The sequence below is a fragment of the Microcebus murinus genome, chromosome 1 (assembly GCF_040939455.1).
Source record: "Microcebus murinus isolate Inina chromosome 1, M.murinus_Inina_mat1.0, whole genome shotgun sequence".
In the NCBI taxonomy this organism is placed as follows: domain Eukaryota; kingdom Metazoa; phylum Chordata; class Mammalia; order Primates; family Cheirogaleidae; genus Microcebus; species Microcebus murinus.
In genome coordinates this window covers 148,981,780-149,043,150 of record NC_134104.1, presented here as the reverse complement: position 1 = coordinate 149,043,150, position 61,371 = coordinate 148,981,780, and the positions used below count along the sequence as shown (strand labels likewise).

The 61,371-nt window shown below is 49.5% G+C and overlaps 1 protein-coding gene across 1 annotated transcript; it reads left to right on the top strand.

The window, feature by feature from the left end:
- The first annotated feature begins 4,614 nt into the window (after positions 1-4,614).
- CCDC13 (coiled-coil domain containing 13) lies at positions 4,615-60,424 on the top strand. Its single transcript, XM_076006760.1, has 16 exons — positions 4,615-4,792; positions 19,211-19,437; positions 21,720-21,868; positions 26,056-26,198; positions 26,744-26,833; positions 30,721-30,837; positions 31,969-32,073; positions 34,252-34,410; positions 37,068-37,244; positions 38,637-38,843; positions 40,875-41,014; positions 41,535-41,618; positions 43,252-43,374; positions 56,315-56,469; positions 58,766-58,880; positions 59,416-60,424. Exons 2-16 carry the CDS (start codon positions 19,217-19,219, stop codon positions 59,573-59,575), a joined length of 2,145 nt encoding a protein of 714 aa, XP_075862875.1. The 5' UTR covers positions 4,615-4,792; positions 19,211-19,216; the 3' UTR covers positions 59,576-60,424.
- Positions 60,425-61,371: the final 947 nt, after the last annotated feature.

Genomic DNA, 61,371 nt, shown 5'->3' with positions numbered 1-61,371 from the left:
GTTTGCTGTAACAATTTGACTACCATGATAATAAGGATACTATAGCTACTTTATTTTATTTTATTTATATTTGCTGTCACCTCAATCTTGGACATATCTATTCTAAAAAGAAATTTGAGGTTTGTGACTTGACTGATGTCAGAAAGTTAAAACTCAGACATTGCCACTTCTGACTTTTTAAAATTTAATTTTGCTTCTCACAGTAAGAGTAGAGTCACTGCGCATGTTACACTTACTTATTTGTGGGAGAGAGAATTTCACTGTGGGAAAATCTACTTGGTGACGCTATTATTATTATTATTATTATTATTATTATTAAGACAGAGTCTCACTGTGTTGCCCAGCCTGTTTGAGTCCCTGCATTTAATTCTTTTGGGTGGATACCTAGAAGTGGAATTGCGGGTCATATGGTAATTCTATGTTAGCTTTTTGAAAAACCACCAAACTGTTTTCTACAGAGACTACACCACATTACATTCCCACCAGGAATGCATAATGCTTCCAAAGTCTCCTAATCCTGGCCAACACTTGTTATTTTCCCTTTTTTGGATAATAGCCATCCTAATGGGTGTGAAATGGTATCTCATTGTGGTTTTTCTTTGTTTTTGTTTTGTTTTTGAGACAGAGTCTCGCCCTGTTGCCCAGGCTAGAGTGAGTGCCATGGCATCAGCCTAGCTCACAGCAACCTCAAACTCCTGGGCTCAAGCAATCCTCCTGCCTCAGCCTCCTGAGTAGCTGGGACTACAGGCATGCGCCACCATGCCTGGCTAATTTTTTCTATATATATTAGTTGGCCAATTAGCCTCTTTCTATTTATAGTAGAGATGGGGTCTCGCTCTTGCTCAGGCTGGTTTTGAACTCCTGACCTTGAGCAATCTGCCTGCCTCAGCTTCCCAGAGTGCTAGGATTACAGGTGTGAGCCACTGTGCCTGGCCTCATTCAATGAATTCTTTGGTTCCGGGATTTGTTTGGTTCTTTTTTATGAAATCCATCTCTTTGGTCAATTTCTCATTCATATCTCAAAGTGCCTTTCTGATTTCGTTGTATTATTTTTCAGTATTCTCTTATATCTCACTGAGCTTTTTCAAAATCAATATTTTGAATTCTTTTTCTGAGATTTCATAAATTTCTTTTTGATTGGAATCTGTTGCTAGAGAATTATTGTGATCCTTTGGGGGTGTCATTTTCTTGCTTTTTCATGTTTCTGGTGTCTTTACAGTGATATCTTTGCATATTGTATAACAGTCACTTCTTGCAAGTTTTGGATTGACTTTTGTAGAGGAAGACATTTTCCTGAAGATGTGTATATGGTTGATGGTTGGCAAGGGTACTTTAGCTTTGATTCTGGGTACATGCAGTAGTGTAGTCTCTGTATGATTTCTTTGGCTGTGAACAGCATCAGTGGTGTCTGTAATTTCCCCAGTGGCTTGGCAGCAGTTATTCGTGGAAGCCATGGTGAGACTTTGCTGAGGATGGGAATGCCAGGTGGGCCAGTCTTCAGGTGCTAGTGGTGGCAGCAGTGAGTGTCCCTGACCTTGGCCCACTGGGTGATGTATGTGGCCACCAGTGTTAGCAGGTCTGGGGGGTAGCAATTCTTGGGCCTTCAGGCAGCTTCCTTGGGTACCTGCAGCGGTAGTGGGGAGCCAGATGGGTGGGTGGGTCCTCAGGCCCCTGGGCAGCATGCATGGTGTGGGCAATGGTAATAGGAGTGGCAGGATAACCCTCAGGCTCCCAGGTAGTACTCACTAATGTTAATGATAGCTGTGATGGGCTAGACAAGTCGGTCCCCTTGTTCCTAGGTGGCGTGTGTGGGTGAGTGTAGTTGGCAGTATTGGTGGCAGGATAGGTGAGCCTGTCTTCAGGTCCCCAGAAGGAGTACACAGATGCTAGAGGTGATAGAATGGGTGATCCTCTTATCCATGGGAGGGGTACCTGGGCTCTAGGGTGGTGGTATCAGACCAGGTGGGCCTGACCTCAGGCCCTCAGTGGTGGTCAGGGGTATAGGTTGTAGTAGGCAGCACAGGGTAATCTGCAGTGGTGGGTGGGATGAGCTGACCCCAGGGCTCATGCTAGAGCACAGTGGTCCTACTGTAGGTGTGGGGTTGCTATCAGCAGTCCCTTGCAGGGAGCTCTCAGGCTCTGGGGAATGCACACTTCATCTCCAGCAGTAGCAGTGGCCGCAGCAATGTACATAGAGAACCTGCATTCGGGACATGCACTGGAGCACAGATGCTGTCCCACTGGTGTGGCGGGGGGGGGGGGGGGGGGGGGGTTGCGTCTCACAACCGAGCAGAGAGATTTCAGGCAGGAAGCTCTCAGGTTCTGGAAGGTGTGTGCTTTAGTTCTCTTTGTCCCAGGGGCAACCTTTCTGGTCCACTGCACCATCCTTCCCCTGGGGAGTAATATTCTGTGTGGGCTAGAGCGCTGGGGACCCTGCAGCACCATTGGGTCCAGCCAATACTGTGCTACTGCAGCCCTCCTGTTGGACTCTAGGGGATGCAAGTAAGGGGTCCCAGGTTGTGGATATGTGGGGACTATTAGTTTCTAGGACAGTCCAGTAGAGTCTGGGCTCTTGCAATGGCACTATACTGCAGCTGCTTAGGTCTGGGGGTGGGGCGTGACCCAGCACGAGTTCCCTGTCTGGAGCTATACACTAGCAAGCTCTCCAGATCACTGCCCATGCTAATCCCAGGGCCCACATGGGTAAGGAGTTCTCTTGTGGATAGAATTGCAGTGGTCCCCAGTGGGGACCCCTGACAGTTTCTCATTTACCATTTCCCTGCAATAGGGAGCCTCTCTGGGCTCTTGGGCCATCTGAGCCAAGCTGGCTGCTCCCTTCCTTCTCATTCTGTGCCTCAGGTGTTCGCCGTGACTTCTGTTGAACTCCAGTGTTTTCTCCGAGATGTTCTATTTCAGGTGTGATTACCTGTTTGCAATTTTGGTTCTTCTTTCTGGAGAGGGCGAGTGTCCAATGTCTCTAGTCAGCCATCTTGAAAACCTGTGTTCAGTGTCTTGACTGGTGGTATATACATGAACCTACACATAATAACACTGTACAGAACTACATAGACACACAAAGATGAATATGTTAAAATTGGGGAAATCTAAATATGATCAGTGGATCATATCAGTGTCAATATCCTGGTTGTGATATTTGTAGATAGTTCTACAAAATGTTACCATTGGGGGAAACTGATAAAGTGTAGAGGAAGCTCTCTGTATGTTTCTTACAACTGTATGTGAATCTATAATAATCTCAATAAAATCTTCAACTTTAAAAGCAAACAAATAAAAAACAAAGAACAGTGTCTTACAGGTACATTTGGTCAGAGAAACAAAGTGGGCTAGAATTAACAAACATCTGTATAATCTACAAGTCCTCTTGTAGATTACATGGTGACCCAAATTCTCCATCTTCCTGGATGGTAAAACATCAATTTTATAAACTACAGAAAATTCTTGAGAGACTGTATACATGGGCACAAAAAAATGGCTGGAGAACATCAGTGGTGGCAGTGGAAAGGTAACAAATCTAGAGGAAAATCATCTCTGGTTTTCTAAGAATGGGTTATTGTAAGACTAATATCCTTGTCAAAAACAACCCTTGAATTGCTGAGGCAAAATGTTACCCCCCTCTTCCCAAACTTCCTAATATGCACTCTAGAATGTCTGTTTTTGAAATTCTCCTGAATCCTTAACTTTGTCACACTCACGGCATGTTCTTCTCATCTGAATGGAAACCTGGCTTTCCGCTGAGAACAATGCTTTCCCAGAAGCCCTGTAAGTAGGCCTGGCTGTTCGTTGCCCCATACCACTAGGACGAAAACAAACCTCTATGAAAATAAACCATGTTCGTTACTTTTAAAATATTCTAAAGTACACAAGATTTAAAGTCTCAAGCACATGATGCTGTCTTCCATCCAGCCAGTGTATCTGTTTCCCTAAGACCTCATGGTGGTGTCGTGCTACATTTTCTCATGCATGTCTCTGGGTATTCACCTTATAGAAAAAAAAAAATATGGAAAAAACCACAACTGTTAGATAACAAGATTTCCAAATTGTAAAAGCCTAGATAAATTTATCTTGGAAAACTCCCTTGGATCATCTTTCCTAGAAACTTGCCTCCCATCCCATGTAGCCCTGAAATATATTACTGTCTTAAATTGGAAAGAGTCTTTAAAAAAAAAAAATGTGTTTTCCTCTATGAAAACAAACCACGTTCATTATTTTTAAAATCTTCTAAAGCGCAAAAATAAAAAAAACACAGCACTGCAATTCCACCACCCGAACATAACCACTTTAAATATTGCTATTTCACTCTCGTTTTTGTGCCTGTTTTGAAAACCTACGGCTTGTCTTTATTTAGCACTGCTATCTCGCGTCCTGCTGTTTTCACTCACCACCGCAATATAACCATCCCTCACACTGTTTCACATTTTTCAACGTTATCTTCTTAACGGCCACGTTACACATTTCACGGTGCGATCGTTCACTTTCCAGCTCCCCTGCAGGGCGGCGCAAGGTGCATTTCTGCGCAGAGCGTCTGGTCCGCTCAAGTTTTTAAAAATACACTGCACGAGATGTAAAACCCCACGCACCCGACGCCCGCCCTCACCCAGCCACTTTCGCAAGTCCCGGCGCGCTTTCGGCCGCGGGAGAGACGCGCAGACGTCGCGAGAGTGGCGTCGCTGGTTTCCCTGGTGACGGTTGCCGGGGCAGCGCTTGCAGCCGGCCGGAAGGGGTGGCGGAGCCGCGGCGGTCCTGGAGGAGGAGGGCTGAGAGGCCGCTCGCCGTAAGTGCGGGGGACCGGGCGGAGGGGCCCGGCCGGAGCCGGGGGAGCCCGCGGGACCCGGGCCCGGAGCGCAGCCTGCGCGCACACGCCGGCCCGCGCGCCGCCGCCGCCCCGACGCCACCTCGTGCCGGGCGCCGGGCCGGGCTCGCTTGCCTGGGTCCGGTGCATCCTCACTCCTGCGCCCTGCAGGCACACGCTCACCTTGCGTCGGGTGCACGGTGAGAGAGGTGCAGAGGGCGGGTCGCCTGCCCGGAGAGCGGTGCCGTAGACAGCGCGGTGAGAGCGCCGGCTCCGGTCGCCTGGCCCGCGCCCCGCCGCGTCGCCGCGCACTGGGAGGCGGGACCGGAGCTACTCCACCGCCCGCCGGTAGTCCCAGTTCCCCGTCTCCCGGGCCCGCCTCCAGGACTGGCCTCCCCCAACCCCCGTAGGACTTGGGGACTCGGAAGAGGGAGTCTCACCCGAAGCGGACTCCAGCCGGGCGACCCGCACGTCACCCCACTCCCATCCCAGACCCTTCCCTGCGCAGATGCCGGCCGGCCTGCCAGGCGGCAGCGTTTAGGGCGCCTGACTAGGTACGGGGGCGTCTCCCCCGACCTCCGGGACCCCAGGCTGTTGCTGGGAATACTCGAAGAGAGCACAGTGAAAAATAAATAAATAAAACAGGGAAAGAGAATGAAGAGGAAGGGAAGAAAGTGGCAGGCTGATGGGGGCAGGGGGCCTCGGTGCTTCTCCACTGGTCCCTGGCTTGTGTCACTCAACAGCCTCCGAGTGGTGCCCACAGCGCTCCTGAGTGGGCACCACCCTGCCCACCCCCGTGGCTCCACGTTCTGCCTGAGCAGAGGGTTCTTTCCATGCAGCGTTAGCCTTAAACTAAAATAATAATAATTAATTAATTGACTTAAAGCAGTTTTAAATTTACAGAAGCATTGGACAGAAAATACAGAATTCTTTTACATGTCCCCTATTCCCGTTTCCTCTTTTATTAACATCTTGCATTTGTGTGGTACATTTGTTAAAAACCTATATTGATATGTTATTACTAACTAAAATCCATAGTTCACATTAGAGTTCATTGTTTTAGGTTTTACAGGTCTGTGGGTGTTGCTAAATGCACAATGCCATGGACCCGCCATTAAAGTATCTTACAGAACAGTTTCACTGCCCTAAAAACCTCCTGTGCTCTCCTATTCATTCCTACCTCCCACCACCACCACTGATCTTTTTTACTTTTCTATTATTAATATTTTGCCTTTTCCAGAATGTCATACAGTTGCAATCACACGTACAGTATGTAGCCTTTTCAAACTGGCTTCTTCACTTGGCAATATGCATTTAAGTTTATTTCATGGCTTTTCACAGCTTGATCACTCATTTCTTTTCATCACTGAATAATATTCGCTTATGTGAGTGTACCAGTTTATCTGTTCACCTATTGAAGTACATCTGAGTAGTCTCTGAATTCTCTCAATTTTGAATAAAGCTGCTATGAACAGTTCATGTGCAGGTTTTTTTGTTGTTTTGTATCTTTGAGACAGTCTCACCCTGTCATCCTGGGTATAGTGCAGTGGCATCATCGTCGTAGCTCACTGCAACCCAACCACCTTGTATACCTAGAATAGTTCCTACATACATGGTCATGATGTATAATTCTTTCTATATATTGTTGGGTTCAATTTGCTCATATTTTGTCTAGGATTTTTACATCTATGTTCATGAGAGATATTGGTCTGTAGTTCTTTTCTTACAATGTCTTTGTCTGTTTTTGGTATTAGGGTAATGTGACCTCCTCAAATGAGTTAGAAAGTGTTACCTCTGTTTCTATTTTCTGAAACAGATTCTAGAGAATTGATATCCTTTGTTCCTTAAGTGTTGGGTGGAATTTACCAATGAAACCATCTAGGCCTGATGCGTTTTGTTTTCGAAAGTTATTAATTATTGATTCTATTTCTTTCACAGAGATAGGCCAATTCAGATGTATCTTATGTTTCTTTGTGTAAGTTTTGGCAGACTGTGTCTTTTAAGGAATTGGTTTATTTCATCTAGGTTAGCAAATTTGTGGCATGTAGTTGTTCTTTTGTTATTATTTAAATGTCCATGGAATCAGTAGCGGTGGACCCTCTTTCATTTCTGATATTAGTGATTTGTGCTTTCTCACTATATATTTTTTTCTTTTTCTTTTTGGTTAGCCTGGCTATGAGTTTTATCTGTTTTATTGATCTTTTCAAACAACCAGCTTTTGGCTTTGTTGGCTTTCTTTACTGTTTTCCTGTTTTCAATGTCATTGATTTCTGTTCTGATTTTTTTTTTTTCTTCTACCTACTTTGGATTTAATTTCCCCTTCTTTTTCTAGTTTCCTAAAGTGGAAGCTTAGGTTGTTGATTTAGATCTTGCTTCTTTTCTATTGTATGCATTCAATGCTATAAATTTCCTTCTAATCACTGCTTTCATGGCAAATTTTGATAGATTGTTATTTTCATTTGGTTCAAAATATTTTAAAATTTCTCTTGAGACTTCTTTGATATGTTATTTAGAAGTGAGTTGTTTAATCTCCAAATATTTTGGGATTTCCATCTATTTTTCTGTTATTAATTTCAAGTTAAATTCCATTTTTGTCTCTGAACATACTTCATATGATATCTTTAGTTAAAATGTTGCTGAGGTGTGTGTTATGTGTGTGTCACAGAATGTGGTCTATTTTGGTGAATGTTCCGTGTGAGCTTGAGAAAATGTAGTATTCTGCTGTTGTTGAAGTGTTCTATACATGTCGATTAGTTCCAGTTGGTTGATGGTGCTGTTCAATTCAACTACATATTTACAGGGTTTTTTTGCCTGCTGCATATGTTACGCATTTTAATATTATTCCACAGTTTTTGGATGTTCTCTGCTGGGTTTTTTTGTTTGGTTTTGTTTTTCAGTCTTTTTGCCATTGCATTTCAGTTTGGGAGGTTCCTTTTGACCCATCTTCAAGCGCACTGATTCTTTCCTGTGTCCAGTCTACAGATGAGCCCATCAAAGGCATTCTTCATTTCTGTTACAATGTTTCTGATTTCTAGCATTTCCCTTTGATTATTTCTTTTAGTTTCCATCTCTCTGTATATATTACCCATCTGTTTTTACATGTTGTCCACTTTTTACATTAGAGCCTTTATTTAGCATGTTAATCATAGTTTATTTTAAATTCTCAGTCTAATAAGTCCAAAATCTTTTTCATACCTGATTCTGGTACTTGCTTTGCCTCTTAAGACTGTGTTTTTTGCCTTTTATAATAGCATGCATTGTAATTTTTTTCTTTGTTGCTGAAATCCAGATATGATTTATTAGCTAATAGGACCTGAGGTATAGAGGCCTTTATTGTGAGATTTTATGTATATCCGGCTAAGAGATAGGCTATGTTTACTATTTACTATAGCTCTGGTGTCAGAGGCTAAAATTTCCTATAGTGTCCTTGTTTTTTGTTTCCTCTCCTGTTTTTGGATTTTCCTAGAGACTCCTTAAAAAGGTTCTGAGGCTTACAGTTCTTTTATCTGCAATCTTGCTATTAAACAGGAACCCTATTGATGTAGTAAAGAATGCTATGATTAGGTCTCTGTATTTTAGTGATGCTGAGCTAGGTATTTCCTCGTCTGTTAAGGTCTGTTAACTTTGGTAAACCCCAGTCAGCTAGCCTCTGATAAAATAGCTTCCCTTGAGGACAAGCCTTGTTAAAGAGAACAGAGAACTTTGGGCATATTTCAAAAGGGTTACTTTTCTCCTTCCTCTGCCAGAAGCATGAGGAGATTTGTCCTCTGATCTGCACAGTGAGAACCTGGTAGGGCTCCTGGAAGTAAAACTTATGAAAGTGTGATGGCCTCCTAAGACTAGACCCCTGGAGTTTTAAACTCCCAAGCTAGTCTACACTGAGCCTCCAGCAATTCATCAGTCACAGTTTAGTGTTCCTGCTGATACTGGCTCTAGCCATAAACTGCATCCCATAACCTGCGACTCCTCAGATTCACCTGTGTCTCTAGTTTTCGGGGCAGCAGTCTGCCCTGTGTCTCAGTTCTCTGATGGATCTAAGTTCTGTTGGTTTTCAGTTGTCGATGTTATGTTCAGTCTGTTCAGCTTTTTTCTTGTTGTGAGGATGAAGTAAACTGAAGAAAACTGAGTGTGAAGAAAACTGAAGTAAAACAATTTTTGAAGTAAAAACTTCCAAATTCTTTGCATGTCATATCAGAAACCAAAAGTTCTGTTCAGGTTTTAACTTTTGAACCTCTCTATGCCTCAGATTCTACTACTTAAGTCCAGAGGAAATAACAAGACCTGGCTAGCCATCCCCCCAGAGCACCACAGGTAGAAGACACAAAATGTTATTAAGAATGATTTTAAGGGATTATGCTTTTGAAAGCATTTGTCACAATTACTTGTGGACAGCCTCTTCACAGATATAATAGCTGGTTACCAAGGATGGTTGATTAAAGAAAACCAGATGTATTCATTTATGCCAGAAATATTTATTGAGTATCTAGTATTTGCCAAGCACTTGATAACAATGTGGGAGAAAACAGATAATAAATAGGTAAGATATGCTGTATGTCAGATGGCAAAAAGTGTGATGAAAAGTAAACCTGGGTGGGAGAGTTCCGGGAGTAGAAGCAAGGAAGAGGATGCAGTGTTAAATAGGGTGGTCAGGGCAGGTCTCCCAGAGAAGATACCCCCCTCCTTTTTTGAGACAGAGTCTGACTCTGTTGCCCAGGCTAGAGTGCCATGGCATCAGCCTAGCTCACAGCAACCTCAAACTCCTGGGCTCAGGTGATCCTCCTGTCTCAGCCTCCCAAGTAGCTGGGACTACAGGCATGTGCCACCATGCCTGGCAAATTTTTTCTATATATTTTTAGTTGTCCAGCTAATTGCTTTCTATTTTTAGTAGAGCCGGGGTCTCACTCTTGCTCAGGCTGGTTTCAAATTCCTGACCTTGAGAGATCCTCCCACCTCGGCCTCCTAGAGTGCTAGAATTACAGGCATGAGCCACCACACCCGGCCGAAGATGCCCCTTTCAATTTTTTTGGTGGTAAAATTATATTTTTCTTTCAAGTTTTATTACTAGCCATTTAAAATTGACCTCAATGCTTTATAATAAAGAGCATTTTTTCTATTAAAATTTTTTTTAATTTCAGCATATTATGGGGTTACAAATGTTTAGGTTACATGTATTGCCCTTGCCCTACCCAAGTCAGAGCTTCAAGCGTGTCCATCCCCCAGATGTTGCACACCACACCCATTAGATGTGTATATGAGAAGATGCCCTTTGAGTAGAGACCTGCCCAAGATCAGGGAAGAAGCCCTGTGAATACCTGGGGAAGAATGTTCCAGCAGAGGGAAAATTCAGTGCAAAAGGCTGTCAGTTTGATGTATTCTCGATAACAGGTGGGTTGGAAAGAGAACCAGGTTACACTGGGCCCTCGTTTTGTGCCAAAGTAGGCATGGTCCAAGTTATATGTTAGCAGATTAATGTGTAGAGAACAGACTGTGGGATGGGGGGCAAGGGCAGATGCAGGGACATGAGTCAGGTTGCTATGGTAATGATCCAAGTAGAGGATGGTTCTTGGTCCAGGCTGGTTTAGGTGGAGAAGATGAGAAGTGTTCAGATTCCAGATATATTTTAAAGATAGAATCAAGAGAATTTGCTGATGGATTGGATGTGCAAGAGGTGTAGGGGGAACAGATCTTTAGTCACTGCCACAGGACTTTTGCACATGCTGCCCCTGCACCTCAAATGCTTTCCTTATAGTTAACTCCTGATTGTACTTCATGGACACTGCCCTACCCACACTATATCAGACCCCTGAGAGAGGCTCTCAGCACCAGGTACCTCTCCTTCAGAGCATGAGAGTTATCATCGTATGCTTACTTGCCTGGCCATTTGATCAATGTCTGTCTCCCCAAGCAGACTATATGCTCTATAAGGACAGAGCTTTGTCTGTAACTGTGTTGTACCAGTAAATATTTGCCAAGTGATTCTTTGACCCACATCCTATGTGAGCAAATGAATCCAAGTTAAGTGCCTTTCATTCTTCTAGGGCCAAAGTTGCTGCTGTGATTCTTTTATTTATTTGTGGCACAAATGTTAATTTACCACTCAATGGCACACCTAATGCTGGCTTGTACAGCAGAGACAAGATTCAGAGATGAACATGACAGTTTCTAGCTTCAAGGTGGTAGAAGGTGACAAAAAGTCTTCTAGTCACTCTTCTAGACTCCCCAAAATACAAACAAGCACATCTTTGTGCCTGTTTTCAATGTATACCACACTCTCATGGAATAGTCAAGAATCAGGCAGGGCTAAGGGACATTTTGAGAAGTTTAGCTTTAGCCTTAGTGTTAAGTGCTTTTAAAAAGCAAAAGTTTTCCTTTATGGTTCCTGGGAATCAGCAACCTCCACTAAGATCCTGTTGTCCTTGGTCAAGAGTCAACCTTGAATTGCAGTTAAGCTATTTGGGAAGAGAGGAAAGAATGTGTTCTGGGGTCCGTCTCAGAGGGGCTCCTGGCATCTGCCCTCCCACTGTCCCTAACCACAATTTCCTGTCCCCGTGGCCTCTGCCCTAGCCAGACCTGTCCTGCCTCTCCTTTGCCCTGATTCACAATCTGCCCTGTCTCTACCTGGGGACACCTACTCGCCTCTATCTGTTCCTGTCTGTCTCTTCTTCCTCCCTCTTCCCCTTCCTTTGCCCCCACCTCCTCCTCACTCTACACCTTCAGCCCAGGCTGTCATCCTGAGCCCCAGACCCACCTAACCAGCTGCCCACCCAGCATCTCCATGTGGAAGGCCCAGGATGTCTCAAACCCAATGGCCCATCACCCTGTCCAAAGCCTAGAAAATTGCTTCTATGCCAGCACTTGCTTTCTCCCCAGTCATTCAAGCCCGAACCTCAGGATTCCTCCTCTGCCTCTGTGCACACCTGCCCTCAGTCCCTTCCATTTGGCAGCGATTCCTGTTCCCCTTCTCCATCTCCACTGCCACAGTTTTGATTTATAGCCGCATTCCTTCCCAGAGACCCTTCCCAGCTAGGCCCTTTGCCTCCAGCTCACTAAAAGCAAGGGTAATCCTGTGTGAACTCTCTGGACTTCCCCACACCTCAGGATAAAGTCTAGGGCTCCTTAGCTAGGCAGATCTGACCCCCTTCCAGTGCCTGCCCAAATCTCTGCCTTGCCTTCTGGCTATCCTTAACCCTTCTCACCTACACTCATCACATTGGCTCTGCAATGCTCTTCTTCTGGAAGGAGATCCCTCTGCCCTGACCCAGGCACCCTCCCTCCTCAATCCCAGGCTAATTTCTCCAGCACTCAGCTTCAAGTTGACTGAGGTACCTGCCTCTCCTGCAGCATCTGTCTCCCAGCCAGCCTCTCAGAGCATTTACCGCCCCTCATTCTCAAGCCCAGCTGAACATTAGACTCACCTGGGAAGCTTTAAAAATAGACACCCGGGCCACAGCCCAGACAGATCAAATCCAAATCTCCACTGGCCTCAGGCATAGCACAGAGCAGAGGTTAATACCCTGGGGCAGCTGGACTGCAGGTGTCCTCTCAGTGCAGGCAGGATTGTCCGTCTCCATGAGGCTTGACTGGGCCAAGGACACCCCTTTTCATGCATGATAATAATTTCCATGTTTCCCCTCACTTAATGCTCACAACCTCCCAGTGAAGTCCATAACTGTCATCATCCCATTTTACAGATGAGGATACTGAAGCAAAGAGGTTAAGTAATTTTCCCAGGGTACAGTGTACATCCAAGAAGTACCAGTTCCCCAGGGACTTCAAGGGCAAGTTGAGAGTAGAAAAGGAAAAAAGCTTTGTGAGTTACTGTGTTCATTCATTCAATGACATTCCTAAAAACATTAATTTAAGGCCTATTCTGGACAAGATGCTGAGAATTAATAAATGAATAAGACATAAGACCCCTGCCCTTAAGAGGTCCCTTTGTAAAAGGAAGGAATGTAATAAAATCATAGATCATTATAATACATTGAGGTCAAGGGATGCCCTAGTGATTCTGGGAGCCCACAGAGTGCCCTGTGGGGAGCCCTAAAGGCTCAGCGGGAGTTAGTGGGAAGGCAAAGGGCTGGGGAGGGGAGGCCTGGGGGTGAAGGCATCCCAGGCAGGGGAGTGGCTGAAGGCCAGCCTCAGAGATGCCACCAGGTTTAATCCTTAGCCAAACATCTGCAGGGGCTTATGGGAAATGAAAGTGGGTGAATTCAGCAGGTATAAGAAAAGGAATAACATTGACATGCAATGGTAATGGGCCACTGATGTGCCAACTGCAGCATCTGGAAGTGGCAGGGACAGTGGTTGAGTGGAAAGAACACACCCTGCCCAGAGGGGACTTCCTCTGCCCCGCAGCTGCTGTCCATGTGGGACAGTGGGCCCAGCGTTGCCAGGGCTGTAAACGTTTAAGCTGGAAATCTGTATTTAATTGAAATCTAAAAGTATTTCAATGTTGGCAACACGTTCAAATCCTAACATAGCATTCTGTGAGTCAAACAAAAATGTGGGATGTGTTAAATTTAGCCTAAAGTTGCCTCCTTGTATATTTGGAGTTTGGCCTTACGGTTTCTCTGTACATAGTGAACTGTAACCTAATTGGGTGTGTAAACAGACTGTAACCTACTCTCGTACCAATCACAGGTGGCCAACTGTTCAAACCGTGTTCAAAGAAGGCAGGTGCTGAGCTCTAACCATCCCAGCTGTTTCTGTGCCTCACTTCAGTTTTCTGAACATCACTTTCCTTTTCCAGTTCATAAATGTTATCCGCCCATATGGCAGCCCTGGGGTCACTCTGAACCCATTCTGGTTCTGGGGGCTGCCGGATTTGTGAACCACTCTTTGCTCAATTAAACTCTGTTAAATTTAATTGGTCTAAAGTTTTTCTTTTAACAGATGGATACAGCCTTGGGCCAGCCAGAGGGCCCCCCGTGAATCCTGGCAGGGTCTTGCAGAAGCAGGAGCCACTTAGATCTGGTTTTAGAAAGGTGTCAAATGGTCATTGGGATTAAAGGGACAAAGGCAGGACCCAAGATTCTAGGGTGGCTAGAGAGAAGGAGAGGCACTGGGAGCCACGTCTGGAGCAGACAGGAAATGGGTTGCAGAGGAGGTGAGCTTGTGACGTAAAGGCAGTAGGTGCAGAGGCTAGAGGCAGCTGTGTTGTGGGGCTTGGTCACTGTGGGCCCAGCAACCAGGAAGGCTTTCTGCTGGCGGGTCACAAACATCACTGGGAGGGACAGCAAAGAAGAGGGGGAACGGAGTCCTCAAGAGAAACCAACAGGAAGGAAGAAAATAATTTTTTGTTTCTATCAATCCATAGATGACAAAGTATTTTCATACTGCCCTTTGCATTTGGCATTCACAGCACATCTGTGGCATCACCTCCTGCTTATTGAAGAAAGGACTAAGGCCCAGAGAGGTCTAGAAACTTTTTAGACTCACACAGCTGGCAGAGAGCCCAAGCCCACCCAGGTGCTATGTCAGCTCAGGCCAGGCTGCCTGTACAGTAGCCCAGACCAGCAGCATCCAATGCCAGGCCGTGCCCTGACCAATGACATCAGGATCCCTGGGCATGCTGCTTGGGTGGCAGTATCTTTAGAGCTGCTCAGGTGATCCCAGTGTGATCCACTGGGAGATCCAGTGAGAAGTGCTGCTTTACATGCTGGTCACAGCCTCCAGTTTGTTTTCCTGACTCACTGTCGACTGAATGGTTATTAATGGTTATTAAGAGCTCTTCCTTTCATTTCCCAAGGTAACTCAGTTTAGAACATGAAAAATATGTTTGTCCTTTTTATAATCTACAAAAAGTAGGGAATCACAGGATAAATTTAGTTTTAAACTGTATTAGTTACGCTTTCAAATAATAGCCTCAATAGGATTTTCTTCAATGTCTAGACACCCCTTCAGGGGAAATTCCTCTAAATTGGGTTGGTGCACTAATAGCCTACAGTCCAAACCCAGCTCACTGCCTGTTTTGGTAATAACGTTTATATAAGTTGTAAGTGTTAGAAAGTAACACAGCCACACTCATTCATTTAGGTATGTCTCTGGCTACTTTCTGCTACAGTGGTAGAGTAGTAGTTATGACAGAATTCGTATGGCCCAAAAGCCTAAAGTATTTACTGTCTGGCCCTGTACATATTTGCTGTACCCTGCCTAAATTTAAAACACGGAGTCCAATTAAGTCACATTATATCCTTGCGTATCCCATCTTTTTGGACACCGTGTGGTGGTTGTGGCCGTTACACATTCAGCAGAAGAGTCCAGGAGTTCCCGTAGTTTGAGGGTCCCCACGACCACTGTCAGTTTCAATGACTTGCTAGAACTCAGAGAACTCAGAAAAGCCATTGGACTCACAGTTACTGTTTGTTACAATGACATAATACAGATCAAAATTAGCAAAGAAGGGGCTTCTAAGGCAGAGTCCAGGGGACAGTGCTCACTTCCCCCAGAAACAATGTGGGGCAGCATGCACTGAGTATCACCAATGAGGGGAGTTCTCCTGAGCCTTGGGGTCCAGAGTTTTTGTTGGGAGATGGTCACACCGGCAAGGTTGACCTTAGTCACTCAGTCTCCAGCCCCTCTAGAGGTCAAGTTGATAGCACATATGGGGGTCCAAGGCCCCCAGGTGAAGAAAGACAAACCTATCAGGAGAATAGTCCAAGGGCTTAGAGGTCTTCACTCAGGAGCAGGTCAATTGCCAAACCTTTTTTTTGAAATGTTCACAGTATGGACAACCCAGACTTCCTGAGTTAATTCTTTACAGTTTCTCGTATTGGGCAGAGCTACCTGGTAAGGAGTTCCAACACAACACCAGCTCCTGCTTTTGCCTGACTCCTGACTCGTGGCTCAGCCCACATCATATTAGAACCACCTGGGCAGCACTTAAATAGCTGCATGCCTGGTGTCCCCTCCAGACTGATGAAATTGGGTTCTCTAGGGCAGGGGTCCTCAAACTTTTTAAACAGGGGGCCAGTTCACTGTCCCTCAGACCGTTGGAGAGTGTGCACTGTGAGCCCAGGAAGAGTCGGCTGCTAAGCAGGACAGGCAGCAGGGGCAAAAATACCCAGTGGGCCGGATAAATGTGCTAGGTGGCCCTCGGGCCGTTGTTTGAGGACGCCTGCTCTAGGGCATCAGTATTTTTATTGAGACAGTTTTAGAGCCACTGGGTACAGGCTCTGGGACTACCCCTGTGGGCAAGGTAGAGATAAGTACAGTGGGAAGGTATAGATAGAGCAGTTGAGGGTGTTTGGGCAGGGAGAGCATTCCTCCTGGGGGGTCAGGAAAGGACCATGGTATTCGTACTGGTGTGGGAGGACCCGCAAGATTTAAGTCTTGAGGGAGAGGGAGGTTTAGGGAAAGAGGAGCAAGTTGACAAAATTAGCTAGAACTCAGCATTGTGAAAGAGAAAACAGACTAGAAGGAGAGTCTGAGGCCAACTCCCTCAAATCCTTTAATGCTGTTGGACTTGGTTTTGTGAGTAACGGGCATCTGCTGAAGCTTTTGACACAGGGTCTAGAGACTGTGCTTGAGAGAAACTGGTCCCTCAGTGAATGCCGGCTGGACGGCACATGGGGTACGGAGCAGGAGTGTGGGCAGCGAGGGCAGTAGGAGCCTATTTGATGAGTCCTGGGGACAGAACCATCGTCATTTGTTCAGCAAGTATTCATTCCATGCGGGCGACATACCAGGCCCTGTGTTACAGGCACTGAGGGTACAGCGGTGAACAAAGCCCAGTGGCTGCCGCTGTGGAGCTCGCGGGGAGGGAGAGAGGCAGTCAGCAAGTCAACAGATACATACGTAACATGTCAGGTGACGCCGCACTCTACAGAGGAGGATAAAAAGGAAAAGGGTGTGGCGAGTGAGGGTAGCGATGCCTTTCTCCAGTAGGGTGTGAGGAAGGCCCGTGATAAAGTGACATTTGGGAGGAAATGAGTGAGGCGGGTGTCAGGGAGAAGACATTCCAGGGAGAGGCAACAGCAAGTGCGAACGCCCTGAGGTGGTTGTCAGCATGGTAACGAGAGCACTGCGGTGGGAATGGAGGCATGGGGACAGATTTGGGGACAAGATTTATGATTAATAATTGGATGTTAGGTGGATGATGTGGCTTGAGGTTGGTTTGAGGCAGGGAGGCTTAACACTGGCTGCACTTTGAAATCGTGTGGGAGGCATTTAAAAATTCCAGTGTCTGTGCTCTGTTATTCCATTTATGTGACATTCAAACAGACAAAACATCAAGAATGTATAAGGAACTCTGACCACTCAGTAATAAGACGATACAATTAAAAATGGGCAAAAATGTGAATAGATGTATCACAAAAGAAGATGTACAAATGGCCGGTAAGCACATGAAAAGATGCTCAACATAACTAGCCTGCAGAGAAATGCAAATTAAAACCACATTGAGGCCAGGCGCGGTGGCTCACGCCTGTAATCCTAGCTCTCTGGGAGGCCGAGGCGGGCGGATTGCTCGAGGTCAGGAGTTCGAAACCAGCCTGAGCAAGAGTGAGACCCCGTCTCTACTATAAATAGAAAGAAATTAATTGGCCAACTAATATATATACAAAAAATTAGCCGGGCATGGTGGTGCATGCCTGTAGTCCCAGCTACTTGGGAGGCTGAGGCAGGAGGATTGCTTGAGCCAGGAGTTTGAGGTTGCTGTGAGCCAGGCTGACACCATGGCACTCACTCTAGCCTGGGCAACAAAGCGAGACTCTGTCTCAAAAAAAAAAAAAAAACAAACAAACAAACAAAAAAAACCACATTGAGGTGGGCTATGGTGGTGAATGCCTGTAATCCTAGTACTTTGGGAGGCGAGGTGGGAGGATTGCTTGAGGCCAGGAGTTTGAGACCAGCGTGGGCAACATAGTGAGACCCCATCTCTACAAAAACTTAATAATTACCCTGGCATGGTGATGTGTGCCTATAGTCCCAGCTACTCAGGAGGCTGAGGCAGGAGGATTGCTTGAGCCCAGGAATTTGAGGTTGCAGTGAGTTGTGTTTGCACCATTTGTATTCTAATACACCATTTGTATTCTAGCCTAGACAACAGACCAAGACCCTGTCTCAAAAAAAAAAAATTGAGATACTATTATATACCAATAAGAAAGACTATGATTTAGACTGACCATATTAAGTGTTGACAAAGATGAAGCAACTGAGACTGTCATACATTGGTGGGAATGTAAAATGGAACAGCCACTCTGGAAAACAGTTTAGCAATTGCTTACAAAGTTAAACATAAATTTACCATACAACCCAGCATTTTCACTTCTAGGAATTTACCCAAGAGAAATAAAAACATACATTCACACAGATACTTTCTTATACATGCATGTTCAATAATGACTTTATTCATAATAGCCCAAACTGGAAACATCTCAGGTGTCCAACAGCAGGGTGAATGTATAAGCAAACAGTGGTTTATCTATACAGTGTAATATTCCCCAGCAATAAAAGGGAATGAACTAATGATACATGCAACAATATGGGTGAATCTCAAAAAGGAAGTGCTGAGCAAAAAAGCCAGACACAAAAGACTAACTACTATATGATTCCAGTTATATGAAATTCTAGAAAAGGCAAAACTGTAGTGAACAAAAACAGAGTTTGCCTAGCATTGGGACTGACTACAAAAGGGGCAAAAAGGAGATTTCTGGGGTGATGAAGATGTTATTTCATGAGGTTGTGGTGGTTTACGCAGGTGAAAATATTTGTCAACACTCATTTGTACACACAGAGCGTATTTTATTGTACATAAATTATACTTCAATAGAGCTGATTAAAAAGAAACCAGACAAAACTCATCTTCAATGGCAGAGGTCAGAATATTGGTCACCTTGGGAGGTATGAAGTAGCCTGCTCAGGGCCTGGAAGTGCCCTAGACCTTGAACTGGGTGGTCACCACAGGAGTGTATCTGTGGGAATATTCACTGAGCTGTATGCTCAGGATTTATGCACTTTACTGTATGTCAGTTGTACCTCAATTTAAAAAGAAAAAGAAGTAACGATGTCCAAGCTTCATTCCTATAAAGTGGGATTTAGTTGGTCTGCAGGCGGGTCCAGGTGTTATTATATTATAGGAGTTCCTAGGGGGTTCTATGTCCAGCCATAGTTGAGAGTCACTGACTTAAGGGACAGGCAAGGATCAAGTGTTGAGTCTGAGTGATGGAGAGTATTCTGATGCCATATGCAGTTTAGTGGCATGTTCAGGGCTGGGCGAGGTTGCTCAGCTCAGCTTTGGCTTTCAGATGATTTGAAGTAAGGGTGGGGCTTCCGAGCTTCTGCATGGACACGATGCAAAGCTGGGCAGTAAACTCCGGGGCTGGGGGCTGCAGGCAGGACTGGCTGCCGAGCCCTCTGTGTGGAGTTGACTCTAGCTCAGGCTGCTTTTCTGACTCCTAGGGCAAGATGGCAGCGGATGAAGGTTCACAGGACACTCTGCGGCTCCAGTTCAAGGCAATGCAGGAGATGCAGCACAAGAGGTTGCAGAAGCAGATGGAGAGAAAGAAGGAAAAGGAACTGAGCCTCAACAGCAAAGCTGATGACCAGAAAGAGCCTTTGGAGGTCTCAGATGGCCTCAGCCTTCTCCAGGCAGAGGAGCAAAACTCAAAAATCAGATTTGAGCAGAGGTAAATTCAAGTTTGAAGTAGAGAAGCAGGGGGAAGAAATGATTGCAGACATAGATTGACTAGATGTGGGTTTATACATTGAAAGGAGTTTTGACACAAAAGTAATTGAAGAAGACTCTTGCATCTTATAGATCTGTGCTCCTATGGACATAATTTGATATGTTTTTAAAAATTATTTAAAGTCAAATTGAAAAATTTAAACTCATCAAGGTATTTGCTTGAATTTTTTTTTTTGCAGTCTCTCTTTCATGAAAACCATGTTTGGGTTTCCAAGCTGGTTGGCTCCAAATCAGTAGATGATCATTAGATAACCTTTGCTCCAAATCTCACCTGGGATCATTCTCCCGTGCCAGTTTCCCTTTCCTGACATACAACAACACATAAACATACTCTGTCCTAAATAAGCTCTTGGTGGATTTTTATAGTTGGTGGAAAAGTTGAAAGGAGTCCAGAATCTTCTCACTTCTTTCTAAATTCAACAATGTTACACAGATACATATGGATTTATGCTGGTTTGTAGAAGCAGGAGTCTGTATTGAAACAAAATCTTCTACTAGTCATTTTGCTGAAAAAAAAAAAAATCACAACATGTTTTGAATTGTCTCTTTGCTTTTGGTTTTTCCCAGAATCTCTTTTCTCCATCTTCAAATTCTAGTTTTTATGATTTCTCAGTTTTCAACATGTTCTACTTAAAATGCTAATTGGAAAAAAATATTTCTCAATAATTGAAAAAAATTTTATATAACTCCTAAATATTGGCTCTGAGTTAACCCCAGACCTGTTTCCAAATGTGCTATCCCCAAATCAGAGAAACTGGAGTTGGTGGAGACTTAAGCCATTGGTGAAATAATTATAACAACAACAATAATAGTAACTGTTACCTATAACTTATTTACTTCCCAAGCAGTTGTCTCCAGGGAGCCTGTTCTATGCCTAGCATAGAAGTGATCACAGACCCATCAGTCATTGGTTTCTCATGTCTTAAAGTTCTGAAAAGAGCTTCACAAGACAACTTGTAATATATAAAATCAACTACCTATTCTACTGTTTTGTCAGATTTACCTGAAACCTAGAAACCTAGCCTCAACTTAAGGCTTAGAAAATTCTTATTTAGTTTTTTAATACACATACACACACACACACACACACACACCACAGAAACTGTAACAAAACTTGTAAAATGCAGCTAAAGTAATAGAAGGAAATTTATAGCCTTAATTATAGTTGCATTTCACAAGTTTTCATATAACTTCTGTGGTCAATAAATTCTAAATGCTTTATAATGCATATAATTTATTCCTAACCCATTAATAATTTAGGAGTGCTTTTTAGTTCCAAACATATAATGAGGGGTGAGTTTTTTTGTTGTTGTTGTTTTTTTTTTGTTATTTTTAAGTTGTTCTCTTTAGGGTAGAGGGGTGAGTTTTGTTTATTTTATTTTTTGCTATTTTTAAATTATTGATTCCTAATATTAGTCAGTTACCATTAGAAAAAATGGTCTGTATAATATCGTTATTTGCAATTTGCTAAGATTGTCTTTGTAACCTATCATAAATACATTTTAATGCATGTTCCCCAGATACTTGAAAGTAGTATGAATTCTCTGGGTGGGGGTTTTATGTAGCCCTCTGTTGAAGCCAGCTAATAAACAATGTTATTCAAACTTTCTTTCTCCTTTTACACTCTTGCACTCTTGGTGTGTGTGTGTGTGTGTGTGTGTGTGTGTGTGCATGCTTAATCCCTCAGTTCTGAGAACAGTGTGTTAAAATCTATTCCTCTGGGCTGGGTGTGTGGCGGCTCACGCCTGTAATCCTAGCACTCTGGGAGGCCGAGGCAAGCATATTGCTCGAGGTCAGGAGTTCAAAACCAGCCTGAGCAAGAGTGAGACCCCGTCTCTACTATAAATAGAAAGAAATTAATTGGCCAACTAATATATATAGAAAAAAAAATTAGCCGGGCATGGTGGCACATGCCTGTAGTCCCAGCTACTCGGGAGGCTGAGGCAGGAGGATTGCTTGAGGCCAGGAGTTTGAGGTTACTGTGAGCTAGGCTGATGTCACGGCACTCACTCTAGCCTGTGCAACAAAGCGAGACTCTGTCTCAAAAAAAAAAAAAAATCTGCTCCTCTGTTCCCTTCATTTCTTTTTTTTTTTTTTTTTGTACAAACCAGTTCCTAGCACCACCTAGTGCCCAACCCAGGTACAGCAAAGCTGGGCAGTGGAAGCGTGACCCCCGCCCACCTGTCCCTAAGCAGGAGCAGTAATGCCGCCTTTGCCTTGTAGGGTGCTTGAAGACCAGATCGAACAGCTTCAGGGGGAGCTCAGGGAAACAGTCGATGAGAACGGGAGACTGTATAAGCTGCTGAAGGAAAAGGACTTTGAAATCAAACACCTCAAAAAGAAAATAGAAGAGGACAGATTTGCCTTCACAGGTAGCTCCACCCTTGCTGTGACAGCCCTGGCCTTGCCGTCCGGGGACTTCAAGCAGGGCAGACAGCAGGTTCCAGAGGGCCGGTGCCCGAGAGAGTGCCAGGGGTCAGCTGTGGTCAAGCTTGTCCAGGGGAATGCTGGCAGCGAGGGAGGCGGTAGAGGAAGAGAGCGGCCCGGGGAGGCCGGCACACCAGGCAGTGCTGGAGACCCAGCTGGGACGCATGACCCGGGCTCTCCGTCCTGCTCGCAGCGTGCTCGACGGGCTGGCGGGATCCCTTTCCTCTCGGTGCTTTGGCTCAGATGTTACGTCATAGACATCAGAAAATCCCCAGTAGAGGCAGGAGTTAACTCTCCAGCACCTGCGGTTGCTGCTCTAGAAGGCTGGGGGAATCCGGGCAGCCGCCTGTTCCAGGAGCATTTCCTGGGACTCAGCAACTCTCAGCAGGGCTTAGGCTGGACGTCGGCTCTGTTGGTGGAAACTTTGACCCCAAGAGCCTGGTGAGGACCTTGGTTTTGAGCCTGGGGATGACGTTGGCCCTGTGCGTGTGAACTGGACGTTGACCTTAGCCCTGCGGGTGTGAGCTGGACATCGACCTTCGCCCTGCGGGTGTGAGCTGGACGTTGGCTCTGTGGGTAGGAGTTTGACTTTGGCCCTGCGGATCTGGTGGGGAGCTTGGCCCTGATTGTGCTCTGCTACGTGTGCACCAGTTGAGCAATTCCCCGGTGGCTAATAGACCAGAAAGTAGATGTCGTCAACCACAGAGAGCAGCAGGGCTGACCCAGCATCTGCCAGAGTGCCCCTCCCTGCCTTTGAGAGTCAATGCTTTTGAGGGCAGGTATACCCCTAGGACCAAAACTCCAGTCAGTCAGTGCTGAATTAAAAAGCAAGGGGAATTTGGTATCCTAAAGGCTCTTAGTGGCCTAATGCACCTCCCTCCATTCCTTGGCCTTTTCTAAAACAAAAAGCACACTGAAGACAAGGCTTCGTGTTGTGATGAAAAGACCCGCTCAGCCTGGCTGAGGATGCAGCTGTGGAAGTCCAGGAACTTGCACGTTTGTAAGCTGTAGAGAAGCTGATGGCCTCCAGGGGGCGCAGGAGAGACATCTCCACCCCGCAGACCCCGGAGACCGACCTGGGGCTGCTCCCTCCTCCCAGCCTCCCCTGTTCTCTGCCTCTTGCTGCCTCTGCCAATTATCAGACTTGCTCATGGCCTCATTTGACTGCCATCCCTCACTCGCCATGAAAACCACCTAAACCCAGTGCTCACTCTGAAGTCACCGTTTCTGATTTCCAGCCTCACCTTTGGAGAGAAAAGTCTGGCCCATTTATGTTTTTAAACCATGCCACGAGGGACAGGCTACTCACACTGACACTTTCTTCAGCTGGATTTTTAGGGATTGCTTTAGTTTTTTATTTGTTTGCTATATTTCTTTGTACCATTTTTTAGTGATTGCTCTAGTGATTACAAGATGCAGACCTTTTCGCAGTCTATGTGAAGTGGAATGTAGTCTGCTTCCAGTGGAATGTAGAAACTTCGCCACCCTTTACCCACCCCACCCCCCATATTGCAGTTTTTATATGCATTGCATCTATATATTGAAAACCCCACCAGACAATGTTATAATTTTTGCTTTCAACCATTCTACATATTTTAAACAACTTTAAGTTCCTTTTAAGACAAAAATCATCCATTATAGCTATCCAGATAGTTTGCATTTCTGTGCCTGCCCCTTCACTGCTGCCTCCACTCACCATAGGGTTGCAGCTTCAAGAGTGGGCCTTGCCTGGAGACGGGGCTGGGAGAGAACAAGAAAGAAAAGGAGGCTTCCCCCCATTCTCTCTGGGATGCCCTTCCTGCTTTTTGGACCAGAGAGGCCTTCTCTTGGACAGCTTTCTGATGGCTACTTCGAGAATCTGTGCTGTTTTTGAGTCCTGGGAGGAAATCCTAACCCGAGAAATGCACCACTGGCGCATTTGTGCTTCTAGGTCTGGTTTCCCTCCCCGTATACTTGCTAACACTGACTTTCAGCACCCTCAGACAGCTGCTCCGCACATCCCGTCCAGGGTTTTAGGTTGCACTCGGTGAGAGAGACAGGGTGGAGTGTGTTTACTCCGTCTTAACCAGAACCAGAACCTCTGCTGAAATCGTGTTTCTTTAACTGCTAGAGTTGATGATTTTCCCAGTGATCTCTTAATATCTTTCCTCCCACGTAGCCTATTCAAGGAGCCAAGTGTGCTGTCTCGGTATTGAATGGTGCCTGTCCCCTAGATGCTCCCGGGCTCCTGGTCTGTTCCGAGCCCTTTCTCTTGGGTGTCCTTGTTCTCTGCAGCAGACACGAGGCTCCCAGGGCTGCTACTCCTAGTTGTCCTGCTCGCTGCCCCGCCCAGGCCAGCAGGAGCAAGTGCCTCTGTTTGCTTTCCACCAGTTGTCACGCTCCATCTTGTTCTGAGGCATGTCACAGTCATGTTAAAAAGTAGGGCTAGAGGTCGGGCGTGGTGGCTCACACCTGTAATCCTAGAACTTTGGGAGGCCGAGGCAGGAGGACTGCTTCAGGCCAGCAGTTTGGGACTAGCCTAAGCAAGAGCAAGAGACCCTATTGCTACAGAAAAAAAAATAGTAAAAATTATCCTGGCATGGTGGCACATACCTGTAGTCCCAGCTACTTGGGAGGCTGAGGCAGGAGGATTGCTTGAGCCCAGGAGTTTGAGGTTGCGGTGAGCTATGATAATGCCACTGCACTCTAGCCTGGGTGACAGAGTGAGACTCTGTCTCAAAAAAAAAGAAAAAAGTAAGGCTAAAAAGTAGGACTTCAGGTTACTCACTGCTGGAGTGTCAGAAGCATTCAGGGAACTTGCAGACCATCTGACCAGGTCTGCCATTGCACAGATAGGGGGACTCCCCTCCAGAGAGGGCAGAGGACTGCCAAGGTCACCCAGCTAGTCAGTGACCATGCTGGGCTAGCCCCACTGCCTGCCTTGGGTACAGCCCCACCCCATGCAACTTCCCCCGTTCCCAGCCCTCCAGCCGCCCCTCCCACAGCCTCCTTCCCTTGATACTCCTCAGGTGCTCCAAGCACATTCCAACCTCTGCCTAGAACACTCTTCCTAGTTGAGAACAATCTTGTTCATGGCTTGAGCCCTCACTTCATTCATTCCGATTTCTGTTCACACATTGCCTCCCAAGGGAGGCCTTTTCCAACCACTCCATCTACTATAAAATAGCATCTCCCCCTTCACTCTCATCCCCTTGCCCAGTTTCTGTTTATTTCCTGGCACTTATTCCTCCTGGCAGTTATAATACACATTTAGTTCTTTGATTTTTTTTTTAGTACCCGTCTCTACTACTAGAATGTAAACTCTGTGAGTCTTTTTTACTCACCACTGCATCCCTGACACTGAGTGGTCCACCACTTGGGAGAAACTCAGTAAATATTTGCTAAATGAATGCATGCATTAGTATTTGTTCGGTGTTGCCATAGAATTCTCTATAAGAAACAACCCCATAATCTCAGCAGCATTCAGCAGTAAGTGTTTATTTAGCTTAAACATCTGGAGGTGGTTGGGGTTGGCTGATCTGGGCCAGGCTTGGCTCGGGTGGTTCAGCTTTGTTGCACCCTTTAGCTCTTCTTCTTCTTCTTGAGAGAGGCCAGCTGACCTGGACGCGTTCTTCTTGTGGGAAGGGCATAAGCAAACACAAGGCGTTGAACTGCACAGGTGCTTTTCAAGCCTCTACCTGTCCCTTATCTCTCAGCATGCCATTGGCCAAAGCAAGGCACACGGCTGAGCCCAGAGGCAGGCAGGCATAGAAGGATTGAGGGAACTACACCCTACTCACTGGAGGGCACAGCAAAATTGGAGGGACTAGGATGTGGATGTGTAACCCTACCCGTGAGGATGGCATAAAGCACTGGAACATTAAACCTGCTTCCCACAGAGTCGAAACCCTGCTTTCTGGTTTTATAGTTTTCTTAGAATGTACTTGAACCTCCGAGTGGCTGCATTTCCACTCATCATAGTTGGGTCCCGGGGCTCCCAGGTGTGTGGTGACCCTCCTGAGCCTCTGTCCCTTCGTGAGTGTCCGCAGAGAGCAGCTCTGGCTTGTAAAACCCCGGCGCGATCGGTCGTGTGGCATGAGTTTGATGTGCAGGCCTGTGTTTTTAATTGACCTCACTGTTTCCTTCATTTTAGGGACAGCTGGTATGGCTGGCGATATGGTTGCCACCAAGATTGTCGAGCTGTCCAAAAAGAACCGGGTGCTGATGGCAGAGTCAGAGGGTGCGAAAACCAAAGTGAAACAGCTGACCAATCGCATCCAGGAGCTGGAGCGGGAAGTGAGGGCCTGGGTCGTTCTTCCTGGGGAGGGGACTCCAGCACGCACAAGAAGGACCCTACCTAGCTTCCTCTTAGATAGCTGGACGAGCTGAGGCTGGAAGACTAAGAGCTTTCTCAAGTCGCATGGGATGTGGAGGTGCTGGATTTCAAATCCAGTCCTGTTGCCCTCCAATAGGCTTCTCAGCATCTCTGACCCTGTCTCTTCATCTGTAACCTGAAATCTGTAATTCCTCTATTCTCCACCTCCTGGGCTATTGTTAGAACTCCAAGAGACAGATGATGGCTGCAGCATTATTATTTATTAAGCTGTTAGTGAATCCTTGGGCTGCTTTCACATTGCAGTTGGGGAGTGGGGGCAGACAATCAATTAAACCCTCTCCCATCCCAGAGCCGTCTATAAAGGAAAATTCTTCCATTAATGACGCTAAAGTAAACTGAAAGGACAAACCACCATGATAGGTAACCACACACCCAAGAGCACTTCCCTTGCGCTGGTCAATTGCTGAGCAGAATTAAATATTAAGTGCAAGGTTTGCTTTTTCAGCTGCAGACATCCCTGGCCAGGCTGCCAGCCAAGGGGGCCACCAACACAGGAGCCAAGACACCGAGGGCCCAGATGGGAGACAGAGCCTTGGTATGAATTCTGTTCTGTGCTGGGAAGTCTGTGAGGCCACCGTTGGCCTGGGCCTCCCCCCGCAGGAGTATAGGTACCTCTGCTCGGGGTCCACCCCCAGCCCATCGCTGAGTCAGGGCCCCATTGTCTACCATCACAGCATCCTCGGAACAGAGAACAGTACCAAGTCTATGGCCTGAGCCCAGGAATGCCCTAGTGGAGGCCAGGGAGGGTCTGGCTCTGATTCAATCCCCAGAGGGGTAAACTAGGGGAGCCTGAGAACCCCAGAACCCTAGAACTTCAGGACCAGGAGGGAAGGCCTGGGCCAGCTGGCCTGCTCTCAGCCCACCATCTCCTTTACAGCATCCTCAGTGGGGAGACATCCAGCCTCCACCTTCCCCCAGGGACAGGGAGCTCGCTACTGCCCAGGGGAGCCCTGTTCCCTATGGGGCGGTTCGTACCGCGAGGAGTCTTCCTTTTGTGGTGCTCCAAATCCGCAGAGTAAAAGCGACGATTGGGCATGGAGACTTGTGGCCCAGATTCCCTTTTACTAAGGAGTGAACAGTCCATGAAACCCGGGAAGCAGGATTGCAGCTCCATGAAAGGAAGGCAGTCTGAGCCAGTGGGTTGGCTTGTCCCCAAGCCAGGCAATAAACAGCATCAGAGTCTCGAGAACATTCCAGGAGGCATTGCCAGGGGTTTTCTTGGGAAGCCAAGCCAGTTGGTGACAGAAGGAGCCAAGGCCCGGGACTCCCCAGTTCAGTGCTCCTTTTCTAGCCCCATCTCTCCATTGCCTGTGTCTTCAGGACCAGACCACCCCTTGCCTGTGTTGAGAACCCAGTTCTCAGTGTGCCCTGATGGGCCCCTGAGGTTCCAGGGGTGACTGTGTCTCCTTAAGGCCAGCCTTGTGTGAACCTGTCTCGTCGCTGGGGCTGGCCGAGTGTTCTTCAGGGCCTTCCTTGGCTCCGAGGGGCATTGCTAAGCTGCCCCTGGCTTCTCCAGTGGCAGTTTCTCCACCTCCGTGTCCCTGACTAGAGCCACCTTGCATGGGAAACTGCCTGTTCAGTCACTTGTTGGGCCTGATGGGATTTTCTGAGACCTGTGACACAGGGAATCAAAAACAAGGGCTCTGTCCTTAAGGAGCCCAAGGGGGGAGACAAGCAGCCATGGACAGGGCCTTCAGAGACAGCCGCAGGGCTCCGAGTTCACGAAGGGAGGACACCCTGCGCCTGCGGCAGCTGGTCAGTGGGTGCAGGAAGGTGTCCTTGAGGTGGGCCTCTCTGGAGCGGAAGCTGGGGAAGGCCCTTCCAGGAGGAACAGCAGGAGCCCGGGCAGGGCGCCCAGGAAGCACTGAACATCCCGATTCGGTGTGCTTAACTAGGTGGCAGCCGGACAACATTCGGCGGCACCCCAGAGCCCAGACGGGGAAAAAGGGAATACAAGCCAAAAAGAGCTGGGGTGGGAGGGAGACCTTCAATGGCAGCTGGAGCAGGAGTTTTGACGTTATTCTGTGGCCACAGGGAGCCTGAGAGGTTTCTGATAAAAGAGTGTGATGGGCTGCAAGTCTCAGTTCATCGGCACCACATGTTTTCCCTGGCGTCTTCTGATCGGAGCAAGAGCACAAGCAATGTTCCCCCCTCATTAGACTGCTCAGGGTGCCCAAGCCCAAGCCACACCCCAGAGGCCTGCAGCGCCAGCACCCATGCTGGCCCCAGACCGCCAAAGCACGCACACTCCAGAGTGGAGCTGAAGCCCTCCCCGCTGCGTGGGGTTCCAGGAGGCTGTGGAATGAGTGGCATCGGCATGATCTGCTCCCCATGGGCTGCATTTCAGTTATTCCATCAAAGAAAACAGCCCGAGGGAGTGACAGGGGTGTGCCCACACCCAGGGCCTCCACAAAGCCTGTGGAATTTCACTCTGGGCAGAGAGAGCTCTCAAACAGCGGGGAGGCCTGGTGAGCCCCGCTGCCCCGGCCAGGGGGATGGGGCCTGGCCCAGCCCTCTCGAGAACACCCTCTGGCCGCCGCCCCTTTGCCACCTGCCCACCCAGGCTAGGCCCACGCAGGGCATCACCCTCTGCCAGGACCTGCCCCAGACAGCACCATTTACATGCATTGTCCTGTCAACCCCCATAGGTACCCTGGAGGTTGGCACTATGTACCCCCATTTTACGGATGGAGAAAATGAGGCTTGGGGAGAACATCATTGCCTGGGTTCTAGATCCAGATCAAATCCGAATGCTCTTTCCACTGTCCAAGCAGCTCTAAGAGATGCTGCCGGGTCACGGCAGCCATGTGGGAAGCTCGCGTGCTCCCACCCGGGGTGCCGACGGCTGTGGGGGTGCAGGAGCTGTTAGGGCCACTGGGGCTCATGGCACCAAAGATCTGACAGGCTGAGGGGTGTTGCTTCCCACCCCAGGGCAGATCCAAAGCCACACATGTAGCAGGAGACAAGACAGGGACCCAACAGGGAACAGGGATGCCAGGCAAGAGGAAGGGCACAGAAAAAATATTCTAATAAAAGGAGGTACTTATGCTTCATGTAAGTTCCCAGTTTGCAAATTTCATTCACACTGGTCTTTCTCTTTAGCCTGATGGCGGGGCCGTGAGGAAGCAGGACAGGGAAGTATTTTTGTGCCTATTCCATAGATGAGGCCAGGGTTTTGGGACCATGTGACCGTGTCTGGTTTCTTTAGCCAGTGGTTTTCAGCTGGGCTTCCCAGAGCCTCTCGGGTCCATGGAACTTCCCCGACCCAGTCTGCTCTGTCTCTCACACCAGCATTCACAGGAGATTCTGTTTGTGCCCGCTAGGGAAAGGCAAGAAAGCCACTGTAGTCCGGCCCTGTGTCCTGGAAGTCCAGCCCACTTGGCCTCTGGGCAGGAGCGGAGGGTCAGCGTCATTGCCTGATGGGATGCCAGGCCCACCGCCAGTTGCCACGGTGCCCACTGTTAGCAGCAGCTTAAGTTGGGGGAATCAGCCAGGGCAGGGGAGGGGCCAGGGTCTAATCCCACCTATGTCACCGCTGTGTGCCCCAAGGCAAGTTACTTCCGTCTCTGGACCTTATCTTCATCACTATGGAAGGGGTTTGAATGGGCTGACTTTGCAGGTCCCTGTAATGCCAGACTTCTGGGAGTCTCAGCAATGTCTGGGAAGACAGAGACGTGGTCGGCCCATTTGATAAAAATTTGCATCCAGATAGTTTAAATCAAACATTATTTAAAAAAAAAAAAAGACATCACTGATAGTTTCAATAGGCAGTTTTAATGGTTGCTGCAATTCTTCAAGCGACAGAGACGGAGCATTTGGGGATGAAACTAGATCCTTATTTCTGTTCATTGCGCACTGCCAGGAAAGGGAAGCCAAGGCCCCGCAGCTGTCAGAGACCAGGGTTCGGGCTGACGATTCCGGGAGAGCGAGGCCCCGATTTAGAGTGGTCCTGTAGCCCTCCTGCCAAGCCAGGGTTGCCTTCCGTGAATGATCTAGTTTCCTCTCTATTCTGAGTGAAGATGGACTAGCTATGAAGCCGGTCTCTGCGCGCAGCAGAGAGAGGCCACGCCGAGGAAGTGCCCGGGAGGTGCTTCACCTGTGTGGCCATGGCCTGCATCCATAAGTGAGCGCACAATGCTCTGAGCATGGGGCTCAGCCCCAAAGTTGAGCTGCTAGAATTCAAATCCGCCACCTTTACTAACCAGGTAGCCCAAGCTGAAGGGACTTACCTGCCACCTGCCTCCATGCTGCATGTAGAAGGGACTGACAATAGAACTGATGTCACGAAGGTTTGCAAGGGTTAAATGAATTACCCCACATCGAGCACTTAGCACCGTGCCTGGCACATACTTGGATAAGTGGGGGCTGTGATTATTATTTAGACAACAAGTGACCGCTTTCTCTCCTGTCCTTCCCAACCAGCCGGAGACCCCAGAGGTGAAAGCCCTGCAGGACAGGCTGGCGGCCACCAACCTGAAGATGAGTGACCTCCGCAACCAGATCCAGTCTGTGAAGCAGGAGCTGCGGATGGCCCAGAAGGTCTCTCAGAGCCAGGGCTCAGGGCGTCTCGCGTGGCTGGGGCTGGGCCGGGGAAGGGCGCAGCTGGCACAGGGGGTCCCATTCAGTGAGCGGAGCGAGCACATGCTCAGCCCTGTGAGCATCCTGCGGGCTCTGGGTCAGGCGCTAGATCTGGTAACTTCCTTCCACCAGCCCTTGGTGCAGACCCATCCGGTGAGCAGGGTCGCTGGCTTCCTGAGGGTGCCCGCCCAGCTCTGGGCTGAGGAGGGCAGGCGCTGTGCACCTAGGGAGAGCTTTCCCGCGCCACCTGTGCCCCAGCAGATCCTGAGTGTCCCCTTAATATGCCACCTTTGACGGGGAAGCCTGCCAACACCTGTCTCCTGCTCTCTGCTGTTTGTAACATTAGACAATGAATAGCCTGTGTACTAAAGGCCCCTTTCAAAAGAAAATGCTCAGACTTGGGACACAGGCCCAGCTGGTATGTTATTTATTTTTATTTACATAGTGAATTCTCTGGCATTTGTCTTCCCTGCTGGAACCACTCAGACTGGCCAAGATTTCCAAAACAGTGTTCTATTGTGGAAAGCAGCACCAGAGACTTGGTATGCTGGATCAGGTTTCTGGGACAGGCTTCAGAGGGCCCCAGGTCACAAGCTGGAGTATCTTGTTTCTGCCCCAAAGCCTTGGGGTGGGGCCTGAACCCCGCGCTTCACAGCCACAAAGATGGGCCCTCCTCGATCTGCAGGACCCCCAGTTGACATGCCACGGCTTCCTTCTTGCGGCACTCCGACGGCCACTTGTTCCTGGCTTCTCACGGGGACCCGGCCCTGTGGCAACATACATCCAGAATTATCTTAGTTCTAGGTGACAAGCGAACAGGTTAAGGAGGTGCTGGTCAGCGCAGGGGTTCACTCATCCCAGAATATGTGGAGAGCAAGGGGCCCTCTCTGGGCGTTGCTGGCAGTTTCTCGACTGCTCTAAGCATTGCCAAGAAATATTGGGGATGTCGTGTTTGCTCCTTTCCCAGGGAGAGCTGCCCTGGGAACGTGGTAAACTGATCTTTGAGGGCTGTGCCCTGAGGCAGGAGGAAGACTGTGTAGGCGAAGGCTGAGCCCTCTCTCCTGCCCGCACTGACGGCCCTGCCTTGTTCAGGTTTTGGCCAGTGAGGTCGGGGAAGACGTCAACGTCCAGCAGCTCCTGTCCTCGCCGGGGACCTGGAGGGGTCGGGCTCAACAGATTCTCGTTTTGCAGAGCAAGGTGAGTACGTCGTCAGACTTCTCCTGACCCTGCGTAAAGTACTCGAAGTGCTCTAGAAAGACGCGCACGGCCCTACATCAGAGACCTAAGCACGCAGAACCCAAAAGAGATCTTTAGGACCCGCAGAACACACTTGCAGGGCTGTTGTTTCTACCTTCTCCCCCGCCAGCCTGGTTTCGATTTGTTATTTAATGAAGAAGCATTTATATAACACTTACCACATGCCAGGCTCTGGAGCTTAACAAATTCCAATGCCTTGGGTTTGATTTATTTCACTCCAGGCATATTTTTTCCCCTGGTTTCCGTAAATTTGCGTGACTGTTGTAATTGTAGGCTTTTTCCAGTTCTGTCCAGATGCTTGTAGTGTTTTGAAAGTTCTGACTACCCAACAAAAACTTAGCCTTGTCCCCGTCTTTATTTTTACACATCTGGGAGCGTACCAAAAGAGGCTAAGAGTGGGGCCTCCAAGGCCCAGCTGCTTAGATTTCAATCCCAGCTCTCCACTCACCAGCTGTGACCTCAAGCAAGTCCCTTCCTCTCTGTGCCTCGGACTCCCCATCTGTACAAGGGGGACAATAACAGCACCCGCGCGCAGGGCTCTGGGGAGAACTGCGTGAGCCAGCGTCTATAAAGCACTCAGTACGGTGTCTGGCACGGAGGAAGCGCTGGGCAAAGGTTAGCCGCCATTATTTTCCCCTTTTGCCTCCAAACTGAGAGACAGGTGAGGAGGTGCGTGCATTCCACCATTCACCAAACACGTTACCGTCGTTCCTAGAACTTCAAGGGTCAGGGTTCCTGGGTGGCGTTTATCCTCAGGGTCTCCCATGGGATCCTTGAAGCCAACATAAAAGGGAAAAAAGAAAACTCCAAAAAACTTTAATTGGTGATCAGTGTGTGGCCCTGGTGCTCAAGAGATCTGAGTTCGAATGTGACCGCTGGTCTCCATGCTCTGTGACCTTACGCAAATCACCTCGTATCTCTGTGCCTCCGTCCCTTCACCTGTAAAATGGAGCTAAATGAAATTCCATTTTCAAAGCGCCCAGTATAGTGCCTGGCCATAATAAGCACTCAAAAAATCAGGTATTATCGTTACTAAGTTGTATGTTAAATGATTAAACGCAACACTGTGTTAACACTGAAACGGAATTACCACACTGTGCCGCACGAGGGCGCTAAAAGTGCCTGCAAAGCAATGCTCCTGCCCTTTGCCGGTGATCCTGGTGAATTTGGCTTCCTTTCTGGCTCAGGCGTACCAACTTTGTTCTGTCACCTGGTCGAGTCAATATGGAAACCAGGGTAAGAAGGACCCTAGGAGTTAACTGATTAAGCCCCAGAGTGATGAAGGCATTGTTTTGTGGGATGACATCTGCCTGCCACTTACTGAGAGCCACATGGCCAGGCTGCGCTGGGGTTCTCACCTGGACCATCTCGGGGGTTCTCAAAGTTGCCAAATCCTAAAAAATCACCTGTAGCGTTTGTTTAAAATTCATATTCCAAGGACCTTCCCCTGCAGCTTCGATTTGTTCACCTGGAGTGAGTCCTGAGATTTTTCATTCCAAGAAGATTAAATCTTGGAAGATTCCCAGGCTCGGGCACCTTCGGAACACTGAATCCTTATAACAGTATGCAGGAGGGTATACTCTTAGGCCCATTTTACAGATGAGGCAACTGAGATTCAGAGAAGTTAAGTAACCTGTGTGCAGTCACACAGTCAGTGAGGCTTTGAGCCAATCTCTCAGCTTCCAAACCCTGCCTTCCCTGGACAGTATCCTGCAAATAGCCCACGACCCCCTGAGGAGCCCGCCCAGTCTTTAGCGGTCTTTCTGGTCAGGAAAGTAGATCTCTTGTACCGAGATCTACTGTCCTGTTCCTTTCAGGTTCCTCAGACCACACATCTGCCTCTTAGCCTCAAATAGCCCCTCAGAGATGCGGTGTTTTTTCTCATTTGCCTTGAAGTGTCGTTTTTCTAAGCTAAACCTCTCTGGCTGGTGTCTTCTGCTGTTTTGTTCAAGATGCCAATTTGGATCTTCCCACCCCAGTCGCTCTCGTGTGGGGCTACCATGACCATCTGGAACGCCGGTCCCACCCTCAGCCCAGTGGGGTCTCCCACTGCACCTCCGAGTGGTGGGGCCTTTGACTGCAGACCCATTACGGAACAACAGGTTGTACTGCCCTTAGGTCCGAGAGCTTGAGAAGCAGCTGGGCCAGACCCAGAGCCAGTCTGCAGGAACGGCCAGTGATGAGTCCGTCCATCCAGACCCAAGGAAGCTGTCGGCCCAGGAGAAAAACCTGCTGAGGATCCGCAGTCTGGAAAAGGAGAAGCAGGAAGGCTGGGAGGTAATGCATGCCCAGTGAGGAGGCCCGCTGGGCGCGGGGGCCCGGGAGAGCGTGGCTGCACCTGCAGGGCTCTGAGGCACATGTGGCCGGAAGTCTGAGCCCTCCCTTCTGGGCAGGAGACACCTGGGGCCTTGGGTCACCTCTGTGCATGTCCCTCACTTCATTTCAGTCCAGCGTGAGCTGCCTGATGGGAGCCTCACCCCGAGCCCATGCAATGAACGTAGGGTGGCCCCTTCCTGGCTGTTTTGGAGACGCTGTACCTGAAACTTCCAGTGTAAAAGGGGCAGGGGGAAGTCACGGGCAGAGCTAGGATGGGGTCGGACGGGCTGCAAGGAGGACGGCTCCTGGCCGATGTAGGAGTGGGCAGGCTGGCCTGGAGCATCAGAACTCTGACACCACCAGGTTTAAGCAACAAAGAGCATTTATTGGCCCGTGTAAATGAACAGTCCAGAGGTGGCTCAGCTTCAGGTGCAGATGGATCCAGGGATTTGGGGGACTTGGTCTCAGCACCACTTTCCCCTGGGTTGGCTTTACTGTCTCCCCCAGAGCCCCCCGTAGGCCCAGGCCTATCCTCCAACCCAGCCTCCACAGGCAAAGGGCTTCCCTTTCCCAGTAGTTCCAACAAAGTCCCAGAATCGGGTGTCTTTGGTCTAGCTCGGGTCATGTGACCATTCCTGAGCCAATCACTGTGCCTAAGGGTACAGGGTGCTTTGATTGGCCAAGCTTCAGACACCTGCCCCAAGGTTCGGGGCATGAGTTAGCCTCCCCAAACTTGCAGAAAGTGGGAGTGGGGACTACCCCAAAGGAAGTAGCAGAAGAAGCAGGAGGAGGTGCTGGCAAACCGAACAACAGACCAGCTTCAGTGGCCCTGGCAGTGGGCTACTGAACAGTAGGCCTTACCGTTTCACGGGAGACTCCCATTTGTGAGTGCCACCTCCAGGTGAGGCCCCGGGATAGGAACGCTGTGACCATCACCACATTGCACCTCCCAGCGTTCTAGACCACTGGGGGGACAGTGAGACGGGAGAGGTGGGCAGGGCCAGGGTCTACTAGACCTGTGTGCCTACCAGGGCCATGGGGCTATATCTTGAAGGCTGTAGAGAACCACGGAAGGGTTTTGAGTTGTGGAGGGACATGGTCAGCCATGCATTCTAGAAAGTTCGCATGCTTGGAGGAAGAGGGGGAATGGGTTGGAAGAGGCATGGAGGCAGAACAGTAAAACAGACATGGCCAGGGACCTTCACCAAGACAGCAGGACTGTAGTGGTGCAGCCAGACACCTGGGCTGTTGAGGGTGGACTTTATAGGGCTCAATGACTGATGGCACATGGAAGGGAGAGGAGTGGGAAGAACTAGGAAGGACTTCTGGGGAGTATCGTGGGTGGGTAGGAGAGATAGGAAGTGGGTCCAAGGGGAGACAGGGGGTTGAGATTTGGAAGTGTTGGGTTTGAAATGCACCTAGCTCGGACTTACACATTTCTGCAGAACACAATATGCGGAAAGGGTTGGACTGACGTAAGCTGCAATGGTAGGAGGAATCCGTTTCCCGTGTGCGTTTCCTTGCCAGGCGCCCACGAGAGCCTGGAGCGTGTAGGCAGGAGAGCGGCGGGTGAACCTTGGCTGCCTCCGTGCAAAGGGCCTGTGCGTGTTGCATTTCTGTGATTCGCTTCATCAAGGATCTGAAAACACTTTTCTAGCAATAATCGACCCCCAGGATCAAGTCAGATTATGTCACCCACGGCCCAGGACCCTCCTCAGGGTCTTCACCGTGGCCCTGAGGGTTTACCTAATCTGGCCCCGGCGCCTCCCTCTCTGAGCTCCAGCCACGCGGTGCCAGCCCAGGGCCTTCGCTCTTCCCCACGCCTCCTCCAGCCTCTGCTCGGAGGTGACCTTCTCGGAGAGGCCTTCCCTGACCTTGCCCTGTCTCCCGATTCCCTCCCCCGCTTTCCAGTTAGCATTTGTCATGGTTTGACATGGTCCGTCTCCCCACTAGGATGGCAGGCAGCTCTTTGGAGACAAGGACTCCGTTTTGTTCTCTGCTGGATTCCCAGCATCTGTAGTAAACTGAGCACATAGTAGGCCCTCAGGAAACATTTGAGAGTGGAGGGATGAGTGAATGAATGAGAGGCTCCAAAGAGGGGTGCTGCACGTGAGTTTCCGGTCTGTGGCTGATACAGCAAGGCCGGTCTGGGGCTCCTGTCGGACGGCTATGGAGGGCGTGAGAGGGTGGAGCGGCGGGTGGGACCTCCCTTACTGTGGCCCATGGTGGGGCGAGGCGCTGCCCTTTGACCCCTGGACTTAGAACACTTCACTCGAGTATGGCTTTTATCTTCTCCCCAGCTGGGGGCCAGCCGTGCTCTCCGGCCACGTTGGGGGACATGGGTTTTCCCTCATGTCTCAGGCTGAGGGGAGGAGTGCTGCCACCGTTCATTAGTGCTGTCTGTCATGTGCTGGGGCCAGGCCCAGAGGCTGCGGGCCTCGTGACATCCCCGAGAGGCCTGGGCTGGGATTCGGGGCTGGGCCCACCCTGCTGGCTTGCTCTGTGGCCTTCAGCAAGTGCCCTATGCTCCCGGGCCTCGCTGGTGATGGGGAGCGAGGGACCAGAAGTGGCCACGGTCCCACTCAGCCCTCCCCCACGCCCTCACTTTCTAATTCCAGAAGCTTGCTGGCGAGCGGGACGCCCTCCAGAGGGAGCTGGAAGAACTAAAAAAGAAGTTCGAGGGCGTGAGGTCTCGCAACAAGGTGCTGTCCAGCGAGGTGAAGACCCTCAAGAGTCAGCTGGGGACCCTGGTGGAGAAGGGCCGGCATGACGACGAGCTCATCGACGCCCTCATGGTACGGCCCGCCACTCAGGCAGGGCAGCGGCCAGGCCCCGGCCCGGCCCGCAGAGCGAGCCCTCACTCACCCCACAATGCCACAGGCATAACCCACGGGCCCCAGCACCAAAGCCCCACCCCCGCCCCAGGGACGGGAACCGCTCAGAGGACACGTAGGGGGCTGTGATGTTGGCAGTGCTGGGCACGAGCCCCTGGGCCCATGGACCCCAAAGGAGAAAGAGACATACAAGGGGGAGGAGATGGGATCGCACTCTGGGTTATTTTTGAGCAAGGAATGGGAGGGACAGCCGAGGGAGTCGACGCAAGTTCTTGTCTCTGTGATGGCATGGGGCCGTCCCCTCTGGGTGCTTTATAATGGGTAGTCCCCAGGACAGCTCCTAGGGACATATATTACAATCCCATTTCACAGATGGGGAAAGTAAGACTCAAATTGTTAGGTAACTCATCTGAGATCACACAACTGAGTTCAAATCCGGTTCATCTGACTGTAAAACCTCCCTGGATTAGCAGGGCTGCACTGCCTTCCTGACCCCACAGCCTGAGCTTTTCTCTCTGGGACTTGAGGCAGCCCAGAGTTTGGCCCCAGGGGTGACCATGCCGGGCTTGGCTGGAGTGTTTGGGGGGTGCTGGCCCAGGCACTCACCTGAGCCCATAATGGTTTCACTCGGCGGGTGGGGGGTGGGGTGCAGACCTGCGATCTAGGCCTGCCTCTGTCATCACCTCACCGTGTGACACTAGGCCAGGCGCGTCCCCTCGCTGAGCCTCAGCAGCCAGTTTTCAAAATAAGGTGCAGGGCTGGATGTCCTCTGAGGTCCCTGCATGCCACCACCCTTTGCCAGAAGGTGGCATGGTGAGAGCTGCAAACCAGCCCCGGCCCTGCGGTTCATCAGCAATATGCCCCTGGGCTCTCTGGGCCTCAGTTTCCTCCTAGGAGGTGAGGACAACAGCCCCACCTGTTCCAAGTCACTGACACTGTCCTTTCTGCAGGCCCCAGGCAGGAAGCCTCTGCCCCAGGAGTCTCTCTGGGGGTATTTCCAGGGGATGGGGCCTCGGCCAGGTGCTCAAGGATCCCTAGCGAGGGGTCCCGGTACTGACTCCCAGCAAAACCACGGGCTGAGGAGCCACCATCTGAGCTGCTGTCTGTTGTCCCCAAGAGCCACTTGGGTGTCCTTCTCAGCCCCAAACTCAGAGAGAAGGAAGCTGAGGACAAGATAAGGGCCTGGTTCCCACCTCCAGGTTTGAGCCCCGCTGGGAGCAGGCAAGGAAGGTGTTCCCGCTTCTGGGAACAGTCTGGAGGAAACAGTCACCATAGGTTCCCGACTGCTTTGATGGAAGAGGCAGTCTGCTCTCGTCCTTCCCTGCCCCACCTGCTCTCCTTCTTGGCCCCCAGGACCAGCTGAAGCAGCTGCAGGAGATCCTGGGCAGCCTGGGCCTGCAGGAGGAAAAGGCGCGGGCATCCCAGCAGCACCTGGACCAGCAGCGCCACAGCGAGGCTCAGCAGAGCAGCAGCCTGGTCGCCCAGCTGCGGGCCATGGTGGCCGAGCGGGAGGCCAAGGTGCGGCAGCTGGAGCTGGAGATCGGGCAACTCAGTGTGCAGGTGAGCAGGGCGCTGGCACTGCCCCGGAATCCATATCCAAGGCTCGGCAAGGCCACTCAGCGTCCAGAGAAATCCTAGCTCCTTCTGCTTCTTTCTACCCCTCTTCACTCAGGCCACACCACGGCCTTCCCGGTTCCACTCTGGCTGTTGGCTTCCATCTGGCTCCCCAACCCATTCTGTGCACACCTTTCCTTTCTAAAACACTAACCTGATTGTGTCCTTGCTGTGCTTAAATCTGTCCATGGCTTCCTGTCACCCTTAGCCTCACCCAGTCCTCAAGAATGTGGGCTCCTTCCAGCTCACCCTCTCCCATCCTCAGCTGAGGCCTCATCCTCATGAGCCAAGGTGGTGGCTCCAGCTCCAGCCATTGCATTCACATTCCAGGCAGTAGAATGGGAGAAGGAAAGCCACACTTCTTCACTCAGCTTCCAGGGTACCATGGGACTAGCTCTGCTGCCACCCTCCTGCATCTTCTCTTCACTCATCCCTTTCCCCTCCCTATGGCCGCACATGGCCCTGCTTGCTCCTCCCTCCAGGGCTGTGCACATGCCTGAAGCACACTCCTTCCCCTTCCTCCTCCACTCCCTCTGTCTGGCCAGGTGTCCCTTGGCCTCAGGTCTTACCTGGTCATGAGCTCCCCCCCGGAAGCCCCTCCTGGGCTCTCTCGTAATGCTCCGTGCATCCCTAAGCCAAACTTTTCCCACTCTGGTTGGTTATTTTCCTGTTTTCTCCCCTGAACTCCCCTCGAGGGGGCCAGACTATGGTGCCTCAGTGCCTGGCACTAGACCAAGGACACAGTAGGTACTCAGTAAATGCTTGTCTAACGAGTGAGCTCCTAAAGACACTTTGTCTTGGCAGGTGCCCTGAGGGCGCAGCTTGGGGCTACCCGTGGCTGTGCTGGTGCTGGGGGAGGAGGGCAGTGGCCTCTGGGCAGAAGGAATCCTTGACGGGCACACATGGCCTCTGGCACGCTGAGAGGTTGACTGGTCCAGCCAAAGGCATGTCACATGGCAGCCCTGCCCTTTGTCACCATGGATCCGTGTCTGGTCAGAGGCATGATCCCGAGAGCCCTTTGGCCCTAGCAGCCTCCACCTGCAGAGGCCAGGGCAGCCGGGGGCCACGGGACTGGCTGGGGACAGCCTGGGGGGTGAGGAAGGCCTGGGGACAGGGTACGTGTGGCAGTGAGTGGGACGTTGCCCTGCAGTCCTTGCCCTGCTCCCCACCCCAGCTCACGCGGGAGGGAAGTCTGAAGGGACACAGGAGAACATTCCAGCATCTTCATCTCACCACTGTCCCTGCTCCAGGCACACAAGAGGAGACCGTTCCTACCTCAGAGGTCACCAGCTGGTTGGTGGCCAAGCATTACCCAACAGACAAGTTGGCACACATTGCGAGTTTTCTCAGAATGGGTGGGGCTGGAGGACATGCCAGGTTGTTCGGGGCTCACACCGACTGTCCCCTCCTTGCTGGTGGCCTGACCTCCTGCTGAAGGTCCTCTAGTGCTCCTCCTTCAGCCCAGCCCACCAGGTGTCCAGAAGAGGGAGGGGCCGGGGAGGCCCGGCCTCCTCCCAAGGCTGCCAGCCCTTGCTGAGGCCCTGCCAACCTCTCTGGCTCCGGGTGTCTGGAAGGTCCAGGTGTCCCAGCTGACGCAGGCAGCTGGCCTCAAGTCACACCTGGCGTTCATCCACACATGGGTGGGGCTGCCCAGAGAAGTGGGCCCACTCGGAGACGTCAGTCCCTGACCTGGCCCGCACGAGGCCGTGCACCTCCCTCTGGAGCCCGAATGTAGAACAGCTTCCTGGCCCCATCACCGTCTTCTCGCTACGCAGCTCCCTTTCTGAAGAGAGGCATTATTAGATGTCATTATCATGCAAGTAGCGCCTTCCCCAAACAGGCCTCGCTTTTCTCTCCTGAAAAGAAGCCTCTTTCATATCCTCTGAAAGCCCCGAAACCAAGCCAAGGCCCCCTCCCGCCTCCTCCAGGCCTCTGAGCCAAAGCCCTGAGAATCGAACCGACATCTGTTCCCTACAGTATCTTCGGAATAAAGGAGTGGGTGAGGGGTCCAGTGGTCCCGAGGGCAGCCCCGCCTATACCAAGTTCCCGGAGGACCTGGGCCTGACCAAGTCCCCTGCCTCGGCAGGCAATCACGTCGGCAGGCTTGGATCTTCTCGGTAAGAAAAAAATGGGGTGTGGGGGGGGTTGGAAAGTGAATATTAATTATTCAGAAGAAAGGTGGTTTCCTGCTACCTCTGCTGGGAGGCAATTTTAAGATGACTGTGCCGCTGCTCTTCCAATCCGCGGGCCTCTCCGAAGACATCGGCCCTGCATCTGCAGGACGGAGCCAATTAGGCCCAGGTTCTGTTACTTCGAGAGCATGCTGGTTGCAGCTCCCTGGGATAGCTTCTCTGAGCTGGCCTCAAAACACATCTGCTCCCAGGACCCTCGAACAGGCGTGTATTGGATCATTCCAGACTCTGATGTCTTCTGGTTCTGTCTCATTTCGAGCAGGCAAGAGTTCTGGAAAGAAGGGCAGCAAATGCACAGGGCTTCCCAGCCAGGGCTGCTGCAGGGGCCAACACTGGCCACCTCTCAGGCTCCCTAGATCCCTGCTGGCCTCCAGCCTACCTCACCTGCAGACGTGAGGCCCCGTCTGCCTCCCCATGGTGATGGGCCCCTTCCGCCTTCACACAGCTCTGTGACCAGCCTGGGCCACACGCTGGTGGAATCTGCTCTCACGAGGCCTTCCCTCCCCAGCCCGCACGGGACCTCACCCAGGTATGAACCCAGGACCCCCAGACCCTCACGGTCCTTCTCGTTCTTGCTTGCTCAGCCAGTGTTTCCATCCCATTAAACAGAGAGGAAACTGAGGCCAGGCAAAGTCCAGGGACTCTTCCCAGGTTATATAAGGACATGGAGGCTCAGGGAAGTCAGTGTCGTGTCCAAGGTAATAGGTAAGCAGCTCAGAGCTAGAATCTCGGCTCCTGACCCCCCAGTCCAGTGTTCCTTCCTGCTACCAGACAGTTAACAGCTTCCAGCACCTTCCCTCACCTTCTCTTGCTCATTGAGAACCAGTTTCTAGGGGGAGAAGTTCACATGATATGGTTCCCGCTTTAACACTGATATCTCCTCAGCCCTCTGGGCCCTCTTTGTTGATAGAATGAAGCCAAAGGGCTTAAATGGCCCCTTTGTTCTTACTGCCAGCTTGCAGACAAGGGTGGTTTTGTCCTGCATCCAAGTCCTGTCCTGAGCCCTGCCCGCTGCCCACTGGAGCCATGCTCCTGCCGTCAGCACCCCCACCCGACCCCTCAGGCAAACTAGCTCAGGTTCCAGGCATGGCCTCTGAGTGGCCCCAGTCCCCCATCTGTGTGGCTCCAGGCACATTAGTCCTCTCTCTGGGCTGCTGTCTCCCCAAAAGTACCTGAGACACTTCGGCCTGACACTTGGCAGCACAAGGACCGTGGACCAAGGCCAGCTCTGCAGCTGCCCCACTCATCAGCTGGGTCACAGTGGGCTAACACTGAGCCACAGGGCACATGCTGCGCTCCTGAGGGTGGGAGGCCTTGTCGCAGCACAGGAGCATGGGCAGGCTGTCTCCCGAGGTTTCAGTCGCAGTAGCGGGAGCAGGCAGGACGAGGTGAGCCCTCTAGGTCCCTACACAGGGACGCAGGAGCTGATGTGCTCCTCGGCTGCCCAGACTGCTGGCTCTCGGGCTTGTTCCTCCCACAACACACACACATTTCCTGAACTCAACCATGCATAGGCCCTGTCCTCACAGAGCTTACAGTCCCCTCCTGCAGGTGACAGGGTGGGGGTTGCAGTGGGGGCAGAGCTTACCTTCTCTCCTGGCCCAGCCCCAGGCAAGGAAGGGGTGGTAGGTGGTAGGTGGGTAAGGAAGGAATGAGTGATTGGTTTGGTCAGGGCTGGAGAAAACTGACCAAGTCACAAAGCCAACCAGGCTCTAGGAACGTGGGCCGGGCTTGGGGGCCAAGCCAGAAGATGCAGGAGGGCTGGGACAGGCTGGCAGGGACACAGAGCCTGGGCACAGCTGACTCGGGACAGGCAGTCAGGCCCCAGAGGCCACACAGATCCCCAGGCCACCCCAGCCCCCCTCCCCAGGGCCAGCTTGCGTAGCAGCTGGACTAATTTCAGGCCCCCACAGGGACCGGGTGGACAGAGGTACCAATGCAGCTCTGGCCCTGACTAGGGACTTCAGCAGGGCCAGAAATGGGGGCTGAGAAGAAGCCAGTGGAGAGGATGAGGAAGGGCTGGGTTTGCTTCCTTCTCTCTGGCCGTCTCTGAGAACCCCCAAATGTCCTCTCAGCCCCTCCCACTGTCACAAGGTAAGTGTGTGTCTTCAGGCTTCACATGACCTCTGCCCTCTGCCCTCTGCCCTCTGTCCTGGTCTCAGGTTCTCGGACTCCCCAGAGCAAAAAGGCTGGCAGGCACAAGTGACAGAGATCAAGGCCCTCTGGCAGGCTGCCGAGGTGGAACGTGACCGGCTCACGGAGTTTGTCACTGTCCTGCAGAAACGGTAACACGGGGCGCCCGGGGATGCTCCCTCGTGGGCCGGCATCGGGTGGGGGCTGGGGCCAGGCCTCGTCCACGACAAGGTCCCCTCACCTGAGAGCCCGGCTCCCACGGTGCTGGGGTTTGCTCTGCGAAGTCTGGATTCCGTCAAAGGGCCGCACTCAAGGATCCAGAAGGCCACATGTGGCCCTGAGGCCACAGGTTCCCACCCCCGCTGGGAGGCTGAGAGGGAGGTGGCATGTGGCCCAAGGCGGTGAACCGGGAGGTATGCTCTTCTCCAAAGGGTTGTTGACAGGCCTCCTTTCAGATAAATCAGCGCTCCTCACTCAAGTGACTCTTTTGGCAAGAATCGTGGGCGCCCATGCCAACACATGGCCCGACCATGTGACCTCCACACTGAAAAATATAAAGGACACCACTGAGTTTCTGCCCCAACAGGCCGTATCATGTATCAGTCAGGGCTCTTTGATGACAGACAATAGAAACCAGTTCTGGCTAAAGTGAAAGGCACATTTTTGAAAACTACGGAGAGACTCCAAGGCACAGAGCAGGAGACGAGCCCAAAGAAAGTGCAGGCACCTTCGCAGCAGGAACCTCGGGCAGTCTCCTGGGCCACTGCAGTGACACAGACAGTGGCTTTCCTGTGCCTGCGGGTCCTGGGACAGAAGGTCTCTCTGGCCTGTGCTGGCCCCATGTCCCCCTGCACGTGAGGGCACTGCCTGGAAGTACCTCCAGGTGTGTACAGGATGCAGGAGTAGTCTGCCCAAGGGAAAAATGGGGTACTCTTACCAAAAGAAGGGGTTAGGGGCGTGGGAAGCCCAGAACAATGGATGCCCACTACCTAACCAGTGAGAAATGCTCAACTTTAATTTTGTCTTTTCAAGTATACATAGAAAGGATGTGGATTTCAGACATACTCAGGTATAAGAGAAAAGGAACATCATAATTCTTTTTCTATTAATATAATCGAATTTAATGGATAGTACGAGTCCCTGGTCTATCAAATGGCAGAAACATGCTCAATTCGGGCTTCCTCTCACTTCCCTTGAGTTACATCTGACTTTGGAGAGGTTTTGTGGATCAACGTGACTCAGTTACCTACCGCTGCGTAACAAACCATCCCAGATTTCGTGGCGTCAAGCACGATGGTTTGTGCTTTCTCGTGATTCTGTGGGTTGGCTGGGTAATTCTTCTCCCCAAAACCTTGGCTGGGGTCACGCATCTGGCCTCTTTCAGCTGGAAGCCCAGCAAGGGGCCTCAGTCCTCCTGCACTGGCCTCTCTCCGTGTGAGGTTGCATCTCTGAGTCTCTCCACCGAGGCTGGGATTGGGCGAGGCAGGCAAGGCACCTAGGGCACAGCGACTTAGGCACTCACTCTGTCACGTGCAGCAACTCTCTGTCAGCTGGTGCCCTTGCCCTTTCTGGGCCCCTGGGTTCATGCTGCTGCTCTGTGTCATTTTGGGGTGTCTGGGAGCTCGCTTAGACTGTCCCAGGCCCATCAGCCAAGACACATTGCCTTTTCCCCTCTGGATTATTGCTGTCTCCCTGGGCCCTAATAAGAAAAGAGGGGCCCAGCCACCCTGGGAATTCAGACCCCCTCAAACCTATTTGAGTTTCTCATCCCAAAGTATAGGACCTTCCTTTCTCAGAGATCCTCAACGTCTACTCCTTTCCTTACCTGCAGAGGCCGTCTCGGTCTTGCACAGGGAGGTCTTCCCTGCCTTCTCTGCCCCACTCCCCGTACTCTGCCCTGCAAATTCCAGCGGCCTCAGCCCCTCTCCCCAGCCCAGGCCCCTCCTCTCCTGTCCCTACCCCAGGGAGACCAGAGCGCTGCAGTCAGACAGAGCCTCAGGCAGAAAGCTGGGGTGTTGGTAGAACTCACATCCTTCCTTTTCCATCTCTCAAGTTTGTGTCCAAAGTCCCAAAACAAGTTATTTCTTATATGGTATCAATTTTCTAGTAATTTACAATAGGAGGGGATAGTCTGTTTGGTCTGCCATGGCAAAAGTCAGTAAACATGTCTCTTTTTTAAAAGGCATGTAGTTGGCTTTGTTTTTAGATTCAACCAGGGAATTTCTGTGTTTGAACAGTATACTTTAGTCCATTTTCATTTTTGCAATATTTAATCACCTTAACTAATGTTTTCTATTTGCCATGATTTTTCTTTGTTCCTTTTCCCCCTTTCTTCTCCCTTCTATTGGATTGATCAAGTTTTGTTTTCCTTTCTTCTATGCAAGTTTGCAAGTTATACATTCTATCTCTGTTATCTTAATAATTACCCTTAACTTTTAACATACAACTCAGCAAGTCTAAAGGCAATGGGTTTCATCACTTTGAGCAATAGAATAAATTGAGAATATTTTAACTCTGATTTCTCCACTGTGTTTGTCATGTTGCTGTTTTCTAATATTTCTCTTCCACATTCTGTTTTTACACCTCCTGAAATTAAACTCTCCGAGTTAGTCTGGAACATTATATAGTCCATATTCATTTCCTTTTGCCAATATATTTATTTTTATTTATTTATTTAGAGGTGGGGTCTTGCTCTGTTGCCCAGGTTAGTTTTGACGACCTCCTTACCTTAAGAAATCCTCCCACCTTAGCCTCCCAAAGTGCTGGGATTAGAGGTGTGAGCCATTGCACTGGTCCAAACATGTTTAAAAATATCTTCACTCATCGTTGCTTCTTTCATCTCATTCTTCCTTCTGGGTTAAGTTTCCCTCTTACCAAGGTGCATCCTTAGTTCTTCAGTTCAGTAGGTACATACATGTAAATAGTAAACCTCCTGAGCCTTTATTTCCTTTTTAATATCTTTAATCATGCCTTTCTCTTGAATGAGAATTTAAGGGAAGTTTGAGCATAGAATTCTGAACTGATGGGTATTTTTTTCTCAGTACTTTCATGCTATTACATTGCCTTTTAGCACCTGCTGTTGCTAAGAAGAAACCTGTTATCAGTTTGATTGTCATTTGTCCTTTCTTTCTGGTTGCTTTTCAGATATTCTCTTTGTCTTTGATATTTTGAAGTTTTACTGTGATGTGTCTAGGGGTGTGTGTGTGTGTGTATATATATATAATTTTTTTTCACTCAGGAATTAGTGTCCTTTTTCAATCCAAGGACTTTTGATTAATATATTGCCAGAGATTTCTCTCCATATGTGGCCTCTCCCCTGTTCTCCCTATTCTTTTCATCTAAAATTCCTAGTCAACATATGTTAGACTTTGTTGTTCTTTACTGTACAACCCTTAACCCTTCTTAATATTTTGGGCTGAATTCTGAGTGATTTCCTCAAATCTATCTTCCAGCTCACTAAATTTCTTCAGTTGGACTTCATCTACCATGAATACAGTTATTTTAATAACTGTATTTTTTGTGTGTAAAACCTCTGTTCTCTTTCTTATAGCATTTGTTTTATCATTAAGATTTCTTGCCATTCTCCTTTTAATTTTAAACTTGGTCCTTTAAAGTTGTTCTGTCATCTTCATCACTTAGAACCCTAACTGGCTTAGGGGAGAGAGAGTCCCCTAACATGAGGACTCTCTCTCCTCATGGTGAATTATTTCCTTGCGTGGTTTGCATTTTTGTGTTTTTGTGAGCTTATCTTCGGTGGGACCTTTTTTCTTGTGAGAGCTCTTAGGTTATGGAAATGTTGCTGTGGAGTGGTTCTGCATTTGTTTCTGTGGAGCTTTTGGGGTTTCAGCGGTTTCTGATAGGTACTTTATGCTAATTTATTGGTTCAGGATTTCCTGAACACATGAATGCTGCCCTGTATTTCCATTTCTTATGATTGGCACTTTGCTCCCTTCCACTCCCAACCCACTTAAGACCCTGATAGACTACAAGCCTCCTTACCACTTCCCTGAGCTCATAGACAGATATTGTCATAGTCCTCTTGTCACAAATGAGGTGCTCTTTTGAGGCTTCCAAAATAATAGGCCAGGTGCGGTGGCTCACACCTGTAATCCTAGCACTCTGGGAGGCCGAGGCAGGAGGATCGCTCAAGGTCAGGAGTTCAAAACCAGCCTGAGCAAGAGCGAGACCCCGTCTCTACTATAAATAGAAAGAAATTAATTGGCCAACTAAAAATATATAGAAAAAATTAGCCGGGCATGGTGGCGCATGCCTGTAGTCCCAGCTACTCGGGAGGCTGAGGCAGAACGATCGCTTGAGCCCAAGAGTTTGAGGTTGCTGTGAGCTAGGCTGACGCCACGGCACTCTAGCCCGGGGAAAGAGTGAGACTCTGTCTCACAACAAAAACAAAGAAACCCAAAATGATGCAGCTTGCTGTGTTATAGAACCCCAAGTTTATGTCCTCAGCCTTCATTGGCATTAAAACCACTTCCTTATGCTATTGGAATTTTGACTAGTTTCCTTTTACACTTGCTTGCAACAAAAGGCTTCCTTTTCCAACCCACAACCCCACATTCCTTGTAGATGAGAACTATTAAAACTTCTAAAATTTTTTCTTTCCACATCCCATAGTATATTTATATATGCGTACATGTGTGTATATGTATATACCTATATGTACATATGTATTATGTATAAAAAAGTAGACTTACACTAAACATATCCTTACATTTTTGTGGGAGTATATCTGTATCACAAATTCCTAAAAGTGGAATGGCTAAATCAAAGGATATGTACATTTTTAAATGTTCACAAATTATGGCAAACTGCCCTTTTAAAATGAATTAATTTACATTCCTACCAATAATGTGAACTATCGATCCTTTTCCCATACCTTCACATTTACTAAGTTTTATCGACCTTTAACATTTTTGCCAAACTATTAAAGTAATGCTAATGTCCCATGGTTGTTTTTATCTGCATTGCTATGACCAAAAGTGAGGGGGAGCATATTTTTCACACCGCTTTTATATGTTATTTTCTCTTAATTATCTATTCATGCCATTGCACATGTTTTAGAGTTATTTATATTTTTACTTGATATTTAAGAGAGCACTTTACATATTATGTATATAGTAGTATGTATATAGTGTATAATATTATGTATGTCTTCATAAAGATCTTGTATCATTGTGTTATATTAATTGTTGGATGAGGGAAACCTCCTGATCTGAATATTCTTATCAACATCCCCACGGTTACAGTCTCCCTGAAAGCAACATTTTTAACATCAAAACATTCACTAATAATTTGACTACTTAATGTTCTTCACTTCACACTGGCATTGAGTCCACTTGGTCAGACTCTTGGAATAGAATGAAAATCAATTATGAAATAAAAAGGCAAGTCCTTTAAAATACTTGGAATTTCATGAGGTCGATGCACATATTATTGGAGAACTGTTAGAAAAACGGGCAAAGCCATGGACAAAGGAAGTTCTAGCTGGGTTAGACCCAGCAGGATTTGAAGAAGACCCAGCAGCAATTGAAGAATTGTTAGACCCAGCAGCAATTGAAGAAAATCAGTGAGGCCAATGACTGGTCCAAAGAGAATGATCAGAATACCAACAGGTCTGAGATGTCTTGAGGGCGACCAGACACCTGTAGAGCCCAGGTGGGAGGAGCAGCCTCAGACCAGGTGAGGGTGCAGGAGAGAGGAGGGGCTGGCTTTGGTGCGTGTTCATAGGAAAAGCTGTGAGCCTCCTGATGGATTGGAAGCTAAAGGTGAGGAAGAAAAGGAAAGCAAGGGCGACTCCCAGGTATTCGGGCTGAGCAACTGTATGAGTAATGGTGGCATTTATTCAGATAATAAAGACCCATTTGGGGGAAGAAGGGGAGAAATCAAGAATATGATTATTCCTAGACTTTTCAGGAATTCATTATTTGCTTTACCATCTTACGTGGTGTTTGCTATTGGTGTATTATTTCCCCTATTATAAAGGGAATATAAAGTGAAAACAAAATACAGACATTACTGAAATTTATAACAAAAAACAAAGTCTCTCCTTCACAGATGAGTCAATAACTGCTGCATAGTCCTTAATGTTTTCAGTTCATTGCCTGAATTACATTAGCCTTATATTGATTTGTTTTTAAATTTTTAATTTGTTATAAATTTTTAAATTAAATCATACATTATGCATACACTTCTGCTACCTATTTCACTTAGTAATTTATCGCAGACATTCTCTTCGTATCAGTACATATCCTTTTATGGTTACAGAATATTTTATTGTATGAATCCACTGTAATTTATTCACCATTCCTCTATTGATGGGTTATTGGTTTCTAATTTTAAAATATTGTGTTAAGATGTCTTCTTCTATTCTCATTTTATTAATACTTTGAGTTTTTAAAATCAGGACTAGCTAATGATTTTTTCAATGCTTCTTCAGCATTGGTTGAAAAGATTGCATAATTTCCCCCTTTAATCTAGTTCTGATGTTGAATCTTATCGCTCTAGTGATCCTAGAACTATGTTATATTATTCTTGTAGCATTGGATTTTGTTGTCTTTCTTTTTACCTCCATTTTTTCTTTTCTTCTCTCTCTCTCTCTTTTTCTTTCTTTCTTTTTTTTTTTTTTTTTGAAACAGGGTCTCACTTTGTCACCCAGGCTGGAGTGCAGTGGCACAATCATACTTCACTGCAGGTTTGAACTCCTGGACTCAAGTGATCCTCCTGCCTCAGCCTCCCACGTAGCTGGGACTATAGGCATATGCTACCATACACAGCTGATTTGTCTTATTTTTTACAAAAGGGTCTTGCTATGTTGCCCAGGCTGTTCTTAAACTTCTGGGCTCAAGTAGTCTTCCTGCCTCAGCCTCCCAACTCACTAGGATTACAGGCGTGAGCCACCACACCCAGCTCTTCCTCTCTTTTCACAGTGGTAGGCAGAATTCTAACATTCCCTCCCACTGGTATACATGCCTTATTTACTTCCCTCCCCTTAAGTGTGGGAAGAACCTGAGAATATGGTGGGATATCACTGTGACAATTATGTTAAGTTACTTGGCAAAGGGGGTTTTGCAGATAAAGTTAGGTTGCTGATCAGGTGACTTTGAGTTAATCAAGAGGGAAACCCTCTAGGTGGCTCAGACCTAATCACATGAGTGCTGAAAGTCAGAGTCTAGCAGAGACAGGAAGCCAGAGAGTGGAAGCAGCAGAGACACCTTCCTGCTGGCGTGGAAGTCATACCCCTGCAACTACCACGCTGCCGAGAGGACAGCATGGCAGGGAATAGTCGGTGGGCTCTAGGAGCTGACAACCAGCCCCAGTCAACAGCAACAAGATGGGGGCCACCGTCCTGCAACAACAGGGAACTAAATTCTGCTAACAACCTGAATGAGCTTGGAAGAGGGTCCCAAGCCTCAGATGAGGTAGCAGCCCCTTCTGACACCTTGATTTCAGCCATGTAAGACCCCAAGTAGCGAAACTAGTTAAGCCCACCTTGGACTTCTGGCTTGTGGCAAAGTATGTACTCCCCAAATTTGTCATTTTAAAGATTAAAAGTATACAATTCAGTGGCATTGATTAAACTCACAATACCGTGCAACCGTTATCACTATATGTTTCCAAACTTTCTCATAACCCCATACAGGAACTCTGTGACCATTAGGTAATAAATCTCCAGGCCCCAATCTCCTCCCCTACCCAGCCTCTAGTAACATCTTTTCTACTTTCTTTCTCTATGAATTTGCCTATTGTAGATATTTTATATAAGTTTGCGTCTGGCTGATTTTACTTAGAACAATGTTTTTAAGGTAATCCATGTTGTAGCATGTGTCAGAACTTCATTCCTTTTAATGGCAGAATAATATTTCTTTGCGTGTATATGCCACATTTCCTCCATCTTTTCATCTCTTGATGGACACTTGGGTTGTTTTCACCTTTTGACTATTGTGAATAATGTTGTTATGAATATGGTTGTACACGTATCTATTTGAGTCCCTGTTTTCAATTCTTCGGGGTGGAATTGCTGGACCACATGGTAATTTGATGGGTAGCTTTTTGAGGAGCCAGCAAACTGTTTTCCACGGTATCTACAGCATAGTAGATACTATGCCACTAGTGTACAAGGGTTCCAATTTTTCCACATCCTCACCAACACTGATTTTCCATTTTTTGCCATTTTCCATTTTTGTCATCCTAGTAGGTTTGAAGTGGTGTTTATGGTGGTTTGGATTTGCATTTCCCTAAGGACGAATGGTGTTGAGCATCTTTTTGTGTGGTTATTAGCCGTTTGTATGTCTTCTTTGAAGATGTACAAATCTTTTGCCTACATTTTTAATTGGGTTGTTTATCTTTCTGTTGTTGAGTTGTAGGAATTCTTTATATTTTCTGGAAATTTTGTATTGTTTTAAGCCACTGTTGGTGGTAACTTGTTATGTAGTAGTAGAAAACTAATACATTTACCCTATCATTAACTATGAAATTAAATTTTTAATAATCTTATAAGAAGCTGTCTGGTTTTTCTATATTGTAGAATAGTCAGAATAACAAGAATGATCAGTTCCTTGTAGATTAGATAGAACTTTCCTGAGAATCTGTCTTGGCCTGGTATTTTTTGGGAGGTAGATCTTTGACAACATTTTTAAAAGTTTATATTTTCTGTGTCTTCTTGAAATAATATTAGTACATCCTCTTGGTTGCTTACAGGAATAAATGAAATAATGCTTACGTAGTAGCTTAACATAGTACTTGGTCCATGGAAAGTACTCCAAAAAAGTGTTAGTTGTGTTGTTGTTATAAGATTTTTCTCCTCATCCTGGAGTTCAGGTATGATATGCAGCTGTGCCTAATGGTATTTCTTAGTCCATTGCTATAACAGAATACTACACCCCGAGTAATTTATAAAGAAAAGAAATTTATTTCTCACAGTTCTAGAGGTTGGGAAGTCCAATACCAAGGTGCCACCATCTTGTGAGGGCCTTCTTGCAGTGCCATCCCATGGTAGAAAGCGGAAGGACAAGAGAGTGTGCGAGAGGGGAAGGGGGCCAAACTCATCCTTTTATCGGGAACCCACTCCCATGATAACTAACCCATTCCCAAGAAAATGGCATTAATCCATTCATGAGGCCAGAGCCCTCCTGACTTAACCACCTCTTAAGGGTCCCACCTGCCAACACTGTTGCATTCAGGATTAAGTTTCAAACACACAAATTTTGGGGACACATTCAAACTATAGCAAGATTTGTAATTTTTGTAATCCTACCTGGTACTCATTAAGCTCTGTTGATCTGAAAAACTGAGGTCTTTCTTTATCTCAGGGAAATTTTATTATTTCCTCATTATTGCTTCTCTTCTACTTTCCCCTCTCTTTCTTGAATTTCTATTATTGGATATTAGATCCTCTGACCCTATTTTCCATATCTTTTACCTGTTCACTAGTAGCTGCCACTTATTTAGGTTATTTTGACTCTATGTTCTGGGATAATTCCTACAGTTCATCTTCAAGATCATTGTTTTGAATTTCACCAAAGACCATTTTATTTTTCAGTGCTTCTGATGATTAAGTTCAGAAATCCTCTTTTTAAAAAAAAAAAAATATATATATATATTTCTAAGAACTCTTTCTCACAGTTAGCTTTCCTACAATATTTTTTCAAATCTCTTTGGAAATTCACTAAAGTGTTTGTAAGAGTTCTCTCTCCTGCCAAGTCTGTGTCATTGGGGTGACACCTCTGTGATTTTCAGCCTGGACTCTCTATTAAGCTACGGTCACCTGCTTGTTTACTCACTGCACTCCTGGATCTGCCAGTCCCAGTCACAGGTGTGGGTTCCCTCTGCCCCTGGGGGTTCTGACCTCTGGAGTCACTGGTAGCAGCAGGAGGCAGTGACAGGCGATCTCCATTCAAAATAGCATCACCCCTTGACTTTCTCTCTCCTTCCTTATGTGCTTTATTTTCTGTATAGCACATACTGCATCCTTCCATCATATGCACGTTTATTTCTTGATTGTCCCTCCTGCAAGGCGGGAAGATCCATGAGGACGGGCACTAGAACAGTGCCTGGCACATGTGGGCAGTCAGTACATGTTTCATGAATGAGTGAGTGAGTGGATGAATGAATGATGGAGTAGTGTGGCCTTCTCTCAGGATTGGAGCTCCCTGAGGAAGGGTCACAGCCGAGAGGTCATTGTACACGAGAACTGTGGAGGCCAGGAGTGTTTAAAGCAGGAGAGTTGTGGATAAGAAGGATTCATGCCCCCTCCCCCAACTAGCCTCGGTAGGAAACAGGACCAGGCAGTTGTGTAAGCTCCCCCCCCCCATGTGGCGGATTTTCAGGGAGGCTGAGTGTTAAGGGCCCAGGACGTCAGCTCCAAGGGCTGTCACTGCTTCGTCACTTTGAATGGCTTCAGCCACCTTCTTCCAACGGGCCAGGCAGATCCACCTCTCACCACTCACTGGACTCCAATCGACGACTCCCAGATGGCCAGGGCCTCAGTCTTAAAAACTTCTGTTGATACAGACGTAGGACCAGACTTGCCTTGCTACCACTACACACAACAGGTGGAGCTAATTTGTGTGTCACTGCCAAGGCTTGCTCCTTTCCCCACTCCACCCTGTCATCTAGGTGCAGCCTCCTAGACCTTTGTTCATGAATTTACAGACATGAATAGGTAGGCATGGAAATTGTATTTCAGTAATTTTTCACATCAATAGGACTCTATTGTATGCATGCTTGTGGCACTTGCTTCTTTTAACCAATCCTGTGGCTTGGAGATTACCCATGTTCACATACAGAGCTCTGCTTCATTCATTCATATTTTTTTTTGAGACAGAGTCTGGCTCTGTTGCCCTGGCTAGAGTGGAGTGCCGTGGCATCAGCTTAGCTCACAGCAACCTCAAAGTCCTGAGCTCAAGTGATCTTTCTGCCTCAACCTCCCAAGTAGCTGAGACTACAGGCACGCACCATCATGCCTGGCTAATTTTTTTCTATATGTTTTTAGTTGGCCAATTAATTTCTATCTATTTTTAGTAGAGACGGGGGTCTCGCTCCTGCTCAGGCTGGTTTCGAACTCCTGACCTTGAGCGATCTGCCCGCCTCGGCCTCCCAGAGTGCTAGGATTACAGGCGTGAGCCACCGAGCCCGGCCTGCTTCATTCTTTTTCACTGCTAGAGTGGTGCTGTCCAGTAAACCTTTCTGAGATGATGGAGATGTCCTATATCTTTGCTGACTCGTGCAAAATATACCCATTAGCCACATAGGGCTTTTGAGAACTTGAAATGTGGCTAGTGAGACTGAGGAACTGAATTTTTAATGTTATTTAATTTTCATGAACTTTAATTTTAATAGCTACATGTGGACATGGGGCTGGCAGCCACTGTGCTGGGCAGCACAGCTCTGTCACATTCTATCATATTCCATAGTATGAATATGTCACCACTTATTTGTCTTTCCCCTGTTGATGGGCCTTTAGGTTGGCTGGGGTTTTTGCTTTTGCAAATAAATTTTCAAGGAACATGCTTAAATGTGGTGTGTTAGTCGCTGTATACTATGTTAGTATGCAGTTTTGTGTTAGAAGTTATATACTGTTCAAAATTGTTGCCATTGTGTTCCTTTTGACCCTTCGCCAAGGTGGAAAGACCACTTCCTTAAACACCTTCAATTTCAAGCCTGGCCACTCTGAGTGCACGTATGCATGTGACCCTTTGCTTGTGTTAGCTCACTGGGACTTTCAGCCCTGCAGCTGAGCATTTAGTATCACGGGAGTCTGGAATGCCATGCCTAGCCAAAGGACGGACCTAAGCACAAGCCCCAGTGAGATTAAACAAATCCTTTTTGTGAAATAACCACATAAGGAGGTCTTCAAGGCCCGTGAATTGATGACGGGCATATACAAAACAAAAACGATAAGCAGAAGGCAATCACTAACTCCAGGAAAAGCAAACAATTAAATAAGAAAGGAACTGTGATCGTTAGTGTGCTGTGTGTTTTGGCTCTGAAGAATTGCCCTCACGTACTCCCTGTGGGAGACGGGATTTTGGTAGCCATGCCTTTTGCTCCCTGCTGTTAATGCCTGTCAGTGCTTTATGCTACATGGCAAAAGGGATTTCGCAGATGTAATTATTGTTATGGGCCCTAAAATAGGACGATTATCCTGGATTATTGGATGGGCTCAGTCTAATCACTTGAGCCCTTAAAAGCAGAGAAATTTCTCCACCTGGGGTCATTCAGAGAGATGCTGTGGAAGAAGTCACCGAGATCAGAGAGATTCAAAGCGTTCTAAGGGAATCTAGCTGGCTTGGAAGATGGAGGGGGTAGGGTGGCCTCTAGATGCTGAAATTGACCAACAGCCAGCAGGACACAGGGACCTCAGTCTGTCAGCTACCCAGAACTGGATCCTGTCAATACCCTGATGGGCCTGGAAGTGAATTCTCCCCTAGAACCTCCAGATGAGAGCCCAGGTCAGCCAGCACCTTGATTTCAGCTCGTGGGGCCTGGAGCAGAGAAATCAGCTGGGCCTGCTAGAGATCCGATTTACTGAGCTGCGAGATAATAGATTTGTATTAAGCTGCTACATAAGAAAGGAAATGTGATCATTAATGTGCTACGTGTTAGAGCACGTGATTTGTTACAGCTGTGATAGAAAATGGACACACTACCTAATATCAGTTTGGCCAAAAAAAATGCAGAGGTGATTCTGTTTGGTAGGGGGAGAGTACTAAAATAAATTCTCATCTTGCATGACAGGAAGTTAAAAGACTATATTTAAATCTTAAAAAATAGCAGCATAAGCATCTATAGAAATATGGCAGTAAATATTAAAAGAAACAGCTAAAAGCGTTACAAGCGACTGCTTCTGGAGTGCAGGAATTAGAGTGATGGGAAGGGGCTGCCAATTTTATCATTTTAATCTTGGAGAGAACCCTGTGACTTTCAAATGCATGCTCCTGCGTTACTGCAGTAAAAATAAAGAGGGTCAAGTCCCGTCCCCACCGGCGTAAGGTGTGCCCACCTCCCTAAGAGCCTGACGGGTGGGGTGGGCGCTGCCCTGCCTGCCGGGGTGCGGCATCCCTGCTGTCTCGTCCCCAGGGTGGAGGAGAGCAACGGCCGGCTCCTGGAGGCGGAGCGGAAGCTGCAGGAGGAGCGGCACCGCGCCGTGCTGCTGGAGCAGCAGCTGGAGAAGATGCGCCTGGAGCCCGGGAGGGCGCCCGCCTCGCAGAGGGCGGCCCCCAGGAACAAAACAGGTAGGGGCCCGGGCAGGGGTCCCCGTGTGGGGCTGGGGGCAGCCCTGCTGAGAATGGAGGAGCCAGCCAGCTGCCCTGTCGGGCCCTCTCATTGAGAGAGCGGGAAGCAGAGCCCCCATCAGGGTGGGCGACCACTGGGTGGCCTCTCCCCCCATCGGAGCCCGGGCCCCAGAGCCCCGTGGGCCCGTGGGCCTGCTCCGGCCACCTGCCAGCCCTCAGTGTGAGGCGGCAGTGCCTTTGCTGAATGCCTCAGCCACCACCTCCTCTGCCACCCCCGCCCCAGCCCTCCACCCTCTGCCCTAAGCTGCCTTTGTTCTCAGTCGCTCATGGGGCAAAGTCGGGCAGCAGGGTCTGGAGCAGGAGAGGCGTCCCCCAGCGGCAGTCGGCAGTCGCGCTGACATAAGCAGGGCTGAAGCGGCCTCTCCACAGGTTTGGGGACCCAAACTCCTTCTGTCTTGTGGCTCCGCCGCCCTCAACACGCAGCTTCCGTCTCCTGGTCATCGATGGCCGCTTGAGCTCCCCACCAGCAGCAGGAAGGGGAAGGGAAGCAGACAGCCGGCTCCTTGCCTTTTAAGGTTGCGTGTGACACTTCTGCTCTCGTCCCCGCGGCCGGGTCGTAGGCACAGGAGCACACCCCGCTGCAGGGACGAGCTGGGGGATGCTGTCCTTGTTAAAAGGTCTGTCGCTCTAACACGGTGGTTCTCAGGGTGCCGTCCCCAGACCAGCGGCGTCAGCATCCTGTGGGGCTGGGGAGAGCCGAGGGTGCAGAGTGCATGGCCAGAAGCCGGCTCTGGGACGGCTGACTCCCAGGGAGGAGGATGCTCCAGCGTGGAGGGGCTAGGCCTGGGACATTCCCCTTCGAGACCCTCCCCAGCCAAGGTGCTGCTGCCCCTACTGCCCCAACTCTCAACACCCGGTACTCCCCCAATCCTGCCCCGGCTAAGGATGCTGAGACCCTCATTCTCAGTGCCCAGCCACGTGAGGTCAGAACGTTTCAGAAGGATGTGCCAGGAGTAGGACACGGAGAGGGAGCTGGGGCCGCCTGCTCTCTCCTCTGCCACCAGCAGGGCCCAGGAGCTTCTGAGAGTCCGGGCTGAGTTGTCCCTGGGGGATGTGACATAGTCCCTCCTGGGCCCTGAGGAACATGTCTGCTACGAGTGCAGTGTCTCCAGGCCTCGTGCTCACCTCCTGCTGGGCAGCCAGACCTCCATCCAGCGACAGCTAAGCCACAGCAGGAAAATCCTGCGTGGACAGTGGGGGCAACTGCCTGAGAGAAAGTGCCCATGTGGCCTCTGCCACCTGCTGGCCTGTGACATGGGCAAAGCACTGCTGCTCTGTGGAGCATCGCCCCACCACCTCCCACCTCCCCCTGGCCAATCTGTAACGGAGAGACTGGATTCTGCAGTGGTAGTCCCGCTCCGTGGGGGAGACAGACGCAGGAGCAGAGGTGGGGTAGGGGAGGGGTGCGGCAAGTGCAGAGGCCCTCGGTGGAGGCTTAGCTGGAGCAGGAGGTGGTGAGGCGGGTGAGAGGGGGAGGGAGTGTGAGGTGAGGCGGGAGGAGCCACGGGGTGCTGAGGAGGTGGTCTAGTCACACAGGACCGTGAGAGCCAAATGTCAATTCATTGAGGCCTGACAATGTTCTAAAGGCAAAAACTATTAGCCCCTTTCTTCAGGTGAGGAAGCCAACACAGAGGGGCCAGGGAGTGAGGCCGGGTCTGCTGATGCCAGGCGATTCCCTGTGGGCCACACCACCCCCTAGGGCCTTTTCGGCACAGAGTTTTCCCGATGCCGTGGTTTTGCCCAGGTTCCCCACCAGTGAGGCTTTGTCTTCTTTTTCTGAGCATTCTGTCGCCCCTGACCGCAGCCACCATGATCCCCTGCTTCCTCGTATGGAGCCGCTGGCCTGGATGGGGACTAGTGGGGGCCGGGTGGTGTAACAGCACCAGGTGCAGTTACGGCCTAGACTCGGGCTTAGCCTGCAGGCCAGACCCCAGCCCAGCTGGCTTCTCCGGTTGGAAGCAAAGCACCAGAAGCTTGCAGAGCGTCAAGATGGCGACGGGGAGATGAGGAGCCACCCTGGCACAAAGCAGGCCGCCGGGGCTGGGGCAGGGCCAGATCCAGGGTCGGGGAGGGCAGAGCAGGCACCAGGGAGGGCTTCTGGCGGAGGCAGCCCTTGTCCTGCACCCAGAGGAGGTGCCCACGTGGAGAAGCAGACATCGGCCACGGGGGAGGAGAAGGAAGGTGTTAGCACAGGGCCGTGGCCTCATCACAGAAAGTGGCTGCTACCGCCCTGCAGGTCCGCCCGCCTCTAACGCCAGGCACAACCCGACTGGGAGCGAGAAGAAGGACCCGTCCCTCGCCCAGCTCTCCGATGTGCCCATGGAGTCCCAGATGGAGGAGCTGACTACCAGGTGCTCCCCTGCCCACCTTCCTGAAAGGTGTCTGGGTGGAGCTGCCTCGACGGGAGAGGGACCATGTCCCTCCCCTGCACCTTTGACTTCTGTTTGCCCGAAAGGCTGGTCCTGCTTGGGCCTGGGTTCTCGGCCTGCAGTTCAGAGGGCAGAGGGCCCAGCTGTGACCCTGATGACCCATAGTTCCAAGAGATATTTTATCCAGTGTGGATATTTTATCCACTTTCCTTAACTCAGTTAAACCCTTTAAGATCAAATGAGGCAGTGGGAAAGGAGAGAGGGTGGACCTCTACAAATTCGTACTCGCCCTTGAGCCAGCTGACCTTGCTGGGTGCCAGGCACAGGGCTATGGGTGGACCCAGACAGGAATCCCACATGGCGTCCCCCAAGGGTCTGGGGGAAGAGGGGACGGGTCGGAGAGAACCCTGAGCCTGAACAGCAGCCACGGTGGCGGCCGCACTCCCAGGGCCCTCCGTCCACCTGCACGCACGCACGCCAGCTCAGGCCACACTGAGCCCTGTCTCCTGTGGTCCAGGCTGGCCATCCAGGAGGAGGAGAATGCGATGCTAAAGGCTGCCCTGGACGGTGCCCTGCGGGGAAAGGAGGAGGACTTCCGGATGTACCACGAGACCCTGGGCCAGGTGAAAGGGGTCTTCCTGCAGGCCCTGCGGCAGCAGAAGACAGACAAGCAATAGGATGGAGGCCCAGTGTCAGCCTGGCCAGGACGGGCAGCCTCAGCTCTCGAGTGGATGAGGCTGTGCCTGAGGACTCCATCTGCTCCAGGAAGCCAGCCCCGCCTCTTCTCCCAGAAGAGGGTCCTCAGGAATGACCAAACCCGACGTCTCAGGCCAGGAGGGCAAAGGAGAAGCCCCGGTGGGGCACTGAGGGGCCCTGCCCAGGCTTGGCTGTGGCAGGGGAAGAGGCCCAGCAGCCATCGGCAAGAGCTCCGGCACAGCAAGGGGGCTGTGAACAGACAGAGGGGGTCCCTCAGGCAGGTGCTCAATGCCCTTGTCCTAGGGCCTAGCTGGGGGACGCTGCATGCCGGCACAGCACACGGGAGAGCCTCAGTGCTGCAGGCTGGGCACATTCCCCCATGCCATGCAGCCCCGCCCTGCCCCCGCCCCCCCCCCCGTGGTCGTCCCCACCCTTCACAGACTTGGGGCACCATGTTTTCAGCCACTGTGTCAGCCCGCTCCTCAGGGCTCTTCCTCAGATGCCGACCCTCAGACTTGCAATAATAATTATTTTCCTAATCACCGCAGCTCCCACTGAGTGAGCATCTACTGTGGCACCTGGCCCACCTACCGTGTTTCCCCCAAAATAAGTCGAGGTCTTATATTTATTTTTCCTCAAGAAGACACCCTAGGGCTTGTTTTCAGGGGATGTGTTATATTTTTTTAAGTGCGGTACAACAATCTACATTTATTCAAATATTGTTAAGTCGTCTTCTTCTGGAACATCATCATCACTCTCCAAACCCCGAATTCCATCCTGAATTTCTTGCGACTCTATTTCCTTTAGCACCATTGGCCCCAATCTCTCATGTGGAGCAAGAGAGCTCTCATGGGGCAGATGAGAAGGGCTGCTCGTCTTCTTTACCGCTCCGCGACGAAATGCATGGGTTGTGCAGATGCGCTGCGTAGCCACGCCCATCGCTAGGTCTTATTTGCAGAGTAGGGCTTCTATTGCGCAAATGCTTAGAAATCCTGCTAGGGCTTATTTTATGGGGAGGTCTTATTTTCGGGGAAACACGGTAGTCCTCCAATAACCCAGGATTGCTCCCTATTTTACAGATGAAGAAACTGACGCTCACAGAAAGATGCTGAGCTGGTATTTAACGCTGACTGTCTCCAGGGCCAGGGTCCTGTGGTCGAGCAGATGACGCAGGGCGGGTGTGTCCACCCACACTGGGCAGCTCTGCCCCTAGCAGCTTCCCCGAGGGGCACCTCTGCCTGCTCCCCTGCCTGGTGGGTGCTGGTGGCAGAGGGCAGAGTGGGGCTCAGCCAGAGCGCTAAGCAGAAGGGTCTTGAGGCAGTGGGTCCAGGCAAAGGTACAGTGCCCCACCCTGTGGTGAGCTGGGAAGGCCACTGCGGGTGGACCCCAGGCCCCCATGCCTCTCTGTGATTGTCACAGTGTCACCCCCTCTCAGCTGCAGTTATAGCAATAGGGAAGGGTGGCCCCAAGGAGGGCCACCCATAGCCACACACCCCAACTCCGGACACCCTGGCTGTACACGTGCACCCGCAGGCCCACCCGGAGATGCAGGTGCACACGGACACCTAGCTTCAGGAGCTAGGTGTGCACGCAGCTTCAGGACTGCGTGCACACGCTCCCAGCCCCCCCCCCCCGTGTGTGCACACGGGTAGACACGCACACTTGCACAGATGAGCATGCGTGTTTGTGGACATGGACGCACATCCCCACATGTGAAGACACAGTCACTTGTGTGTTGCTTGTGCAGTGACACACAGATGCATGCGCACATAGTTTG

What these genes read in the sequence shown, in the direction of transcription:
- CCDC13 (XM_076006760.1), top strand. Translation starts at nt 19,217, where the DNA reads ATGGCAGCGGATGAAGGTTCACAGGACACTCTGCGGCTCCAGTTCAAG. An exon ending in TCCAGGAGCTGGAGCGGGAA is followed by an intron (nt 26,199 to 26,743) that starts GTGAGGGCCTGG and finishes TTGCTTTTTCAG; the next exon opens with CTGCAGACATCCCTGGCCAG. An exon ending in TTCTCGTTTTGCAGAGCAAG is followed by an intron (nt 32,074 to 34,251) that starts GTGAGTACGTCG and finishes TACTGCCCTTAG; the next exon opens with GTCCGAGAGCTTGAGAAGCA.